This window comes from the organism of the source record quoted next, unplaced genomic scaffold (genome assembly GCF_019419815.1).
Source record: "Pyrus x bretschneideri cultivar Hongxiangsu unplaced genomic scaffold, Pyrus_bretschneideri_v1 Contig49, whole genome shotgun sequence".
Lineage (NCBI taxonomy): Eukaryota > Viridiplantae > Streptophyta > Magnoliopsida > Rosales > Rosaceae > Pyrus > Pyrus x bretschneideri.
In genome coordinates, this window is record NW_025999786.1 from 2,858,542 (window position 1) to 2,919,489 (window position 60,948).

Sequence of the window (60,948 nt, forward strand, 5' to 3'; positions counted from 1 at the left end):
CAACAATATTATTTCAGGCCCAAACAATAATATTAATAAATAATTATAATAAAAATGGGATATATTTTTCAGTAGAATGAAATTCAAACTTTTTGAAAAAATTCAGACTAGAAATTCGAATTTTTTTCAGAATCATTAAATACACTCCAATTTTAATAAAATGCAAAGCTAACAATACACATGAATAATATAAAAAAGTTAATTTCAAATTACATAATTCCAATAAATAAATATAATAAAAATGGGGATTTTTTTTTGGTGGAATAAAATTGAAACTTGTAGGAAAAATTCAGATAAAAAATTCGAGAATTTTCAGAATCGTTAAATGCATTCCAATTTCAACCTAAATTATTAGGAATAACTTAGATTGAAACAAACAACGCTGGTAGTGGCAGCAACGGTAGTGACAGTGATATGACTTGATGGTAATGGTGTTGGCGGTCGTACTCAAGAAAGATGTGAGTTTGCGCATTCCGCCACATTACCATACCATTACACAAGCTTGAAGTGCAAATTCAGAATCATTCATGAAGAATCAAAGATTGAATTGAAGCACAAGTGAATCCGACAGATAGTAGGACATGAAATCAAACATTTATTGAGAGTTTGAGTTGTTCTAAACAAGCACACATACAAGAAGAATTGCCTTGTTTGGCAAAAACATTCTGGACATCTCAAAAAAATACATACGACCTGCGATAGCAGCAGCTATTCTCAATAATTACTGCACAAGACGACGACGACGACGTCGTTTTAAAATATGAAACCCCTTATTCGGAAAGTTAATATAAATTTATGAAACCAATACTAAACTCTTTTATCTTCTCATTGGATTACAGACAGACCTCAAATACAATCCCCCTTCCAAAATCCATGTATCAAAGAATTAATGAACACTTTGCAAAACAAATTCATGTGTCAGATCCAGTCCCTTTGTATCTACACGCCACCAACGGGCCACGATTTGCTCTAACTGCGAAGATTTATCCTTCATGAATACAAACTGTTTGAAACAACTTTACCTTCCTTCGGTCGCGCACTTGGAACTTGGATCCTTTTTTTGTTTCTGTCCAAACAGCTTTTCTACCGAACTCACACTGTCTAAGCCTTCTTCTCTATAGCGTATCTCAGTTACAATCCAGCCCGCAAACTTCTAGCACAATGCCACCTTTATTCACAAATGGATTGATTCGCACCCACAGCAGGGAGAATATGGATGCCAGAAGAATTGACCACACCACAATGATGGTCGGAAGCCTCTCTTGTCGTCCCACCAAACCTTTTAGGAAGGGGTAAAGATGGACGATGACCCAAATGGCAAAGAACAGCCTACCAAAGAGAGGACCCCATGTTTCGTAACCATTGTTGATGGCATCCGAAATTCCAACTACGACTCCAATTATGTTTATGATCAATAAGGTCATGGGCGGGATCAAAAGTGACGTCCACTTGAAGAGGTATAGGTCGGAAAACTCTCCATCATCTGCTGCTTTTGATGTGACAGTGAAGTTTGTGTTCACACCACCCAAAACCTTGAGCAGACCCTGGATGAGTGCGAAGAAGTGTGATGACGCACCTCCAATCACCCAGAACTGTTCATTCCTCCACCAGTCGTGGATGCCAACATGTCCCCACTGCATCTCAAGTATGCTCGTTGCAGCAATGGACAAAAAGAGAGCCATAAAAAGGATGCTGGCATAGTTGCTAATCTGTTAATCAGTGAAAGCCAATATCAGCTGAAAGCATTGCAACAGAAATCCAGCAAGCACAGTAATTCAGGTTTGGCCTTTTGAAAAATATGTTCCCTGAAATTTAAAGGTTTTGTTACATATGTAAATATGTGAAGGGAAAATTACCTCAGGGACAATAAATTTCCCAGTAAGGAGACAGACAGCCGGCAAGGAACAGTAGGCAAGCAAGGGGATGGATGTCAAAGGATAAACAACCGAATTTATATAAGAAAAGCGCTCCAACCATTTCAAACCACACCCATATCCATACCAAATAGGGCAATGCCTGCTCAACAAAATTTCAACAGATCCCAAAGCCCACCGAAGCACCTGGTGAAGCCGATCTGACAAGTTAATAGGAGCAGAACCCTTGAATGCAGGCCTCTTGGGCATGCAATACACGGATCGCCAACCATGACAATGCATCTTGAATCCCGTTAGGATATCCTCTGTAACAGAGCCATAGATCCAACCAACCTGGAGTGTAATTAAGATTTAGAAAACAGAAAAATGCCAAACATCGAATTTTAATCACCCGAGTCATTCACTAGTCAAATTTCATAAACAGTTCCGCATACCTCTTTCCCCCATTCCGATTTATCTTCGTAGCCACAACTAATAACGTGGATGGCTTCTTTCAAGAGTGATGCAGAACTTGTTCCCTTTGGAACTCCACCGTCTTCCATAAGTGTCGAAGCAATGAAAACTGGCGACTGTCCAAATTTTTTCTCAAATTTTATTTGGGGAATCAGGGATGCCTTTTCATTATCTATTCCTGCAAAAGGTTTCAGTAGCAAAGTAAATGTCTGAGTTTAAGACAACCATCAGCATACAAAAATCCAAGTAGTAATCCACATTCACAAGTACATTGAGCAAATGAAATTCAAGATTAGTCTGTAACAAGATAAAAACTACGGTAGCCATGGAAACAACTCCTTACCTTCAATCCCCTCCTGAATATTTTCTAGTGCATGTATCTGCTTTGAGGTATCCTTGGTCTTCTTCTTTTTATCGTTTGACTTGGATTTCTTGTTTTTCTTTCTAGATCCACAACACATGCAGCACCATTTTGGCCAACAATTACAGGTCTTCCCTGGTGGTTTTTTCTTGGTAGGAGCATCAAATCCGTAGAGTGCCTGCCTTCGGAAGACACACCCAGTTCCGACGTAAATGGGCCCTTGGATCCCATCTAAACCTTTCATATTGATCTGCATTCAAATTATGAAATAGATTAGCTTCTGTTACAAAAAAATCATGTTTTTGAAACTGCTGGCACACCTACTTTTAGAATATAATAAACAAACAAACAAGGTCCTTACATCAAAGAATACAACGTTGCGATTTGAGTATCTATCGTGAAGATCAATCCCATCAAATCTTTGAGGAAACTGTACGTAACAGATCTTCTTTCCTGACTGGGGGTCCATCATGAAGCACATTGCTTCACGAAGAGCTCTGCTGTTGTTTATGTAGTGATCACAGTCAACATTCAGTATGTAAGGAGCATTTGAGATGATTGCTGATACCCGCACCTTGATATAGTCAACATGTCAATAACAATTTGACAAATCAAAAAATAAGAGTTCTTAACTTATATAGGAGGTGTATGTATATATATATATATATAGAGAGAGAGAGAGAGAGAGAGAGAGAGAGAGAGAACTACCAGAGAATTCATAGCTCCAGCTTTCTTGTGATGGTCAAAACCCGGTCTCTTTTCACGAGACACATAAACCAGACGTGGTAATTCATTTCCTTCTACATCACGAACCCCATTTTGACCGAGGAAAACCTGAAAAAAATGATAAATCTTAGAAATACTAAATGACGTATAATGTGTATAAGGAAAAACACTTGGATTTGCTCTTCAACATGAATGTATTAATGAACTGCCCCTCACCTGAATCATCCCAGGATGATCCCTGACATTATTTCCAGGCCATGGAGTCCCGTCCTGCATTGTCCAACCCTCCTCAGGGACTTTCTGCGCTGTTGCGACCAACAAATTTATCCGAACTTTGAACTCTTCATACTCCCTCTGTACCAAAAAAATGACACCACCAGATCAGAAACGTCATCATCCAGCACCAAGCAAAAGTCTCTCTATAATTTAGGCAAGGAAATATTATGAAAAATATTTTTGTTTGGGTATGAAAGCTTAGAAAAAATGGTTGTCTTTTGTATCAACAGTCAGTGACACCTATCCTGATTCATTTTGGATTACTTATCAAAGAATAATACAAATACATGAAGAAGGCTATTAACCTTAATGGCTCGACGTTCTCTAACAAATGTCGGATCAACTTTGTCTCTCAGATAGTCAACTTTTTGAGCAAAATACCACTCTGGGGCACGGGGTTCAATGCTATATTTCTTGCAGAATGGAACCCACTTTCGTGCAAACTCAGATGTCTCTGAGAGGGCTTCAAACGTAAGCATTGCAGCACCATCATCTGATACGTAACATGCAACTTGTCAACCGGATAATCTACGGCAAGGATGGACAGAACCGTGTTTGCTGTGATAAGTGGAGGTTCCTTCATAGGATCAACAGTACTAACAAACACATCTAGATCAGCCAACTCAGATGGCTTCCCTTCTTTCTCATACCTGAACAAAAAATTCACAGTATTAGAACAGATATTTCAAAAAGCTGCATACAATGAGAAACGAGGAGAGAGAGGAGAGAGAGAGAGAGAGGTGACTACCTCAGTGATAATCGATCAAGGTATGTTTCTCTCTCAATTGGATACCACTTAGGAAACTGATCCAATATCCATGACATGGCAAACCAAATCTCACATATTATAGAAGTTAACCAGAGTCCATAGGCATTGTTGACCGGGTGGAGAATTCTATAGTGAAAAAAGAGGCCAAGAACTATAAGACGGAGTAAGATTACCATCCTATAAGGATTTATCTTGCTCGAAGAAATAGGCAACTTCCTCGAAAGTGGCTGCCTGCCTTCATCCATCCTGTAAAAACAGATAGTAAAATCATCAGCCTTCTTTGGTTCAAACATAATTATAACATTTAGTAGTGACGGAGCTTAAGTTTTAACCTTATGCCAACAAGGACAGTAATATTCCACCACTTGGATTCTCCACTAACATGCGTGACAGTATGTTGTTTTCGTCAAAAACTTATTTCCAATGCCTACTAATGATTAACCAATTATATTCTATACCCTCCGTTTTGATTCATATCAAGTAACAACATATTCTTCCCTCCCCAATTGATTTAAACAGGATAAATACAAAAATAGTAAACTAATAAAACACATAACCAATCTCTAACACCTAAATAATACAATTTCACACAATAAGATCTAAATCATAATAACAAATCAAAACTGAATCTAATTCATATAATCATTTCACATTTAACTTTATGAATAAAATAACAGGATAGTCACAGGAATATCAACGTATTCTAAATGAACACCTACTTTGGTAAATCAGGATCATCCGGCTCTCCGTTATTATCTCCACCATTATTTCCTCCTTGGTGCTTCACCACCTGAAGTTTTTCATTTTGCTTCTTCTTCCAGTCCTCCATTCTCTCCTTCCATGCAACAGTTCCATAACCATACACAGCTAAGTCTTTCTTAGGATCCATGGGCCTCGGTGGAACTGCATCATCAAGGCCACAATCACTCGATCACACTCTAAGAACGATTAAAGCAAATTCAACTGCCACAAAAATTGTTGCGAATTTAATGAACTTACAGGACATAGAGGGATCAGAAGATGGCATTGGATGAACTCGTTTTCCACGACTCATAAATGGAGGAACAATAAGAGCATGCTTATCAGAGGCAATTCCAACATCCTTCACCAAACAAAAAAAATTCAACTTGTCAAACACGGATCAATTAGTGCAATTGCTGACAAAGAGAACATGAAGCAGTTAAACCAATTCACCTCTTGGCCATAGGTCAGCAAAGGGATCTCGGAAGCAACAGAGGCAGAGTCGAACTCTGCTGGTGTGCTAATTCCTGAACCATTGATGTGGGAACCGCGTCCAATGTTAAGGCGAGCAGCCAGCACTGCCTCAGCAATGCTGTGAGGATCTCTCTTCTCATTGCTTGCAATATCAAACTCATTCTCCAAATCATCAATGTCATCCTCTTCTTCGTCGCCTTCAACTCTTGGACTCCCTATCAAAAAGATGCATCTTCAGTATTCCTTTTTCGAGAATCAACATGAATGCTCGGAATTAATATTGTGGAAAAAGGGGAAAGACTCACCTTTGATGCGCTTGTATCGCGTTTTGCATTGTGGGCAAGCTTGATTGCCCTCGCGTCTTTCGTACTCGTAGCAAGATCTACAAACGGGGAATGCACATTCATTGCAAGCAACAAATGGCTCCCCATCCACTGTAATCTCAATCTCATCTCCACAGATCTGGCAAATCTGCCCACTCAGTTCTTTAACAGATGTTACCTGCAATTCGTAAAGTTCCAAAACGTTACCAATCTCTGTCAGATCAGGAAGATTAAACAATTAACAAAACAACAAAAACCAAGAGGGCAAGAAATCCTAAAACCCCCAACTCGTAGCTGATTTGCTACAAAATTAACTGTTTCAGAAACAAAATTGCAGGCTTTATAGAATGGAGACCCTTAAATCCATATATACTGAAAGAACCTCAACCAATTAATGTGTAAATCTCAGATGAAAGAGTAATTTTGCTTCAAATAACTATCAAGAGGTAGAAAATAACAGAAACCAAGTAGAATTTCAGGATCTAACAAATGTAGGGAGAGAGAGAGGGAGAGAGTATGAGCAAAAGGGCATCTGCAAAATGTAGAAGTGTAACGATTTGGAAGGCTGTTAACATTTTGCAGTAGCAGAAATTGAGAGGTTGAGTGGGGAAGGGAGAGAGAGAGAAAAGGACTTACTCTTGAAACCTCATCAGCATTGATGAGAACAAACTCATTCCTATTGTGAGAACCTGCAATAAGCCTTCCTTTGGTATCCATAGCTGATAGCCCTCACTCACACTACACAATCTGAAAGCCTTCAATCTCTCTCCAAATAGATAAGAGAGAGAAAGAGAGGAGAGAGAGAGACAGACCCACTTCAGAGGACCATTTCCTCTGCCTTTCTTCTTCTTCCTCTCTCCCTATGTGTGTTGCTTAATTTGGTCTTCTCTCTCCCTTCTCAGGCACCCACTACAAGAAACAAAACCCCCACATTACACAATGAATAAAAAACACGGCTTTTACAGACAGAGTAGAGAGAGAAAATAGAATGAGTGATTATAAAAAAGGATGAGAAATTAAATAAATTAAAAAATAATAAAAAAATAATAAAAAAAAGGGTTTTGTTTGTGAGCAATGAATGATTCTTTTCTTGAGAGAGAGAGAGAAATGTACAGAGAGACAGACTGAGTCGTCTAAGAAATTGGCTGTCTTGAAATGAAAACTCGGTGGCTTTCGATCTGTGACACGGTTTGCTTCCAAATTGTAGAGAGGAGAGATTAAAAAGAAAACTTTTTTCACTTCTAGAGAGAGAAAGAGAGAGAGAGGAGAGGGAGAATCTGAAAGTGGGGGAGTTGAAATTCAACACCAAAACACAGAAGGGACGAGATAGGAACCCAAACGAGAGGAGGGGGAGAGAGAGATGAGAGATCAGGTTCTTCAGTACATTGATGAATATATAACTGGATATACTCACTCCTAATTAATTAACCCAAACAAATAAATAAAAATTGGGATTTTGGGTGGGCCCAGGATTTGATTATGGAGGCCAAGGCAGCAGTGGTGGTGGTGGGGCGAAGGAGGGTGCCCACCGGAGTGTCGGTGGCGGAGCAGGGAGGAGGGTGGGGAAAGGGGTAGTTATGTAAAATCATAGACAGAAAAATAAGAAAAGAGTTGTTGGGTTTTTGGTGTGTGCGTATGCGACTGTCGGTGGCTTCGGTGGATGTGGCCCGATTCGATTCGATACGAGATATCTCTCTTTCTCTTCTCAGTGTCCGTCACGGTTTCGGTCATTCGGTGTGTTGTCAAGTGAGAGAGAGAGAGAGAGAGAGAGAGAGAGGGTGATGAGGAAGAATAAGCTGAGCAGTCTGTTCTGTTTGACAAAAGCATAGTATTACTTGGGTGAGTGTCACGTGCGACTCGTGCAGCTGGTGACCGAAAAACGGGAAGGTCCGGTAAATTCTCGCGATAAATTAATGAGAATCTGCTCTGCTCTCTAAAAAGAGGTTAAAAAGACCAAGTGGTGGCCATCTATTGCCTTGCTGTCTGTCTACCTTCCTTTGAATTATTATTTTTATTTATCAGATACATTAAGAAATGTTTTGTTTATAATGATTTTATTTATTTATTAAGTCTTGTTTATACTTTCTTTGCTTGGTTTAGGTCGTTTGTAAAATATAAAACTTTACCTAAATGAGAGTAAATTTTATTTTATGTAACAATAGTTGTCTATGTGAGTTGAACTCATAATATTTTTCATGAACTTGACCAAATGAATTTACCATAATGAGAAAGCGAGTTTGTTAGGCTCATAGATAGAAAAGTACATTGACACTTAGGCTTGACGCGTCAAATTAATACCTAAGCAATCCAAATGGAAGTGTAACGTTCAGCTTGATGCGTCAAATTAACAAACTAAGTAATCTAAATGTAAGTGCAACGGTCACACGTACTTCTAATGAGACATTTTAGATTGTGTTCAATAAAAAACTGAAATCAATTTGGCCTGTATCAGCAATGGCAAGAAGCGTTATGAATTAATCTGTCCATCTGAAATACAATGCGGAGTTGGCAAGCTAATGAAACCCTTCTCTATGTCTATGCCCTACTTTGTACACCCTTTTACTTTATTTTGCATCTTTGCCCAAAAAAAAACCAATATGATTGATGTTTTTGTTAAACGAATTGTATTTTTTCTTTAAGTGTTATCATTGTCTATTCCAAAGGAAATATTGGCTTATTCCTTTACAACTAAACATTCTTATATTCATACTAATCAGAGTTCAATATGTGTGCATAAAATTTTATTTTATATTTTTTTATCAATTATTTTATATATGAGTCAAACTGTTACTTGAAAGAATGAGAAAATTGAGGAATGAGCCAACTACGGTATAAATTTGCATATTTGATCCACGACCAAAAGGAAAAAATGTTTGCATCTTTGATCTAAACTCATTTCATCTCATTAAATTGGATGAGTCTTAGCGCTAGTTTGAGATTGTTTTGCTTTAAAATAAAGCTACATTTGTTCTGCTTTAAAAATAATCTGTTGTAAAATAAAGTAATTGAAAATTTGATAAACTGTACTTTAAAAAGCGTTGTGTATGAACAACATTGTAAAAGCATTAGTAAATTTTAATATAAAAGTGATTAATTGTATATAATGACAATAATAAACATGGTAGTAGGGATGATGTCGTGGCACAGGCAATGGTGATGGTGGTGGTGGTAGCTGAAAGGGGGGAACATAGTGGTACTGCCAATAATTAGGTGAGACCATTGGAGTGTAGAACTAGCATTGGTGGCAACATAAGTTGTGGTGATTGTGATGGTGGTGGTGACAGCGGCAACAGTGGTGATTATGTGATGGTGTCATGTTGGTGGTTTGCAGTCGTAGGTGGTGGCGAAGATAGTGGTGTAGCAGAGGGCGCGACAGTAGTGATGGAAACGACAATGCTGGGGGTATGGTGGTGGTTAGGGTTGCAAATTGGCTTGAAATAGTTCAAACTTGTCTCGGGTTAAGCATGTGCTTGGCTCATCGAAGCTCGGTTTCGTGAAAGAATTGAAAATACTCGTTAAAGGCTTAACTCCACTTTTTATGAAAGTAGCTTTTCAAAGCAATTTTAAAAGTTGTTTGAAGGTCATTACTTTGAAAATAAGTAGAATATTTTATTTTTACTAAACACTTTTTATGCTTAACTTTGAAGTAAAATAGTTTTTTTTTGTGAGAAAAACAATACCAAACAGACCTTTAAACTGCCACTTAAAACATACATTTTTTTTGGGACACTTTGGATGCAGTCCCTAGCTATCAATATTCTTTGAGTGAAATCTTGTTAGTTTTTAGTTTTTAATCGAAGTCCCTGACATTAATGTAATAATGTAAGTTACTATATTTTTTAAATTAAAATTAACAATTGACATTTGTAATTGTTTATATTAATGGGATTTTAAATAAAACCCATAATTTGTGGGATTAAAAATAATAAGATATAAATTATACTCTCTATTATATTGTGTGCGTGTACATATATACATATATATAGGTACATTCACCAAAATTAACAAAAAAAAGTTATTGTATCAAAACATGGGTACATTCTTCAAAACCACATAAAAAAAATATCAGCTTAATAACATTAATAAATTTCTTCGATCAAACTTAACATGGATACATTCTCAAATCAATGAAAAAGAATGTACGCATATACGTTTATAAATGGATTAAAAAATTTGAATGGATTTTATATTAAAAAATGGTATATTTTACATTTAACAAATTGGTATATTTAAGAATGGGTACTTTTTAGATTTTCTTTAAAAAAATTGAAAATTTATATGAATGGGTACATTTAAGATTAAAAATTTGAGAATCTTTTTATAAAAAAAATAAAAAAAATAAAACTAATAGGTACAAACTTAATCTAATTTTATTTTTTATTATGTTGGAAATGTTTGAATTGAAAATTAATTAGGAATTTAATAAGGTGTGAGTACTAACCCCTAAATTAATTACTAATTTTTATATTAAAAAAATTATGTAATAAACATGTAAATTCATTATACAGTAATACTATAGACTTCAATCAAAATTTAAAAATTAATAAGGTATCGGTCAATAAACATTAGGAAATAGGGATCAGATACTAAATTTGCTTTTTTTTTTCTTTTTTTTTTATCAAACTTAAAACCTACATGTGATATGAACTTTTTTTATCCATTAAATTATAAACTTCTTTAATAACGAAGTTATCATCCAACATATGAAATATAATTGAAACGGTATATATAAATAATTTGTGTAAGTTAAAAGATAGAGAAAAAAATATTCTAGAACAAAAATATTGTTGTGAGAAATTAATAACTTAAGTGATTAATAACATTTATTCGTGCATTAAATGTATAACGTTGAAAATATAAATAAAAAGCAAAGAGACATATAAATAAGGGGCATACAAATGCGGAATTAATTTCTTCACCTAAAGACTGCCGACTACGTACGAGCATTCTGTCAACCTTTTTTCTAACTTGGCAGAAGGACAATTAATGTGATAATCTAACTTGAATAAGGTTGGTGGGTGCTCAATTCCATTATTCTTTTTTCATAAATTACTTCAGGTCAACACCATATATCTATATTTAGTCCATACCACTTTCACCCTCCATCATGACTCAAGATCATGATGGTTCTTTCATTCCTTACCATTTTAACTTTTTTACGAGTAATATCAAGTAGACTAATTTTTTAGATCGCGTTTATAAATCATGTGATTTGTTATCAATATAATATAATATAAAATGTGATCTAATTGAGTAAATTGTAGTAATGATTTCTCAACTAAAAATTCATGACCATTGGTCCATTAACTCATTAAAACATGCAGTTATAGTCTTTTTCGTCAACTCCGTTAGAACTTCTGTCAAAATGAGTTACGTGTCATACACGTGAGGCTGAATCAAGGGGCAAATATTTAAAACCAATGGTGAAAATTTGTATCAACGGTTCCTCAACTTTAATCCAATTGAAGAAATTGTTCATCAACTTTAACCAAATTAGAGCGATTGTCTCTTAACTTTAACCTAATTATAGCAATGATCTTTCAAACATGGCTCATTTTGACAAAATTCTAACGAAGTTGACAAAAGGGACCATAGCTACATGTTGTGATATGTAAAGGGACCAATGATCACTGATTTTTACTTGAGGGATCATTGTTCCAATTGAGTTAAAATTAAAAGACTATTGCTACAATTTTGTCGATTTAGATTGATGGTCTCCATAGCTTAACCCTTTCTATACTTGTGAGGAACAATTAAAATTCATTGTACACATTTTTAAGGAAAAAAATTACTAGTTTAAACAGATAAATGTACCCATTTGGTTGTTACTTGTTTAAAGAATGAATAGGGTAGTTTAGTAGATTAATTGAGTTGTTTACTGGGTTGTTTTAACTAATTTGGTGGAATCTTTTTTTTTTTTTTTTGGGGGTCAAATTCAAATGTAAGTTTTGCTATGATCGCTCATCTGTCTATTTTTTTTTTTACTCACTTTATAGTTTAAATATAGATAATAAATCAATATAAAGTGGGTGGGTAAGAAAGACAGGTGGATGAGTGCTACACAAGAAGAAAATGTGAGCCTGACCCACCGTTATCGCAATATAAATGTCGACGTTTTTCATTTTATATAATTTGACTTTTAAGTGTTATACATGTACATATATACAGGTTCATTAACAAAAGCGATTTTCATTTTTTTAAAAAATGAGAATTAGTTATAGAATCCACTTTACATTAAATTTAAACGACTCAAAATTTTTATTTTCTAAGACTCGATTCATAAATTATCCTCACGATTAATTCTTATTTTTGAAGTTCGATATCGTATTTGGATGAAATTCTTTTTACAAATACGATAGACCTTACTATGAAAAGAAAATTAAAATTGGCTAGATCTCTCCCAAGTATATTGTATTAAATAGGAATTGATAATTTAGTTGACAAGGGACAAAGAGGATGGATGTTAAGTTGAAGTAGTTAGGCATTGATCAAATTGTATAATTTGTGTTAGCAAATATATTTGAGGTGATATATGTTGGTATTGGGTCATAGTCATAACAGAAAGATCCCAATTTCCATGTCTCACCTCACCTTTCTAATAACTTGCAAATCGGAAAATGAAAGGTAACCAGCCACTTCCTTTGTCTCTTTACACCTCTTTTAATTTAATTGTTGGTTGATCCTTTTTCCTTATGTATTCCATTCTGGATCTTCTTCCTTTTGCACCAAAAGGTTAATAAAGAAAAACTAGTTAACTTACCCGTAACAACTTCTTCTTTTTTTTTTTTTTTTTTTTTTTTTGAGCAAATAACAACTTTTTCTTATTTTATATGTTTTTATCATGTCTAAATTTGATAGTTAATTAGTACTAATTCAGTTAATTTCCCATACAAGAAAAACGAGTTTCCCATAAAAAAGACAACCAGTGGTGGATCCAATATCTAATCTTGTGGGTCTAATGTAAAAGATTCAAGCGTGCACATCACCCAAATTTTTTTTTTCTGTCTTTTTGTTGACGCAGTTAGTCAAGCACTTGGTGGGTATATCGTTATATGGCTAGTTCTATTAACAACTTTGAAGGCATCATGTTGAGCATCACTTACCAAGGCTTGCCGAATTTTGCCCAAAAGGCATTTCGTTGAACAATTTGACCTCCCCCCCCCCCCCTCCTAAAAAAAAAAAAATTCCGCCCTTGAATACACCATATAAATAGATGGTTCTACCACTAATTTGAAATTGTTATTTGCACTTCCAAATAATCATCATGCACTTTTATTGAGTTATCATCTCACTTTGTTCTACATACACCTAGAACTTTCATATGCATGAATAAATTAATGATATCAATCACTTATGTCAAAACTTTTGACATTCACAACGTCTATGAAATTTAGTGCATTTGGCTATCATGTTGAGTTTCCGGCCATATTATTAGGATAAATTTAAAGTTCATATATGTAAGCACAATATATCCAATGATGTCCCAAGTTTAAGAATTATTTGCATACTACAACCCAAAACTTGTAATGTTTGACATGTAGTAAGCATGCATATGTTTAAGCTTCTTAGGCGATCTGTGAACTTGTTCTATAGACAAGCAATTGTAGATACACCACATGTCTAACACGCATAGCACGAGACCATGCTAACCTTAATGCCATATGCAATGGCCTTTCAGGATAGTTAATGTCCAGTTGACTTTCCAAACGACTAGGAACTTAGTTTAAGGACCAAGTAACTATGGATACAAGTTTCCCTATCCTAAGATTTAGGACATTGCTTCCATATCTTAAGTCCGATGGACTCATTCATAGTATATTATCTCTATAATATAATGTCAAACTTAAGAATGAATAAAAACTTGTCATTTTTATTTATTAAAAACATGAAGTTGTTAAATAATATCCAATATTACAAATTTGGCTTTTAAGGCACAACTCCAACATAAAATACCTACAGGTACTTAGTATTATCACCATATGACGGTCAGATATGCTATAACGACATCCAAAGAGCAAATCTAACGGTTATGTGATGATAGCACTATTTACTTGAGAACTGTAGCCAGTCCCCTTTTTTTTTTTTTTTTGTTGATACATAAGTATATTCACACTAGGAGGTGATGAAATAAATTGGTTTCAAACTCGTAATCCACAATATTCGAATCTAAGATTTATCGCTTACAAGTAAAAAGAAATATCACTCGAGCGTAGTATTAAATGGCAGTCAGTCCCGAAATTTAGATGAATTGTTTGTTTTTTTTTTTTTTTTTGGGGGGGGGGGTCAACCAGATGAGATGATCTTCAGCAACTAACAGGAAGTTGCCGATTGAGTTGTACAATACTGTGATGTTCCAACAACTATGATAAACATTTGTTTTTCCTTGCACACTTTTGCTACATATTAATTCATATTTTAGACTCGTGGAATGTCATACTTAATAATGCACGATTCCCAGAAAAAGATTGAGGAACAAATTATGCTTCTGAAATTCATGATATTAACTAAGTTGACAAAATGGGTCGATCTAAACTAATACGAAATGTTATTGAAAGGAACCCTAGCTACTATAGTAATAGTGATCGTTTGGAATTTTACTTATTTAAAAAGTATTTCTGCTCATGACTAAAAGTGCTTCTAGTAAAAGCACATTGTAATTTTTAACAAAAATACGAGTGTGCTTATTGAAAATGCACTTAAAGTGTTTTTTAGAAAAAAAAAACTTATAACAGTGTTTTTTCCAGAAAATACTTTAACTGCTCTTTTGTACACAAAGGGACTTCTAACTTTTTCTGCCAAACATGATAAAAAATATATTGCATCATCCTAGGGAAAATGATTTGTGTATACTTTTTTGTTCTTAATTATGTTTTGTATATTCATATATAAAGCTGACTCTTAATTTTCTTTTGTTTTGTTCGATACAAATATCAGAAAGCAAACTAGAATGTGTGCACGAGAATTAAAAAAAAAAAAAGGTTGTGTGAAAATGGTTTTACTTGACGAGAGAGAGAGCGAAAGAGAATCCATGGCATGGAAAATTGGCAATAGAGAATAATTTTACAGAGATGTATTTATTGAAAAGTATATCCATGTGTAGATGAAGGCGTCACATGTGCATATAGTTTTTCTTCAAGAGGCCGACTGCATATTGCCATATGCATGCAGCATGCTTTGCTCCAAATGAATTAAACAATTAGCGCAAGTGGGTTATTTCATTCGGATGCTTCTCTTACAGCGCTAGTCCCCCCCAATTATTTTAAGAAAAATTAATGAAAAATTAAAAAAAAAAAAAAGTAGTTTTTATGAAAAATGATAAATAAAGGTGTAGTGAATAGTATCAGTAAAAGATAAAAATGCGGTTTTTCTTTAAAAATGAACAGTACTGCGAGTGTTTCGTTAAAACTCTCTTTATTTTATTGTTCTTGTGACCAAACATATATATTTAGGAGAAATATACAGGTAACCTATATATGTGTATATATATACACACAGTACTGCACGAAATATAAAAATAAAAATAAATAAGTACACGATTATATATATTTTGCTAACTTTTTATTTAATATCCATGACAGAAACAGATTACACTTTATTAAAACTGGAGAAACTTTTTAAGATGTTGGAAAGTGAAAGGCTGAAATTGAACCATGCATGTCCGATATTTCGTGGGCTCAATTATTGATGATATATATCCAGCTGATGATACACACAAAAGTTCATATATTATAAATGATAATTTGGAATTATTAGTAACAATCACAAAATGGCGATGTTGATCATTGGAGCTACCGACACTCGGGAGTGTTCGTTACTAATTATATTTTAATATGTAACCACTGGATCAAATGCTTTGCATTTAGCTTGGAGTGTAAATATTTTAAGCTGTATAATTATATATACTTCTGGTTAGTTACAACGTCTCACATTCGGCTTGTGAGAATATACGAATGGCGATATATAGATTTTTATTTCCTGAATAATGATGCCTAATTGCTACTGGCCGAATTAAAAATGAGATTATATATGATATATGATACACACACACACACACACACACACATATATATATACACATAGATTTTTTTTTTTTTTTTTACATTAGTTAAAGAATAGTATGACTGGTTCTTTTGTCAAAAAATAAATAAATAAATAAAAAAGATTGATTGTTACTGAAAACGACAACTTTGGTTTTGATAGCTGGAAGGTCGTTAATGAGCATAAGTACACGATCGTGATGATGATGATGACGAGTCGATGACGACGATAGTGCCTTGTTTGGTATGGTCCATGAGGTCTGCCTTGGCTTTTAGTTTTTGGGGGTATCGACCTCAGTATCTGTAGATGAAGCCCTTTCCGTCCCCCATCTTGAAAGCTTGTTGCCTTCTAATTTGGCTTGAAGCAGCAAGCACTGCATGTCCTGTGAAACATAACCACTACCAACTAATATCATCAAGGCGAAGACTCAAGGCTTGGTTTTGGTGACGGATGTATATTGGGATTAAAATGGTCTCAGGATAATACGAAGTTTATAAAATATACATGTGAAAGTCTTTTGAATAATCTTTGAATGTTTGGTGTGGGTTTTTTCTGTGCCCATTAAGTGTTTAATGTAATGCTTATTATGCATATCTCGACAACATTTGACAAGTTGCATAGAGAGCACTCGACAAATTCTCTCAATAACACTTATCAAATTGCTTCGGCATCTACTGACATATGCACAATATAGTTCGGATAACAACAACAAACCCACAAAGTATTTGACGAAATGCCTTAGTGTATAAACTGAAATTTTTTTGCGCGCTTCACACTGTTTCTATTAAAAACCTTTGACCTTTAACATTAGAACCCAATGTTCGAATGCTTGTGGACATATTTTTTAGATCGCCAACTCTACTTTGTTGTACCATTTAATCCGACGGTTGAATATATGTTGTCTCCATTTGTGGTACAAAAGGTCCAAAGCTGTATGAGAAATGGGATTAGTCTATGATCAATTTGTGCTGGAATACCTTATATATTCAAATAAAATACAAAAATATCAAGGCCAATGTTGTCGTTTCCCAGATTTATAAGGTGTACGTAGCATGTACCCCGACACTACCTGTGTACTACATATGTACGTAGACCAAATAAATGTACGTTAGTTTGTCACAGGCCATACATTGATTGTTTTGAAGGGAAATAAAGAAAATAATTACATATATGATTTTTAGTTTGAAGAAAAAATTATTTTCACTATGACTAATGCCGGTATGCTTGTCCACATGTGAACAAAAAGTAAATAGTAAATTGGAAAAGACATGTGAACAAAAAGTATATAGTAAATGGGAAAAGACACCACGACAGCCAGAAGTTTTCTAAGAGACTCGTTTTCGGATATTCTTTGTGAGGATTTTCACTGGATCTTCTTTATGAGGATCATATAAATCGTTCAATCACATCCGTTTATCGTACATTATATGATCATTTATCGTCAGATACTATTTATATTTAATTTAAAAAAAAATCACAATAATTTCTAACCACACGATGTACAATGAACGAATGTGATTTGAGAATTCCTAAGATCATCACAAAGATGATTCGGCGAGGATCCTCACTCTTTTTTTAAAAGGACATTTCAAAAGCTTAGTTGGAAAAAAAATCTATTCATAGATTTATTTTTATTTTTTATGTACTCTTTTTTTTTTTTGTCATAATTTTTTTTCTTTCGTTCGATCCGACACATTAAAAGTCTGTTAAATTTTTCTCTAAAGTATTTGATTTGAATTTTTTTTTCTCTAAATTATGATGCTATCAAGAATATGTGAAAAGGCCAACACTAAAAGATATGGTACCTAAATTCCATGTGTTGTGGGTTCATCACAATTTTATTATGTTTGTGTGCGGATGAAATAGTACTTAAATTCGGAACACTTCTCTATTTAAAGGCACTCTATTATTGCCTCTTATTCTTAAGGAGGTGATCGGGGTTGCATGGTGATACCCGCAAAAAATAAAGGACCATTCACTCTTTTAGAGGTTTTGCTGAAGTTATAACATTTGAATTTCTCTTAAATTTATAAGGTTAAGTATTCCATATGATTGACCCTTCGAGTTCGTCGCTAATGTGTTTCCAGCCTGTGTTTCAATGACGAGGAAGGCAATCAAGCTGCCTGCACTTGTCTGACCCGATCGTTTAGTGGCTCTTTCTAAGAGATGGGAATGCAAATAAAAAACATCGCTTGGAAAAGCCTAACTGTCACATCCCGACCCAGGCGGGACCACTTCCCGGCCTCGCTCCACCACCGTAGCACGATATTGTCCGCTTTGGGCTTACCATTCCTTCACGGTTTTGTTTTTGGGAACTCACGAGCAACTTCCCAGTGGGTCACCCATCATGGGATTGCTCTAGCCCCTTTCTCGCTTAACTTCGGAGTTCCTACGGAATCCGAAGCTAGTGAGCTCCCAAAAGGCCTCGTGCTAGGTAGGGATGAGAATATACATTTAAGGATCACTCCCCTGGCCGGTGTGAGATGTTACAATTCACCCCCCTTAGGGGCCCTGACATCCTCGTCGGCACACACGCTACCAGGGTTAGGCTCTGATACCAAATTGTCACATCCCGACCTGGGCCGAACCACTTCCCAGGCCCGCTCCACCACTGTAGCACGATATTGTCCGCTTTGGGCTTACCATTCCCTCACGGTTTTGTTTTTGAGAACTCACGAGCAACTTCCCAGTGGGTCACCCATCATGGGATTGCTCTAGCCCCCTTCTCGCTTAACTTCGAAGTTCCTACGGAACCCGAAGCCAGTAAGCTCCAAAAGGCCTCGTGCTAGGTAGGGATGAGAATATACATTTAAGGATCACTCCCCTGGGCGGTGCGAGATGTTACACTAACGACTTAACTGTTGTCATAACAATAATGACATTTTCAATGTTCACGCTAGAAAACTCTTAAAATACTTTTGCTGTAGAAACACTTTTCACGTCAAAATAATTAGAATTAGCCAATTTGAGATTTTTTTTTTAGGTTTGAATGATAAAGTGTATGTCAATTATTCATATTTTCCAATGTGGGACTCATTATTCAACATTTTTCTTCAATTGAGCTCTTGAAATCTTTTTGTTTTATAACCTATGGTTGTTGAAGTATTTACTTTCTTTCTAATTTACTATAATTAAAACAACTCGCGTCTCCTTAGATCAATTCTACTTTATACTAGTTCTTACTTTCATTGGTACATAGTTAATGAATAGTAACTTGAAAAAAGAAACCCATAAAGCAACTGCCTTTTATGCCACTATAATTATATTTTGCAATGCAAGCATCAATAGTGATGGAGGAGAAATAGTGAATACTTAGTATGAAAGAAAAGGGTAAAGGAAAAGAGATAAAAAATAAATTAAAAAAAGGGCAAAAGCTAGTAATCAATAATAGTTGCAAAGGAATTGTAATAATATTTGATTTTTTTTTTTTTTTGGTTTTTTTTTTTGGTTTTTTTGGGGGGGGGGGGTGTGTGGTGGTGTGGTGACTGAGGTGGAATGGCCTTTTAGGCTTTAGCTTTCTTTTGAGCAACTCAACCCACTGAAACTGCATTTGTCCCACTCTTTTTGCAGAGGTGGTGCATGAGCACAACAACTGAGACTTGGGATGGTTTCCACTTCAAGGGAAACAATCCTATTGGCGGAGCATGGACAAAGTTACTTATTGCTTATTGTTTTAATGGCCAATGGCTACCCTTGTATGAGAAATGCTAAGGAGATTCTCTTAAAGTAAGACTCTCTATGAATTCTCTGACATCTCAAACTTTAACGTCAATTCCAATGTCAACGTTATAAAATATTGTGCAACAAATATGAGGTGGTAGAAAATCGTTGGAGAGTCTCCTTAGCATTTCTCATCTTTCTATAATTCCATTGCCAAACCCTCCTTTCCTTTGTGTTTATTCTATTTGTGTGAGTCATCAATTGGCATTCTTCCATGCTGCATTTCTAAGTCATTTCTTATTGGGTACGCTTCTTGATCACCTCAAACAATGCATGTTAGTTATGATGGTTATCAAATACATGGCAAGTCACCAATCGAATGATAAGATGTTTCATATTCCTTTTAACTTCCAACGTTGCACTCATCACAAGTAAATATGGACAAACATACGAAGACATAAAAAGATAATAATAAATGTTTGGCTTTTTAGTTAAATTGTATATGAAATTAACATAATTCCTCAATTTAGTTTATAAGATTTGAAATCAATAGAAGTAATCCTTAAATTTGTCTAGCATCAATCACTTTGATCATTTTGTGAAAATTTTTGTTAAATAAGGACCAAAATGACAACACTCTCAATTTAATAAACAATACGCCAAAATGATTTGATAGAAATTGAGGGTATTTTTATCATTTAACTTTTATTTAATGTAGATTTATCATAATAATCAAAATGATTGATAGTGGATAAACTCAATGACCACTTCTATCGATTTCAAATCTCAAAGATCAAATTAATGAGTTATATCAATCTCAGATACCATTTTAACCAAAACGCCTAAATATTTATGGCAACGCTTGGTGGAAATAGTTACGTAGTAGCTTGATCTTTACCACCATTAGCGTATCTATTCGGACAATTCCTACTCATGTTGAATAAGTAGTGGGAGACCCTCAAACCCATCAAAACTGATCTTCCCAGGTTTATACGTTTGAACATTGTGCAACTCCCAGCTAGCATTTATATAATAAAGTCAAACATATTATTTCTACTAGATGACGTTTATCACAATAGTAAAAAGTGATAATGTTTAAGCATTATTGTACGTGTCAAATCCTTATTCTCATAAAATACTTAACAAGTAACCTTTAATGCTATCGTTTGTCCAAAAAAAAAAAAATGTCGAACTTAGTCAATTAAACTAGGTTACTTGTGAAATAACAATTTGACTTGGGGTTCGGCAATTAATCCTAAAAACCCTAGGTAAAACTGGATTAATTATAATTAACCTTGCAAATTGCACCCAAGCATTGACTGCTAGAATCTAGAATACATACATAGGTTTGCAAATTGAAAGTAGATTAATTCTTAATTATTTGCATCGGATTCTTAATTCTTTTCATCTGTTGTCGGGGCCGGTGGCTATCATTGGCTAATTAGTCCGTCAAAACACGTGCCAAATACGAACTAGTACTCTGCTACTCTTATCATCATCATTCATCACCCAATTAAACTACCATAAATTAAAGTAAATTGACCACATTAAAATTTTATTTCTTTTTAATTTTGATCAAGATCTTTAAATATTAATAAACGTTTTTAATTATTATAATAATTTTTTTTTTCTAAATTTATTCATTTAGTGTTACAAATGTTACATTTGGTATATTTATATTTAGGCAAGCTAAATTTTTTATCATATATTTTTATTTTTAGTTTGTACCCATTTTGACTTTGCAACGCTTTTTTAATTTGCATCAATTTTCTTTTCAGTTTTAATGTCACATCCCGACCCGAGCCCCCACAACATCCTGGACTCAGCTTCACCGTAACACGATATTGTCCGCTTTGGGCCTCGACCACGCCCTCACAGTTTTGTTTCTGAACTCACACAAGAACTTCTCAGTGGGTCATCCATTTTGGGATTGCTCTCGCGCGAACTCGCTTCACTTAGGAGTTCCGACAGAACCAGAAGTCAGTGAGATCCCAAAAGGTATCGTGCTAAATGGAAGTGGGAATATACATATAAGGCTTACATGATCCACACCCCTCAGGGGCCTGACGTCCTTGTCGGCACACTCACACCACGCGTTAGAGTGGCTCTAATACCAAATTGTCACATTCCCGCTTGGGCCCCCACCACATCCTGGGCTCGACTCCACCGTAGCATGATATTGTCCGCTTTGGGCCCCGACCACACCCTCACGATTTTGTTTACAGGAACTCACACAAGAACTTCCTAGTGGGTCACCCATCCTAGGATTGCTCTCGTGCGAACTCGCTTAACTTCCAAGTTCCTACGGAACCAGAAGCCAGTGAGCTCCCAAAAGGCCTCGTGCTAAATGGAGGTGGGAATATACATATAAGGCTTACAAGATCTACACCCCTGGGCGATGTGGGATCTTACATTTAATTTGTACCCATATATTAATTTCTTATTGTGCCCATACTTTTTAAAGTTAAAGTTATATTTGCATTTGTACCGAGTTAAATCTCTTAAATAATGTTAAGGACCTTGATCAAAATATTTAAACAAACAAGGTTCAGTCTAACAATTAAGTTAATTAGGATCAAAACCAAAACGACCCTATTTTTTATTTCTTAGCAATAATAATAGGACAGTGATATTCACACACTCATTTTTACTTTACACACTCTTCTTAATTTTGACTCATTGATTTTCTTCAATTAATTCGATATGACGACTAGAAATTGCGATGAGTGTGTGAAAAGTAAAAATGAGTGTGCAAGTAACACCACCCTAATAATCACACAAAAGTTAACGTTTATTTGCAGAATAGCAAACTTGAATACTGAAACTTTGGTGGGCTTGGGATGTGAACTGTAGTGAAATGGATACAAAAATGTACGTAGTTCACCCCTCAAAGCTAGGCTACGACTATTGTGTTATACGAATTCTATTAATTGCAAGACTAAAAATAGCACAACGCTCATACATCAATTCTCACTCTCTTTTTGTCCGACCCCATATTAGAGGCTTTCACCCCTTTATATAGGCTCTCAGTGAACCCCTCAAACTTGGTCCTCCATTTAGCATTTAATGCGTTGTCTACGTAGACTAGCTTACTGACACTTTTTTATTTGCCAGCCAGATATTTGGTGGTGAAGTGATAGGTGCCTAGTCAAGCTAACTCGCATTCCCAATGTAAAGTAAACTAAGCATCACGGTTAGCCTCGGTTATCGAACCCAGTCTCTCTGCGCGCATTCCAACTCTCTTTATGTCCCTGCTACCGACTTTGGGTCGCCAAGTGGCTTGATTAACGTCTAAGTAGACCTTTCCTTAGAGACTTGTGCCATAAAGCTATCAGTGTGGTCACATATTCTTGGCAGTTGGCAAGCCCTTCATATACCCTGGTTAGTCGATGTTTGCCAGGCAATCGGCTTTCGACGCTTGGACGTATTCCTTTTTCAAGCCCCTTGGACCTTGGGCCTCTTGGCCTTCCATGGGCTTTGACTTTGCCTTGGGCTCTTCGTGATTTCTTTCCATGCCGACACCTTTACGTGTGCCTAAAAGTGGCACAACATTAACAAAGACCACAAAAGATTATGTGGCACCTCCACTGGCTGTAAGATTAGAGGAATGTTAATAATCTTCTCACTTTTTCATTTTATTTCTTTTGTCTCATTTTTATCTGTAGTGTTTGCTGATCACCAAAATCATCTAATTTTTATCCACCCTTTAAAGGTTAACTATGTTTTGACAAAACCAAAAAAGAAGAAAGATTAACTATGCAAAACTAAATTATAAATTGTTTATTCGCTAAATTAACATTATTACAATTATAGTGTTTGAGTAAGAAACATGATTTGTTTATTTTTTAAAGAACTGTTCGATGGCTAAATGGTTTCGAATGTGGTTTATATTTTGTATCAATGATTTCTAGAGAGTGACTCTTCCTTTTGTCAATTGTTAGGGACGATATGAGGTAGGGATGTATAAAATACCGAAAATCACAAACCTTAACGATTTTGTACCGACAATAAACCTAAAAATGAGAGGAAAGAGCATTAAATTTGAGTGAGAAAAACTACAACGGTACTTGATTTCTACTATAACACTAACCCTGCTGACTTAAGAATTAATAGTTTGGATCATTGTGAAAAATAGAATGAGAAAATTGGTAGCACTTTTCCAATCAAAAGTCCAGCAGGATAAAATTAAACTAATTCACAATCATGGATTTTCATGATTGCTTGCTACAATCGATAAACAAAGGTTTTGTTGAATCGCATTGAAGACGCTTTTGCCGGATTTAATATGACTATAAACCCCAAGCAGAAGAAGAATGCCACGTGGAAAAGGAGGCTACACAACAACACGTATTATGTGGGTCCCGTAATCGCAATCATACGGTGGGTCCCTCGCCAACAGGAAAACTTTCTGACTCTTGATTGATTGACACAGCTGGCTGTACCTTATTTTGTCCGGTGGAGAACCCGAAAATAAAGAAAATATAAAAAAGAAAATCATTTATTTATTTAAATTCGTCGAGATCGTAGTAGATACGAGTTGATCAGACAGTGCCAGAGGTGCCACGTGTATTCAGACCCGCTTGCCAGAGGTGGCAGTGGAATTGATTTTGTATCTGTAGTTTTCAGAGTAGCTGTCAGAGCAGTAAGTGGACCCAAAAAAAATAGTTTCCCTTAAAAATAATATTTTTTAATTAAAAAATAAAATTTGTTCTCATCGGGTTGAGAGCCTTGCGGTGTCGCTTCATGTGAAATGCTATTTTGTCGGTGCCAAAAGAAAAATTAAGAGAAAAGCCCGCGCAATTTTCGAGCGAAAATTAAACGAAGGTGTGCCTTCAATTTGTACGAATAATAAAATTTTTGTTTTTAAAATAATTAAAAGTGTTTTTTTAGGTTTTAAAAAAGAATTTAGAGTGTTTTTTTTTTTATTAAGAAGTACATAACTATACTTCTTACAAAGTTTTTTTTTTAGAATTTTTAAAGCTTAAAAATATTTTATCTAGAAAAGTTTTTACTCATTTTAATAATTTTTCTAAAGAAAATATGTATAGTTGTTGTATTTTTGGTGCATAATTGCCATCGCACAAGACAAAAATTATTAATTTTGATGATGATATGAGGCATAATCTATTGTCTTCATTAGATTATAGAAGAGTGTTGAAATGCACTTATTGTCTGCACTGGATGAGCTACTTTCACAGTTTATATTTTCTTGGTGTGAAATAGTTTATGAAATCTTTTGGGGAGATTTGGTTTATTAACTTGTAATTATTGCTTTAACGAAGAGGTGTATGTGTAGTTCTTTCATAACTTGTTGGCTTTTTGATACGATCAAACGTCTGTAGTAGATTTTGTATTCGACTAACTTCTAAATTAGTGATTACTTGCCGATGAAATAATCGTTTTGATCCAATGAGGAATTTGCAATAAAATAAGTTTGTGCAGCACTCATTTTTGGTGAGGCTGTTGATGAAAATAAATTCACTTGTTGCTTGAAACATTGAAGAAAATGATACTTCCTTTTGAATTTTATACGTTTGGTGTGGTGATTTAACAAGTACCCATTAATTGCCACTTAGTATTACGATATAGTAGTATTCTTCTTTATTTGTAAGTGAAAGGTCTTAAGTTCGATTCTCGCCAAAAATGAATTTGAATCACATTATTACTAGCTTATTGTGAGACTAAGCACATCCTCTTCCTTTAGTCTAGATAACATCGATTGTTCAAAAAAAAAAAAAAAAAAAAAAAAACAAGTGCCCATTAACTAGTTTGTTAAGCTTAATCATATGATTCAAATCATGTTTTAGAGATGTAATTATTAGTGGATTATTTGTGCCCAACCAAGCCCAAAAACAAAACCTACATGTAAAGCCCTAAATCCTCAAAGCCCAGCAGTTCATCCCACCAGCGATCCTTGTTCCTAAAACTGGTCAACAATTTATTACCGACACAATAGAATAAATTTGTCAATGGTTCTGTTACATAGTACTATAAAACATTTTCAGTCATTTTAAAATTATTTTTAATTAAGTTTTTAAATGAGTTGAGTTAATGAATTTATTTTATCAGTAAGTAAGTTTATCAATCATTTTAAAAGCAATTTCGAACAAGCCTTCATGTCATATTTAGGCTAGTAAGTTTAATACTCACTTGAAAAGCAATTTTGATATATGGATTTATTTTTTTATTAATATACTTTAAAAGCATAGCAAAAGAAAAACTATGTTGTTTATGCATATTATACACGTGAAATGATAAAATTCCATAATAACAGTATAACTTCTATAAATTTGAGTTGAGAAAAAAGACTCACATGCACAGATACACTACAACGTTAATGTCACAAATCAATGAAATAAAGATGTGTAAGTATTTGTACGTATATTCTCGTTTAGCTGGTATGATGTCTCATAACGATATACCTGCGTATGTAAGTTGCTATCCTGAATTGTATGAGTAAAGTAATTAGTCATGGTATCTCACTGGACGCATTGCCATGCTAGTAACGTTCACACATCCAATAGCAAACTCAAAAGAAGAAGAAAATAACATAAAGTATGGATCGACAATGACATATTAACGTCGCTCTTGATTATTTTTTGTGCACCTTCATTGAATCTAATTTGCTTAAAGATAAATATAAACATTTCAACGGTTCATAATATAGACTCGTGATTATTTAATTTGACTTTTTTGCTTCCTCATAAACTTTATGCTTTGAAATTATAATGTTGTACCAACAAGATAAGGGTGCCTTCATTACCATAAAAATCAAAATCAGAAAATGACATGTCACTCATTCCTCACTATTTGTTCTTTTGTTGATCAATAAAATCGATCACACGATCAATTTTGTATGTAAATAAAAATGTTATTTAATTGAAAAGAAAAGAAAAAGTGTTCTTTGCAACTAAATGTGTTTCAGGAAAAGCATCAGTAGTAGCGGATTGCCTTAATAAAGAGGTATTCGTTTTCAACTTTTACATTTTGGGTTCGAACTCTTCCTAATAATGTTATCGTTTTTAATAAAATAAATTATTTTTAACACATTAACGACTACATCTCTGTCCCATATGAAAGATGTGACAAATGAACCAAAATCACCTATGTGACAAATGGGTTCATGAATTGTAGTCCATAACTTTTGGCAAATTTGGGTCCTTCACTGAGGAAATATCTAGGGCAAAGCTCGCTACTTTGGCAAAACTATAGCCAGTAGTATCTACAAAAGTCCATGTGTATTCTGTGTTTGTTCGATAGGTCCCCTAATATAATCTCTTATATGAACAACAACGACTTACTTGCGAAATAAACAATTACAATATCTACGTATTAAGAAAAAAAAATTTATACTGTACTTTTTTTTTTTTTTTTTTTTGCTTTTGGCCGATATTAGCCATATATGAATTTATTATCACAATTTTTATTTTATTTTCACAAATGCAAAGATTTTTATTTGCTCTAATTTTTGAAAGAATGATTCAAACTTATGTTCAAGGAGACGGACACACTGTCCTCCCATGATTTGGTAGAGAAGAAAAACAAAGGCAGATGATCTAAATGGTAGAATATATATATATATATATATATATATGTATATGTATATATATATATATGTGTGTATATATATATATGTGTATATATATATATATATTTTTTTTTTTTTTTTGTCAAATGATAGATTTATTAGATTAGGAAGCCGACGAGGTTTGAACCCACATCGCGGTGCAAGTGTAACATCCCACATCGCCTAGGGGGAGTGGATCCTGTAAGCCTTATATGTATATTCCCATCTCTACCTAGCATGATGCCTTTTGGGAGCTCACTGGCTTCGGGTTTCATTAGAACTCCGAAGTTAAGCAAGTAGCGCGCGAAACAATCACATGATGGGTGACCCACTGAGAAGTTCTCGTTTGAGTTTCCAGAAACAAAACCGTGAGGGGGTGGTCCGGGCCCAAAGCGGACAATATTGTGCTATGGTAGAGTCGAGCCCAGGATGTGGTGGGGGCCCGGGCCGGGATGTGACAATTTGATTGTTCTCGCGCGCTACTTGCTTAACTTCGGAGTTCCGATGAAACTCGAAGCCAGTGAGCTCCCAAAAAGCCTCGTGGTAGGTAGAGATGAGAATATACATATAAGGCCTATATGATCCACTCTCCTGGACAACGTGGGATGTTACAGCAAGGGCAACGCTCCTCTCTATCATTGTGGTAGAGGGGCACTTGTAATGGTAGAATGTTTCTTTGTTTTCCTTCTAATCTTTATCTTAGGATGTTTTTTAATCAAAATTTAGATAAAAAGTTGAACCAAAAAAAAAAAAAGGAAAAAAAAAAAGAGTGCGGAAAAGGCAGAACACAATTTAGCTAAAAAAATGCAAAAAACAAATGTGGCTGCTGGGATTCGAGCCCAGGTCTCCACGGCCACAACGTGGAATTCTTACCACTAAACTACAGCCACTGATGTTAGCGAACCTAGGTTAAGTTATTTTTTTATAAGCTTTATTGTTCTTTTCATCCAAATTTACCTACGTATTCCCAGGTCCTGAAAAGTTTAGCGGGAAGGCTACCTCATCTCAAGACATACAAGTCTTTTTGAGGACTTATATAAGGGTTTTAGTGAAGATAATGATCCTTATTGTTCATTTACAGCTAACGTTGTTTATATATGTTTTTTTTTTTTTTTTTTTTTTTTTTTTGTTTGTCAATTGTTTATATATGTTTTGAGGTTGACATAAATTGGCTTCGCTCGGCCTTATCGAGCCTGATCCTTCTAGTTCAAGTACGTACAATCTTTCCGTATCTATTCCATTTTCAGCCCTAGACCCTGGCTGGGAAGCAACGCTTCCGATGGCTTCCGATGAGGACGAAGGGGTCTTTGAGGAGTAAGATGAATCCCTATTAGCCACCTCAGCTTCCTCTGCATTTAGAGTGGTAATTTTTGCGTACGGAATATATAAAACTATTGTCTTATTGAAATTCAGGACATTGTCTTATTTTATTTGTAGGGGACTTGATGCGATTAATTCAAAAGAATGGACGCGTAGTAGCCTATACATGTCTTCATATCAGACTGTTGAATACTTATGCAGCCACTCGGTACCCATGATCTAGAGTCTAGCTGTTGCAGAGTCTGCTATGAGGAATATAACTCGAAACATGGTTGAAATCTGTTGAAGATTATGACCATACATGACAGACGATTTCAGCACATATTGGGGAGGGGAGAGTAGGGTACTAGTCATCCAGAGAGTACCTTTATGAAGAAACAACAACAAAAATAAGCCTTTTCCCACTCAGTTAGGATCTTTATGAAGAAACGAAACGACTAAATGTCCAACTTTCTTCGAATGCAAACTTATACTTGCTGACCTAAAGTGACAAACAAATAAACCATTGCAAAAGCATTTAGTAGAAACTCAAACAGTGGCATGAATTCAAGCAGCACAACCAATTTAAATTTGTAACTAGATTCATCCACACATATGTTCCCATCCAAGATTTTCAAAAGCTTGAGCTTACAACGGTCTGACTTTTACTGCTTGAGAAAATACACCAGCACTAGAGATAAAAAGTTTCCAAGGCAAGCAAATAAACTAGGACATCAGGCATTGCAAACACGGGCAGTTCAGGCAGTTCCAAGCAAAGGGCGTTGCAGCACAATAAATATGCAACAAAAGAAAACACAGGTTATCAACAGAAACCGCTATATTAGTAAAAGCTAATTCGTTAGATTATAATCGACAGCAAGAGTGAGAATGTAACTTCCTCTTCAATCTATACAATGAATAAAAGATCTGATTTGAAGTTGAACTATTTCATCAATGAAAGCGATGGGAAACAGGAATTCAACTCATCTTCTACAATGAGACTTCAAGTACATATAAAAAAGACCACACTAACCATGTTAAATTGAAGAAGAAGAAAAGAAAATCCACCAATTTATTAACATCAACCTGCAATGTTCTGTTCTCAGCACTACAATCACATGACCTGTTCTTTCTTTTAGTAAGAAACTGCCTTGGTCTTGTCTAGTAAGAGGAGGCTCTCTTCATAAGAATCAAAAGAGTAATACTGATACCTGCAAGCCCCAATATTCTTCAATTGCTTGCTCTCAATGTCTAAGGAAACAAAATCATGCTTTATTATATTTATTTTACCTAAAGTGTCGGGGGACCCTCGAATCAGTAACAAGACCTCGCCACTCTTCCTAAAACATAATGCCCTCGGTAGAAGTCTTTCTGGACATTGTGGACCGAGACTAATCAATTTGGTCCATGACTCCTTTATGCCATACTCTCATTACCGACACAGAGCAATACAATTTTGGTCTACCGACACAGACAATTGCAGTCCCAACGAGGAACTCCATCTGCAACTCTCTGGAATCGATAACTCGCTAAATAAACAAATGCCCAAATCAAAGGTTAATATAAAATAATAAAAACCATCATCTTTCCTGCGGAGGACAGGCCAATGAAGAGTCCCTTTAACCAAAGTCTGGGAAGCAGCTCCACATACCTCACATGCAGGTGCAACAATACCAAGACTGCTCCATGAGCCCGTGCCTAGTGAATACACCCCAGGTCAAATGCCACATAAAATAGTGAAAGCCACCATTTGTCAAACTGGTTGCAGGCCAATGAAGAGCACCATTAACAAAAGCCTGGAATGCAGCTCCATCTATTCGGAAGGAAGGAGGAACAGAACCAAGCCTGGTCCACGGCCCTTGGTTAGTGAATTAACCTCTAACTACTTGACATTTTCAGATATAAGACGGACAAGTCTCACAACCTTACAGTCATTTGTCATAGCATCAAAACCGAACCCAATAGTAGCATCATACTAGCAATGCGCACTAAAGGTGACACCAGGCCTAGGAAGGGTCAGTGACTTTCTGATAAAAAGGGTTCAATGTAATGAAGTTTCTAAATCATAACGGAAGATATCATCTGCAAGGCATACCAACCCATCACAAACCACACGGAAAAACGAATTCTCCAGTTTCTCCTTGTGGGCAATTGGAAAATCTATGGTGCATTACTCGTCAAAAGATTGGTTATCATAAATCATAGAGGAATATTAAAATTCGGTGAGGTGGGCGCAAACTACGACGCATGGGTACAATGGTTTACCCCCATCTCGCGTATATGACACGCGGGGGATACATTTCGGAGTCAACAGATATGTAGTTGACTATCGGGATGCGAATATCCGATTTTCCAGATACGGTTGACACTAAATCCAGAGGATAAGCATAAAAGGTAAAATATAAGTGCACTAAATCTGCCTTTTTTTTTCCTCACTCGAAAATCAGCAATCATACTCTGGTGGGAGAGACCTTCGCCGTCTGCAACTCTATGTGTGCTGGTTGCGTCCTCTGCAAGTGTGCTGGGTGCAACTGCAAGTATGCTAGTTGTCGTTTATAACAGCAAGTGTGCTGGCTGTTTCGATGTGAACAGCAGAACATGTAAGAGATATCTTCAAGTAATCATGTGTAATTGGCTAGATTCCCTTGGGGTGTGTTTAAATCGTCAAAGAGATCTCTTCATGTCAAAACTTCAGGGGGTGCCTTTAATATATTGGGTGTCTCACAACGATCAAGTATTTAATCACTAACTGTTACTATAATATATGGTTTAGTTTGTAGGTTAGTGGCTTTAATCTTATGGTTTATATGTTTTGCTAATCTTGGAAATGATCATCCTGATTAGGATGTTAATGTTAATCTGGATGAGAATCTTGAAAATAAGTTGGATGATTATGCTCTATTGTGGAAGTATGTCAAAAAACTCTAAAGTGTGGTAAATAGAGGAGAATGAAATACTGTGTTTGAATGCAACTATTGTCAAAAAAAATTTCAAAGGATCCTACCCTAGGGAATGGAATCGCGTCTTGCCACAAGATTACTGATGAAACTTTTGCAGAAATGAAAAAGCTAGTTCGAGAGTGTGAATACAAGCTGAAGAGTTCAGCTCCAAGGCAAGTTTCTTTGCCCAATACTGGTTCTTTCTTTTATGCTCAACCTTAAGTAAATCTTGATCCAAAGAAGAGAAAGGAAACAAGTGTGCCTCTCAGTAAAGCTTTTAACAAGGAGGCTAGAGATCAATGTGTTGCTGAAGTTGAAAGGATGTTTTACATAGGTGTTTTATCCTTTAACCTTGCAAAAAATCCACTCTATTGGAACTTGTGTCTTTGTGCTTCTACACTTCCAAGGTATGTTCCACCAGGTTACAATGCATTGAGAATTACTCTTTTGCAACAAGAGAAGAATCACATCCAGCGATGCCTCCAACTAATCAAGCATACATGGAGCACTAAATGTGTAAGTCTGTGTAGTGATGGGTCAACAGAAGCACAAAGGAGACCACTTATTAATATTATGACAACTTGTGAAAGCAGGTCTATATTCTTGAGGGCAATTAATTGCGAAGGTGAATACAAAGATGATAATTGTATTGCCAACTTCCTTACAGAAGCCATTAAATAAAATAGTTGTGAAAATGTAATTCACATGGTCACTGACAATGACCCTATTTGTAGAGCTACTGAATTACTTATTGGGGCCCACTGTCCCAACATATTTAGGGTGTGAACAACACATGGTGTCCAAAAGATGTTGGTATAGTGTGCCTCATCAAGTAATCCAACTCCTTAAACAGAGGCATTGTCGGTGATCACTTGAACTACATTTTCATAACCAATTTCTTTAATGGCTTCTGTAAAGAAGTTGGCAATACAATGCTTTTCTTCGTATTCACCTTTGCAATTAATTGCCTTCAAGAACATAGGCCCACTTTCACAAATTGGCATAATATTAATAGGTGGTCTCCTTTGTGCATTTGTCCACATAATTACAGACTTACACATTTAGTGCTCCATGTATGCTAGATTGGTTGGAGGCATCGCTCAACGTGACTCTTCTCTTGTTGCATAAGAGTAGTTCTCAGTGCATTGCAACCTGGTTGAGCATACCCTTGAAGTATAGAAGCACAAAGATACGAGTTCCGATAGTTATGATTTTTTGCAAGGTTAAATGATAAGCTACACGTGTAAAACATTCTTGCAACTTTAGCATCACATTGATCTCTAGCCTCCTTGTTAAAAGCTTTAATGAGAGGCCCATTTGTTCCCTTCTCTTATTTGGGTCAAGATTCACTTCAGGTAGAGAATAACAAAAAGAACCAGTATTGGGCAAACAAACTTGCCAAGGAGCAAAACACTTTAGCTTGTATTCGCACTCTCGAACTAGCTTTTTCATTTCTGTAAGGGTTTCATAGTAGCTTATTGCAAGACGCGATCCCATTTCTAGATATTTTCAACAAATAAAACTTGACCCTAAAGTAAGATCCTCTGGAAGTTTATGACAATAGTGGCATTCAAACACAATATTTCATCCTCAATTTCCCACTCTTTCAAGGTTTTTGACATACTACCACTGTGGAACATGATCATCTAAATTATTTTCAACATTCTTATCCGAATTAACTTTAGCATTCGCTTGATTATCATGCTGATTCATTTTCCTAGATTAACAAAGCATATAAACGATAAGAATACAAACTAAATAATATTATAATTTATATGGGAAACAGGTTTCAACACTAAATCACTCACATACAAATACAAACTAAATAACATTATAATGACATTTAGTGATTAAAGGTTTGATCGTTGGGAAAATCCCAATATATTAAAGGCACCCCTAGGAAATCTATCCAGATACACATGATTGCTTGAAGAGATCTCTTACCTGTTCTGCTGTTCAAATCGAAACTCAGTTACACAGAACCAGCAGCCAGCACACTTGCTACAGACGACGCAGTCTGAACACTTGCAGTTGCAGATGACGAAGCCAAGATACTTGCAATTGCAGACGACGGTCGACGGTGAAGGTCTTTCCCACCAAAATCTGATTTCTGAAGTTCAAGTGAGGAAAAAAAAAGGTAAAGATCTGAATTTTTACACAGATAATATTGGTAAAGAATTGTTTCAATTTTTGGTCAAAGAATCGTTTCAATTCAGGCTAACTTCAATGAATTCTCAATTATCACGATTCTCTTCGGATTTAGTGCACTTATCTTTGATTTTATTTGTTTATTATTGTCCTCTAAATTTAGTGCCAAACTTATCCAGACAGTCGGATACTCATATCTCAATAGTCAACTACGTATCTGTTAACTCCGATACGTATATGTTGCGTGTTGTATCCCAATTGTCGAGTGCCGTACGTATCTGTACATAAACCACCGTGTCCCTGCATCGTAGCATAATGCACAGAGTAAAAGTCTTTTGTTACTACGTCAACTAGTGTTTAGGCTTTTGTAACCAGAAAATACGGTGGTGTATGAGGATGTGAATATCATTCTGGTTATAAAGGTTGATTATTAGGCTGAGGTGGGCTCCAATGAAGCGTGGGTCTCGGATAACGGATCTCCATGTCTTGCTCACTAAGTTGCATATGATCAAAGATTTAAGGGGTAATTTAAATAGGATGTCGTCGGGAAAGAGTATCCCCTTGCTTCAAATTTGAATTGAATTTCTGCAGTTTTGATCGTTAGAGTGGGTACGAGAGAATTTGAATCCAAACCAATGCACCTTATAAGATAATACCCACACAAAGAATTAAACAATGAAGAATAATCTACAATCGGAAGAAAGCAAATAACTACAGCACAAAAAAAAACCTAGAAATCTAAACCCTGCATTAATATTAAGATTAGAAAACAAAACCAGAAAAGGAAAACATTTTAATAACTGAAATATAGCAGAAGAACGTTCTTGTCAAGAAAATAAAAGCCTAAAATATAGCAAGAATTTGTGTAGACAAACCCTAGCAAACCCTAAGTATTCAGACAATCATATGAAATCCAATCTTCCACTTTATAAACGTCAAATGGGTAAAATAAAAGCTCTGAAGAAATCCGGAAGAATGAAAAGGCTAAAGAACAGAAATATACCAAAGGCGCCGAAATATGGAGTTGAGGAAGCTTTTTCTTCTGACGTTGGGGAATAAGAATGCAACTCTGAATTTCTACCCGTGTTCTAAACCCGCGGTTTCTTTAACCTTTATATAGAACTTGCACCGCACGATTCATACAGCGGCTACATTGTTATGCCTTTTTTTTATTGTATGTTTATTTTATTAATCTTGTGAAATAAAATATTCAGAAAATATGACTTTAACCTCTCAAATTCAATTTTTTTTTTTTTTTCATATAAAACCTGACATAATTTTTTTACTTTAAAAAAACCTAGTGACTAGGATCCACCTAAGGCCCTGTTTGGTACACCGTATAAGGCACCGGATAGGACTAATAATACGGTGTACTGTGTTTGGTGACCGTTTGGATTAAATAGGCACCAGACTAAATAATCCGAGCCCACCTTTTTTACCCGATGCTTACCCGCTTGGTAATACCGTGCAAATGCACAGTACAACTTAGTCGGGCTTTGGTTGGAAAGACCAGTCTTCCGCGCCATCTCTTCCTTTACATGCGCTCTCCAGGTGCTCTCCAGGCGCTCTTTCTTCCTCTCCAGGCGCTCTCTCTTCCTCTCATCCCAGGTTCGTCTTCTCAACTTCTTCTTCTTCTTCGTTTGAATCACAGTTCGTCTTTTCAGATTTCTTCTTCTAGGATTCCGCCCCTCCCTCTATTCTTCCCTCTCCTCCTATTTTTCTTGCAATTTTCTTTCAATTGATTGAATCTAGTTATCATTTTCTCTCTAATTATGCAATTGATTATGTAATTTTGTGTTTTAATTAGAATTTTTGAATTTTAGGGTTTTCTATTGGGGTCGAATTTAGGGTTTGTTGTTGGTGTTGAACTTACAATTTTAACTCTGTGTGTGTGTGCGTGCTTGCAATGCAAGAGAAAACCAAGGGTAAGGCGTGTGTGTGTGTGCATGCGTGCTTGCAATGTGCGCAGCTTGTGTGTGTGCGTGCTTGCAATGCAAGAGAAAACCAAGGGCAGCGTGTGTGTGTGTGTGCGCGTGCGCCCTTGCAATGCAAGAGAAAACCAAGGGCTGTGTGCGCGCGCGCGCTTGCAATGTGCACAGCTTGTGTGTGTGTGCGCGCGCGCTTGCAATGTGCACAAATTGTGTGTGTGTGTGTGTATGTGTGTGTGTGTGGACACATATATTATACCGTGTGTGTGTGTGTGTGGACACAGATATTATACCGTGTGTGTGTGTGTGTGTGCCTGTGCTTGCAATGTGCGCAGATTGTGTGTGTGTGTGTGTGCGCGCGCGCTTGCAATGTGCGCAGATTGTGTGTGTGTGTGTGGACACAGATATTATACCGTGTGTGTGTGTGTGTCTGTGCTTGCAATGTGCGCATATTGGACACAGATATTATACCATGGGGCACGAAATCCTTATTCCTCTGTGTGTGTGTGTGAAAAATTTCGACATTTTTTGGATTATCTGCCTATGACATTTTTTGGTAGGACTTATTATCTGCCTATGACATTTTCTTATCTGCCTATGACATTTTTTATATGCCTATGACATTTTTTGGTAGAACTTATTAACATGCTTCCTTCCGTTTTTAGTGTTATTATGCATTCATGCTCCAGTTACTTAATTTTTTGCCACTATCTAATAATGTTATTTTATATTATCACTAGACATGGATCAAAGAAAGATTGTGGCATGCTTCATTGTTAACGTGTGGTACTTGAATATTGTGACTTGGTTGATGATGTGGTTCATCAAGAATCATAATTCAGCTAGAAGGCGGAATCGGCAACTTGCACTTAGAAATCGCACATTTGTTAGGAGAATGGTAGGGTCAGCCTATTTAGATAGCATATTAGGATATGATGATGTTCAGTGTGTGAACCAAATTAGAATGGATAGAAGAATGTTCCACTATTTATGTCAAATGCTTCGTGACCATGGTAGAGTAAAATTGGATGGTGTAGTGACAATGGAAGAACAAGTTTGCATGTTTTTGCATATACTTGCACATCATGTCAAGAATCGTACAATTGAGAGTAGGTTTTGTCGATCGGAGGAGACCATAAGTAGGTATTTCAATTCCATTCTACATGGAGTGTTAAGGCTACAAGGTACACTTTTGAAAGTGCCAGAACCCATTCCTAATGCCTACCTAGATCCTAAATGGAGTTGGTTTGAGGTATTCTTCATATTTTATAAAAATTACTTCTAAAATTAATGTAATTAAATATATTGAGCATACTAATGTTAATGATTTTTTTTAGAATTGCTTGGGGGCATTGGATGGGACTTACATTAACGTTCATGTCCCTGAGCGAGATAAACCAAGATACCAATCAAAGAAGGGAGAGATTGCGACCAATATGTTGGGAGTCTGTAATGTGGACATGAATTTTATATTTGTGTACCCAGGTTGGGAAGGGTCGGCATCTGATTCTAGAGTACTCCGAGATGCGATAAGTAGACCATCGGGATTAAAAGTTCCCACGGGTAACAATAAATTATTTGTTTATATTAGTAATTTGAATCCTCTTTTTTCTTATATATAGTAATATACATTTTTTTGTGTGTTAGGATGTTACTACCTTGTGGATGGTGGGTACACAAATGGTCCAGGATACCTTGCACCGTATAAGGGAGTGCGTTACCATCTCTCGGAGTGGAGAAATAGAAGACTCCTGATTAATCATGAGGAGTATTTCAATATGAAACATGCTCAAGCTAGAAATGTCATTGAGAGATGTTTTGGACTACTTAAGATGCGTTGGAGCATCTTAAGAGGTCCATCATTTTTCCCAATTAAAACACAATTTAGGATTATGACAGCTTGCTGCCTATTACATAATCTTATTAGAAGGCATATGTCAGCTGATCCAATAGAAAATGAAATCCTAAACTTGGATGAATCTGAAAGTAGTGATGATGATGAAGATATGATTGACAGTGTTCAACCTACACAAGAATGGACTGCATGGAGAAACACTTTGGCTATGAATATGTACAATGAGTGGCATGCACAAGTGTGATTTGATTAAATTTTTTTACATATGCATGTTGTGATTTGGTTATGGTTTGTTATTTGAACAAATAGTGATTTCTTATGTATTCGGTTATGATACTTTATTCAAACAAAGTGCAACCTGGTTATGTATTTATTTAAAAAGTGTGATGATTTGCTTATGGTTTTTGTCACTTACTATTAATTATATGCATTATTGATTATATGTCCTTATGCCAATATAAAGGGTGTTCCACATGTTGTGTATGTAATTGTAGGAATGGAAAGTGAACAAAATAGTCAACCAAAAGGAAGTAGAAGGGTTTGGAAACAACATGAAGAAGATGCATTGCTTTCCATACTTGAGGAGGCAGTTGTTAAGAATTTGCGATGTGGTAACGGTTGTTTCAAACCTGGAACAATGGCTCGGTTTGAAACAGCTATTAATTTGAAATGTCCTAATGCCAATATAAAGGCAGTTCCACATATTGAGTCCAAAATGAGGAGGTGGAAAAAAGATTATGCAATAGTTTATGACATGGTTAATAAAACTGGTTTTGCATGGAATGATGTACGAAAGTGTATTGAGGTTGATAGCACTGAAGTATGGCAATCCTATGTAAAGGTAATTCTCTAACATAATACTAGAATTTAACTTTACATATTTGATTACTTAACATGTTCCCTTACATACAATTTAATAGTACCAAACCATATCCTTTAGCCCTATTCATTATAACAGCTTAATTAAATTAATGGATGCTTGATTATATCAAGACAGGTTGAAGGGAACAAAATAAGATTGTTTGTATTTTATGGATAGTGTGATTTGTTTTCGCATTGTAGGTTAACAAAGAAACAGAAGGCTGGCTAGGAAAATCGTTTCCATTGTATGATAGATTGAATGTTATTTTTGGGAAAGACCAAGCAACCGGAGTAGGAGCTGCAACTCCTACTGAGATGATGAATGAGCCTGAGCCATTAATGAAGATGAACATGAGGTGGAGACTAGTTCTCCCTCTGTTGCTCGACGGTCTAGTAGTTCAAGTACCCGGAAAAGGAAGAGAGCTACTAATGATAATGATCTTGTTGTGGCATTTAAAGAAATGCTTTCTGAATCAGTTGATAAGTTGGGTGAAGTTTTACAAGTTGCTTTTGGGAAAGGAGTGGATCCAAAACCTGAGATTGTTTCAGAATTGTCAAAGATGGATTTGTCTATTGAGGATCAAATCAAGACACTAAATATCCTTTTCGAAAAGCCACAGAATGAGAGGACATTCTCGTCTTTGGATGGTGCAATGAAAAAAGCCTTTGTACTCATGTTACTTGGACAAAGTAACCCCAATTGACATTTCAAACCAACAACAATATATTTTGTTAAAAGTTGTAGCATGCATATATTTTGTTAAAAGTAGCATGCATATATTTTGGCTATCTGGACAAACTGTTTCTTATTGAAACCACCTTGCATTTGTATATTTTATGAACTTGGATATGTGGTTGGATTATATATCGTAACGATTGTAGTTGTTTTTTGTGAACCTTCTTTTATGTTATTGGAAAATATTTTGAATTTGATGTATGAAATTTACTATTTTTCTTTGTTATTTGAAAATTTATGTGGTTTTCAATAGGTATAAATATGAGAAAAGTTCAACAAACAAAGAAAGATTTGTTAAATTTTTTTTTCTTTTGTCCTATCCAGTTCAGTACTAAACACAGTATAAATAATACGGTCATTAATCCGATACTGCACTAAACGCCCGACTAATTTAGTCAGTACTATCCGGTGACTATTTATCTTATCCGATAGAAATAATCAGTACAGTTCGAGCTGCCAAACGAGGCCTAAGTGAATTCATTAATTACATATTACTTTATACATTTTACATTTTTTTAGATGCCTAAAATACGCCTATTGCATATTTGATGTGCACAATTAATTCTATGCAGATTGTAAGGAAAGAGTTAATGATTTTGCAAAAAGAAAAATAAGACATTAATGTTAAAAAATTCATTGCATGTTAATATCAAATATGAGAATTGTTGGCTTAATTCTATGTATCTGGCATTATGAGTTCATATATATATTTTTACAAAAAAAAAAAAAAACCCTAATATATCTAATAATACATAAAAAAAAAAGTAATTTAACTACCATGTACAAAAATGTTATTTGATTCAAAATGTGTATACATACATACATACATATATTTATATATGTGTGTGTGTGTGTGTGTGTGTGTGTATTTATATAACTAGACCATATTAATTTACCTACCTACTATTTAAAATGTTCATTTCCAAGTATGCAAAATATTGTATACTAACAACACAATATTGCATAAACTTAGGAATTGGATCATGCTTTTGATTTTACCTTTTACCTACAAACAACCATATACCTATTACTTTATATATTTTTACCAAAAAACGTCCCTAATAGGCTAATATATGTAATAATAGATGAAAAATACTTTACCTACCATGTATACAAAAATGTTATTTGATTCAAAATATACAATCTAGGTTTTCTCAATATATATATATATAATCTAGGTGTAGTATGTCACATCCCGGTCCGGGGCAGATCACTTCCCGGGCTCGCTCTACCACCGTAGCACGATATTGTTCACTTTGGGCTTACCATTCCCTCACGGTTTTGTTTTTGGGGAACTCACGAGCAACTTCCCAGTGGGTCACCCATCATGGGATTGCTCTAACCCCCTTCTCGCTTAACTTCGGAGTTCCTGCGGAACCCGAAGCCAGTGAGCTCTCAAAAGGCCTCGTGCTAGGTAGGGATGAGAATATACATTTAAGGATCACTCCCCTGGGTGATGTGGGATGTCATAATCCACCCCCCTTAGGGGCCCGACGTCCTCGTCGGCACACCATGACCAGGGTTAGGCTCTGATACCAATTGTCACATCACGGCCCGGGGTGGATCACTTCCCGGGCCCGCTCCACCACTGTAGCACGATATTGTCCGCTTTGGGCCCCGACCACGCCCTCATGGTTATGTTTCTGGAAACTCACACGAGAACTTCCCGATGGGTCACCCATCTTGGGAGTGCTCTCGCGCGCTACTCGCTTAACTTCGGAGTTCCCATGAACTCTGAAGCCAGTGAGTTCCCAAAAGGCCTTGCGCTAGGTAGGGATGAGAATATACATTTAAGGATCACTCCCCTGGGCGATGTAGGATGTCACATAGTATGTATGTATATATATATATATATTATTTTTTTTAAATATAATTGGAACAAATTAATTTACCTACCTATAAATTAATTTCCAATAATTTACCTACAAAAAATTATACCCCGTGTGTAATATAATATCTTTTTTCCACTAATACATGGAGAATAATTTACCCATAACAAGAAGAAATATAATTTGATGTATTATATTGAAAAATATTATGTCATACCTATATTTATACAACAATAAAATGTGCCTAATATATGTAACAATACATGAAAAATAATTTACCTACAAGTTAGAGAAGTGTTATTTGATTCCAAATATATAATACGGATTTAGTATTTTTTTTTTAATAATTGGAACAAATTAATTTACTTCCCAATTAACGCAAAATATATATATCACAGAAAGGTAAATTTTTGGTATGATATGGATACAATTAATGCAATACAACAATTTATATATTTTATTTCACTTTTTCTACAACTTTTAATTTGGAATAAATTTAGGGATTTGGGAAAGTGGCATGGGTGTAAATAAATTGTATTAGTAGGTCAATAGTGTTCTGATGTGGCTACAGATTTTAATTTTGGACTTTTATTGGACGTTTATATGTAGATGAGTTTTTATCTAGGAATCATGAATTGTAAGGGCCAAAATCTAAAGCATCCTAAAATATTTGAGAGAGAGAGGGGGACGTCTGTAGAGAGAAAAGAGGTCATCTGTTTGTGAGACATGTTTTCTTATTAGTCTTGTACTTTTATTTATAACTAATTTTATAATAATGTTAGGTGTATTAAATTTGTTCATTAAATAATGTGGTACTAATTAAATTTGTACTTATTTAAGTTGAATTGATTAAGAGTTGTAGTAAAAATTTATACGGTGTAGAATGAGCTACTATCGTTTAGTGCATAAATTGGCATATGAAGCACCACCCCTAATTTTGTACTAATCATAGGTAGGGTTTTACTTGACCCCCAAGTAATACAATCATGATAGGTTAAGATACTCTAAATATAAAAGGATTTTACTTTAAGTTTACACAATCACATTCTTTAAATAACTTTATTCATAGCACTCCCTCTTGAGTGTGTACAACTTAAAAGGAGTAGTTGCATCAAGGTTTTCATATTAATAGAGGAGCAATTCGAGTTTTCCGAATAACCACAATTACTTAATTTATTTTTTATATAATTTGTTTTTCGATTCATAGTAGTACCTCTGGACTTATGTTCAAATTCTCTTCTTGTAGTTTAAATGAATCTAGTGCATTTGTCTTACCGTTTGTGAAAGAGTAATATTGATATGCAAATGTCTTCCAACTCATTGCTCCCAAGGTATAAGGAAAGCAATTCATCACTATTACCTAACATGTAAGGATACAGTCTTGTAAGCAACAAGACTTCACCATCCTTCCTAAAATATATAGGAAAACTAATGAAAAAAGCTTGAAAACTTTGAGTTTTAACGAAAATGACAAAATAAAGGGTAAAATGAATAGTACTAGGATTGACTTTTTAGTGTAAAAATATAGTTTTTGGTTAAAATAAACAGTACCGAAAGTTTTTCGTTAAAGTTCCCAAAATATAATGCCTTAGTAATCCAACCGTGACAAAAAAAAAAAAAAATATGGATATTCGCATTGTCGGAAACAATTGAAATGTTCTAGCAATATTTAAATGGGCTACACAATTTCAAATTTAGCTGTTTTTGTTGTAGTAAAAATGATCTTTTAATGAAGACTTAAACAATAAATGGTTCAAATCATGAAATCAATCGTGCTTAAACGCCGTCTTTACATACTAACTGGTTAGTGTGATGAGTCAATATTATACTATATATTTTACCTTTATCTTAGTATTAATTTATTGGTTATTTTGGTAAAATTTTGATACTTTGTTATGTATTTTCAATGTCGGACATCCGACTTCCTTTGGAGAAAAAAGTGATGCAATGGATGAATTTTGGAGTGATTCCAATTGGAGGATGTTCGTGAGTCTTTAAGATGATTGTATCAAAATTTCAGATTTTTCTACCAAGCCATTTGACCATGGCGATGAAATAAAGGTCCAGCGCGCAGCTTTCCCAGATTGACGTTTCTAGATGTTTTGAGTATTTTGGAGGTCAAAATGGCATATTTTGAGGAAAATTCATAATGAAGATTTGTTAGGGACGTCTCAAGCTTTTAAAAGAGACATTTTGGGACCAAATTGGAGTTGATTTGGTTGGTCAAAAGATAGATTTTCTGAGAAGTCCGAATTTCAGTTTAAATAGGAAACCTTTTATTTCCTAGTTATTTTATTCTATTATGTTTCCTAGTTTTAAGAAAACTTTTCTAGGTAGGATTTTATTTTGTAGCCTTAAAATAAGGCTATTTAGCCATTAGAGAAAAAAGGAGAATACATCAATGCTTTGCTAGACTTGGAGAGTTTTTGACGATTCAAGTTTATTTTTAAGGTGTTTTCTATCCATGTTTTTAATAATATTTTGTTTTATGATTGTTCGTAACTAGTTCATTTGCTAGGGCGAGGCCACGAGTCTTAGTAAGAATGTGTAATTTCTTTTCAATTTATTTATGATATTATGCATGCATGTTTTGAATTGTTAATCACCGTGTTTGAAATTATCTAATTGTCTTGATGATTGACCACCATTAGGGTATTTAGAAAAGTAATTTGATGCAATGTTGGCGAAAGACTGTCCTTGGAATTGATTAAGGCTTCTTGTGGTTAATATGTGCAACTTCTTAGGATGGACGACACGTCTTAAGGGTTATATGGTTTTTCAAAAGGATTTCACAAAACTTAATGAGTCTTGCATGTTCACATACAATCTGGACGTGCATGTTAGATAAACGTTATATGTTGGAGGTTCCAAGTAGGATATATATTAGGAAAACCTAACCTTCAAAATATGCATGGGTAATTCATAAGTAATTAGAAGAAATACATAGGATTGTTAAGGTGACAGCGGAACCCTAGTGCTCAAATTTATTTTCTTTTGTTTTCTTTACTTTCTCAATTTATTTAATTGTTTTTAATTAAATTCGTTTTTAATATTTTAGGTCATTAAATCACTTTTTTTTATCAAACTTTGTTTTTAAATAATTAATTAAGATTTGGTTTTAACCTAAAGTATTCATTCAATCCCTATGGAGAACGACATTGCTAGAGCCGACTATACTAAAATTATCTTGTACTCTTGCAAGTATTTTAAATATTTTTATCCTATTTTTGCAGATGGTAAAAATCCCTATCATAGTGCTAAGTGCTATTTTCTGTTTATGTATTAATTCAAACATGGTATACGTAATTCAGATTTCATTTCTTTAGACCACGCTCTCTATGTACAAGCCGGTGACACCCTTCGACCTACGTTCAAGTTTCAACACACAAAAGCATCCATCCAAGCCCATTTCGACCCCACTCACTCTCCTCTTGGTCTAGATGAGCCTTTGGATGGACCACATCGACGTCCAATTCTCTAATACAAGTGAATTTTCCATATGTAAGTGGAGTTCATCTCTATCAAAAAGGCTATTAACCATGTTATCAGTAAAAAATTGTACAAGTAACATTATTATCGTATAAAACTTTGAGCTTAATTACATCTCCAAATTCAATCAAGTGTACAAATTAATGTGAGGTCTTGGATGTCCAATTATTATTTATCTTAAGAATAAAGTCACATCAAATTTATGCATTAAATTTGTAAGAGACTTGTTTAATACTTTGATGAACACTAATTATATGTGTGTTCCCAATGTTTTCAATATGTTTTAGTATATTATAATTTATATGTCATCCTATTTTTACAATTTATATATCACAATACAATTATGTATATTTTATAAGTATACATAGACATTTATTTATAAGTTATATAATAAATTTAATTAAAAAAAAACTGTTGGCACTGCCTAGATCCTGACTAGACGCCTAGGCGTTAGGTCTCTACTCGCTGCCCGACTAGCACTTAGCCTCTTTAGAACTTGTCTTAGTCTATAGTAGAACATTTAATCTCACCATGCATTGTCGATATTTGACTCTAGTCTTAACATCTCCTTCTTGGAACAAATAAAGGAAAAAAAAAAAAAAAAAGTGACCTAATTAAAGAATGACAACTTGTAAAACTTCAGCACAAAAACGCTGAAATCATGAGATATAAAGAGTGCTATGTATGCTCGTCCTTGTTCGATATGTAAGAAATCATCATGAAGGCAGATGCTATAAGTATTACACTCATGGCCTGTGGCTCCGTCATTGCCGTTGTCGCGGTTATATATCTGTGGGGTCATTGCATCGGAGGCAACAAGAAGGAAACCGGACGATCCACCATGATGCAGAGTGTAATGCCTCCTCCGGCAGCTCAACGAGCTTACTGCGATGTTGAAAGAGGTGCAGGTACAAATCATCAAAGAAATAATATTACTAGAAATGGAACAAAAGATGGTGGGATGGTGATCTTGGTAGGAGCTGGTGCTGCTTTTGCAACTGCTGCTGTCGCGGCTGCCGTAACTAATGATGTTGATGGGGACGGTGGAGGTAGTGCTTGTGGTGGCAATGACGGTGGTGCTTGTGGCGGTTGTACTGGCGGAGGTTGCGGGGGTTGTGGAGGTGATTAGGCATTACACTTGTTTTCTCTTTCTTTCTTTCTTTTTAAAATTGATTTTATTCTTATTTGAAGAATAAAATCAATGATTCATGCATTTGAGATTTAAATAAATGTTGTGAAGAATAATTAAGAGAAATTTCAGATTTGGTTTGTTCTGTAATGGTGGGCTGAATTATTTGTCTGCCATGCAACTTGGTGGAAAAATCAATTTCCCAAATTTGTAGAGAATAAGCACACTTAATTTGATGTTCAAGTTTAAATAATAAATTATGATTATACGTAATATAAAATTTTGTATCATTAGAGCATCTCCAAAGGATATGTCAAAATGTTCAAATTATCAATAATGGTAAGAAAAGACAACAACGATGTTTTCCAACCGAGAAGCCAAATCTGTTGTGACATGACATGAAATAACAGCTCTCTCCCTTGCTATCAAATTTGACAGTAGCTTCAAATATCTTTCTAATTAATTTTTACATGTTATTTCCTTTTTTTTTTTATCAAATCTGCAACTCTCCTCTCTCAGTCGAGCCTGAGAAGCGCCGCTCGTCCTTCTTCTTCCCTTTTCTCAGAACCAAACCCAGAGACCAACCTCATTGTAAACACGAATATTCCTGCGATGAATGAGACAAGAACACGTGTACAAAATAATATTTTGTATTAATTTTGGGGTTACAATCTCTTTTACAATTTGATCCTCTGATTTTATCTTCGTAAGGTGTAGATTTGTGGATGGGCTGTTGATCCAAAGGGCCGTTGGGGCTTGATCTTAGGATGAACAAGGATGAATGGATCTTCAAGGGTATTTGGGGCTTGATCTTGATAAATAGTTGTGTGGATTTCTTCAAGGGTCGCTGGGCTTGATCTTAATGAACGAGGATGAACAGATCTTTAAGGGCCCTTGGGGCTAGATCTTGATGAATGATGAATGAACCTTCAAGGGCCTTCAGGGTTTGATCTTGATGAATAATTGTGTGGGTTTCTTCAAGGATTTGACGAAGAACGAAGAGAGCTTTCTTGATCCTTCGGGATTCTTGGGAATTTGGGCAGTTGGATGCTTGAAAGCTTTAGAGTTTCATAGCTTCAAGGGTTTGGGAATTCTTTTCCAATTTGGGAGTAGAGAAATGTATACGTCAATTCCTACTTTGATCCCTTGATGGAGAAGTCTATTTATAGACTTTGAGAATGAACCACCACCATCCTTTTTTTTTGGTGAAGTAAGTGGATGATGTAGGTGAAATGAGTGGAGGTTGTAGGTGAAGTAAGTGTATGATGTAAGTGAAATGAATGAAGGTTGTAATTTTAATGCATTGATCAACATTTATTTCACTGAAATTTCGACAAATGCCCCCACTTCAAGGTGTGTCGTATACATGTGCTTGTTACGTGTAGGAGATGCGCTTTGAAGTCCCTTAATGTAGATGTCGATCTAAAGGCCTTCAAGGCTTGACCTTGAAATGGAATGGAAATTTCTTCAAGGACCACTGAGGTTTGATCTTGAATTAGGCTGAAAGTTTTCTTCAAATGTCGTTGAGGCTTGTTCTTGAATTTTGTTTGAAATTTCTTTAAAGGCCGTCGATGTTTGATCTTGAATAAAATTGGACCACAAAGAGCTTCACGTGGTAGATGATCTTTGGCTTTGGTAGTGGATAAATTGGCACATATTTTGTTGCGCTTGTTGACTTTCCACATTTTTGATCTTAAACTGCGTTGGAGGATTTTTTGGTTTCCTCCAATTGTTGACTTTCCACATGCTTATTCTTAAACTGGGATGGGGGTTTCTTCTGCCAGACTTGCACCAAATGTCTGAATTTACTCCTTTTATCTGGAGCTAAATTTGGTTCAAGGACGGTGGACACTTGATCTTGAATCAGACTTGTGATTTCTTCAAGAGTCGTCGAGGCTTGTTCTTCAACAGAACAGGACCACGAGCAGCTCCATGTGACAAGTGATCTTCGGCTTCGTCAAGGATGAATCTGCACGTGCAGTCGTTGCGTTTGTTGATTATCCACAAGCTTGATGTTTCATTGTCACTCGCTTTATCTGTTCTTCAGGCAGATGTGGTGTCTTTTCTGGAAGTGCATCAACAGTTGAGGATGAGTACTCGAGGGCGATGTTAGGTACGCCATCAGGGAAAAGGTTCCAGGCAGTCGGTTCCTGACTGGAAGCTTGATTCCAAGTGCTGACTGATTGCTTTCTTTCTTATAGTCCTACAGGTAAGAACAAGGACAAAGAAAAGGACAGGGAGAAAACATGATATGAGATACTTTTTCTTTTGAAGAAGTAGGGGTGATTTGACGACGTTGCATGACGAGGCTTTGCTCTTTGGCGACGATACCAGCGAAAGGCTATTGAAGCTTCCTGAGCTCTTCAATTAGAACAACGACGCCAGGCTTGGATTTAACTTAGACTCTTTTGTCTGGATTATGCAGTTCTGCAGGGAAGGGTGTCGTGCTACAGTGATTTGTTCTAGCTCATTGTGCTACATTTTTCTCTGCTTGTTTCTTTTGTATGGCAGAAGTGATGCATAACCTTTTTCCTTTAAATGGTCTTCCAGAGCATCACCTCTCAACGATTCATCCATGCTTGGATGTTTCAGTGTAAAGAGCCAACATCATATCAACTGTCCTGAAGTATGCGCTAAGGAAATTCGAGACCTATCAACAGTTGAAGACGAGCACTCGAGGGCAATGCTATGTAAGCAACCAGGCAAAGATTCCGGCCAATCAGTTCCAGATTGGAACTCTCTCTCTCTCTCTCTCTCTCTCTCTCTCTCTCTCTCTCGATCTCTCATATGTTCTTAGTGGGTAGGTAACGGATATGAACATCGATGATGGTATAATGAGATTATTAGCATGCTTTGATTCTGCGCTTTTTGTTAGGGTTTGTTGGTTTTCTATTTGGGTTTTCAATTTCATTGCTTTTCGTTTCAATGATTGGGTTTCCATTTTCTTCTCTCAAAGTTTTTCGATCTAGGGGTTTTTCGCTTTTCTCCTTGTAGCTGGTGGTCCGTCTCACTCTGTTTCTCTGACATTCCAGTAGCTGAGGGAATTGGAAATGCTGTTCAATTTCTATTCAGATTAACCATTGTGTTTGTTTAATTTTCTCAGGAATTCATACATGCCATGTATTCGTCTCTATCTCGACAGTCTTCGTCACTGATTCGCTGCCTTGCTAGAACCCCATGCCAGGGCGAGCTCATCACTTCAAGGTCTTTCTCCATCTCTAGGATGCCACCAGGCAAGTTCTTCTTCTTCCTGCATCCTTTTTGATTCGCCCATTGGGCTTCTGTTTTTGTTGGCTATGAAGTTGATTACATCTTAGACTTTCTTTTTTTACCTCAAACTTGGGTTTTGAATCGCCTTTTAAATACGGTTGCCTGTGAAATTAGTTTGATGAAATAAATGGTGAGTCGAGAAGCTTTGATGGGAAGGGAATCAATCTTTCATTAGTGATATCTAATGATTGAAAATATATTGTGGAATTTACAGGCCGCCAAGAAAATTTTCAAAATGGTTTCAATGTTTCTGAGAATGGTACAAGGAATTCCAGGTGTATAAACTTTGTGGGGGCGTTATAGAGGAGGATGGATGGAACAACTTCGGGGGTTCTCAGTTTCCTTGATATAATATAGAGCAAAATGCTGATATTGTCCATGTAAAGATGATGAAAAGTAATACCTTTGTTACTGTGACGGACTCAAAGGGCAACAAGAAACTTGGGGCGTCAGCTGGTTCCTTACCAGACATGAAGGGAGGACCTAAATTGGCCAAGTGTGCTGCTGAAGCAACTGCAGAACATGTTGGACGGATGTCAAGAAATTTTGGCTTAAAATCAGTTGTGATGAAGGTGAAGGGGTTTACTTATTTTAAGAAGAAAAGGCAAGCTATCATGAGCTGGAAAGAGGGCTTCACTAGTTCCCAAGCGGGTCATAGTCCAATTGTATACATCGAAGATACAACCCGAAAGCCTCACAATGGTTGTAGACTCCCAAAGCAGCGTCGTATCTGAAACACGGTGCGCTTTATTCTTGACTGGGTATAATTTGTACTTGGTTAGGAAGATGTATTTGGTGAAATAATGAGCTTGACCTAGTTGTTTTTTTTGCTTCAAAATTTGAATTTCTATCTTATTGGGATGCTAATGTAGTCTATTTGAAGGTCTTATTGCTATGTTGTGAAGATGGTTGTTTATTAAGATAAAGTAGCTGGTTAAATAACTTATCCGATAATATTGGTTTGGAAAGTTTGGCTTTTTCAGTTTTTCCTAGTACTGGTAAAGAACTCATGTTGAAGATGGTCTGTTTATTAAGTGTGAAGGACTTTCGGTTATTCTCCACCTGTATGTGTATTTCATGACTGAAATGATTTAGGTTCGAGCTGAAGTACATAAACACAAACAGTATTATTGTCTTGTCATTGTAGTTTGTTGATGTACAAAATCGGATTGATCTTGAACCAAAAAAATCTGACTGTAAAATCACACATACACACAAAAACACAATGATAAATTGTGGTTCACCCCAAGTTGGAGCTACGTCCACACTGTTGTCAATCTAATTTCATAGTGAAATGAGAGTTACGTTATTGTTGCTAGAGGGGCTAGGGTTTGCCATTGAGGGTGAATGATGCCTTTTATAGGATAAGGTTTCCTTCCCCTCTTACATACATCATGGGGCTAAAGTAGTGAGGCCCAATATCTGGTACAACATGGTTTAATGCATGAATGCGGAATGCATATGCATGTGGGTTTCTGCCAAGAGTTGGGTTGGTCGGTATCGCTTTGTTGATTCTTTTGAAGAGGGCCTCCTCTTACTCGACAAGATCAATGAAGTTTCTTATTGAGGGGAACAACAGCCAACAGGTGAGGTGATTATAGCGCCGAGGGAAGAACGTTGCGTGTCTTGCTCATTATTATTTTCTTTGCCAGATTTCAATGTTCATTAAAAGCCTGTTTCATCGATGAGTGAATGTTGAAGATAGTTTTTCAATTTTAGTTACTGTTCTTGTTTTCTGGTTTAAGAGCCAAATGATTTTGATTTCTCTATGAGGTTGAACTCTGTTCTTAGCTTGCTGGGTTCCCGTATGGAATCACTGCAGGGTTCTTGCCTTGGTGTTTGTTTGGTTGAATTCATGTGATTTTTCTTGGTCTGCTTGTATTTCTTGCTTCTGTGGCCACAGAACTGTGTCACCAAATTTCACTCAGATTTGGTGCAAACTTAATTGGACAACGAAGGAAAAAAAAAAAAACGAAATAGCAAGAACTATAAACTCGAAGGTTATTCTCTGCAGTTCTGCAGATTGATCAGTACATGTCTTTTTTGCATTCCCGAAACAAAATGAATGGAAATCATATTCATTCATGCGGGATTATAGAAATATTTTTTTTGGGCCTTTACGTGTGGCACTCAAACTGGTTGGAACGACTGAAACGTGAATAGTGTGTAAGCATGGCCGGTCTAGGCTCACTGGACTAGACCACCGGAACATGGGTGGTTCGACGTGCTTCGGGTGGTCGACGGGATTTATCTGGACGAGGGATGTCTTGTCTCTCAAAAAAGGGCAACCTAGTCCAACATTTTTGTGGATAGGATATTAGGTTTTTACTCATCCGTTCCGAATTTTAATAGTCCTTGGAATGAAAAAGTCCCACAGTGATTTGGTGTGTCATACGGCAAATCAAGATATGGGATTACCGAGGAGGGTCGATCATTCCATACCCAATGCTTCATATCCACAATTCCCATATCAGATATCAGATCAATTATTCTCATTGTGATCGCATGCAGAGTTACCAAGACAGTCATCCGTTCTGACTTTGTAATACTTACAGAATGGAGACGATGATTGCACGATTTAGATTCATCGTGTCAATCATCCTTCAAAAATGGCGTATAATTACTCGTGCTCAATATTCGCACAATACAAGTGAAGAGAAATATCATTAAATTGTAGTATTAAGCGGCAAAATATTAATCCTTCCTAAATCAATAAAAATTGCTTTCGTTTCTCTTAAAAGCAATAATATCTCAAAGAAATACTGTTCAAAATAATACCATACTAACTATTCGATATTTTTATTCGCAATGATATACATGTAGTGCTAAAAAAAATTAGATAACACCAATCTAATTAAGCACTCAACAAACATCAATCTAATCCGAGAGATAAACACGTTTTGGATTGTGACCATACAAAATAACTAAATTAAACATAGTGCAAAACTAAGAAATAGTTAATTGATCATATTTCCCTTGTACTGCCGAGATTGATCATTATTTTGCTTTAAATTGTAATGAACTGTTTCTTTCCTCGAGTCTCTTTCTTTTCTCTTTTGACTTTATTTCTTTACCTTGTGCTTCTCATGCTGCAGCAGACACAAAAGAAGAGAGCATAAAATGTTTAAACTTTTTACTCATACATATCTAGATCTAAGAGATGAACAATTATCAAATAAAACATTATCTTTGACTTGATGTATAGAAATTACAATTACGATTCTACAATAATAGTACACATTGATTTTAGACAATAGAAAATATGATTAATTAGAAAGAGATTTTGGTGAGAATTGTGGTCTCCCGACTTATAAGTATATAATGTAGTCATTCATGGAGTAAAATTCTTTCCGCTCTTAATCTCTCTCTTTCTATTCCCTCATATTTAAATGATTGCGATTACACCACCTTGTTTTGAATTTTTTATACAGAGAATAAGACAAAAAGAATAATGAGATGAGAGAATGAAAAGAGATGGGTAATAGAATAAGGAGAAATAATCATACTCCGCCATTCAAATTATTAATTTTCAAAAAGATTAGTTAGCTATAAAAAAATTTAATATCTTTCCCAATTTATTTTTCCGTTGACAAATATGATGACCCTCACGCCACGACATGGTTTAACTTCCCTCTAAGACTGATGAACATGCCATTTCATTGACAGAGATACAATAATACAAGATAAAGAGTATTTTTATAATCAATTTATCTTTAAAATACGTACTAATTTTAACAAAATATCCAGCTTATACAATTTAAAAGTACTAATTAATTGATTACAATCATGAAAATTAGGGGTTTGCAGTACGTACCAAGGCATAAGCGCCAGTAGCAGCAGCTACACTAAGTTCCTCAATAGTCACTTTTCTTGCTGTACCCTCCTCCGCCACGCCCTCCGTGTCCTTCTTCCGAGTCATCATCATCAGATTTTTTGTACCCGCGACGCCCTCCGTGTCCTTCCTCCGAGTAATCATCAGTGCTTCCCCCGCCATAGCCACCTCCGCCGCTAGTACGACGTCCTTCACCAGAGTACGCAGTGGTCTCGGTAGCCCGGCCTCCGTGTCCTTCTTCCGAGTAACTATCATCAGCGTTGCCGGTCCCGCCATAGCCACCTCCGCTGGTACGACGTCCTTCGCTAGAGTAAGCTGTGGTCCCGGTAGCACGGCCTCCGTGTCCTTCTTCCGAGTAACTATCGGTGTCGCCGGTCCCGCCGTAGCCACCTCCGCCGGTAAGACGTCCTTCGCTAGAGTAAGCTGTGGTCTCGCTGTACGCGGCACGGCCTCCGTGTCCCTCTTCCGAGTAATCATCAGTTTTGCCTCCGCCAGAACGGCGTCCTTCACCAGAGTAATCAGTGCTGTCACCGTAGCCGCTGCCGCTGCGGGCACCGGTACGTCCTTGGGAAGAGTAACCAGTAGTGGGGTCGCCGTAAGCACCACCAGAACGGGGTTGATCACCGTAACCAGACTGAGACTGAGAGTAGGATGAGGGTTTATCGTCCTCTTCTTCGTCCCCTTGGCGGGAGAAGAGGCCACGGCTGTGCCGCTCCTGATCAGCCATATTGGGGTAGGGGTATTTGGGAAAATGTAAGAAAATGCGAAATGAAGGGAAGTTATGAGGAGGAGAGGTAGATACTGAGTTTTGTTATGTTGTCTGAGCGCATGATCGATGGTGGTGGAGGGTTCTTATATTAAGTGTTGGGAGTCCTAAAATAACTGTCGGCAGGAGGCTTAAGCTCTTCTCCATCACAAGCTCATACGTACAATATCCGCCTAAGGTGGGACTGTTGTGGTTTTGCCACTTGCATGGCTACCAGTCCAAGCCTTGGTTGTCGGTCATCATCCCCTGTATTTGTTTTTGTTTAAGAAATGTGTATGGGAGACATACCTTCGGAGTTCAACTAGATATTTTTTTGTTTGGCCGACTCTAGATATCATTTTGGCTATATCAATGTGGTACTCAAATTTTATTGACTCCAGAGGGCACGCCACATGTATTAAAGCATATTTAACAACATTGTATAGTTTTGCTATTACTTAAACATGGGTTTTTAACAATTTGGGTATTTGGATAAAAAATAACTAGAATACCCTTGAAGCACACCATGATTCCTACATGCAAGCAACGGGCAATCATCTTTCAACCGAGTCAAAAGTGCCCAAAATATGTAACAATTCAAAGTCTATTTCATCCATCCTCATCAAACCCTTTCTACAAGGTAACTCCCAAAACATTCCTTTTAAATTATGTTAATTGGCTAATTAATAGATTTATTACATAATTAATCTATTAATAGCCAATTAAACTACCAATTACGCCCAAAAAACACACATTAGGCCGGCCACCTTCTCTCCCAAGGGGGCCGGCCATGCCTTAAATATTCTACCTCATTTTCCCCTTTTATTAGCTAATCAATTAGGCAATTATTCTATTAATTGACTAATTAATTAGTTAATTATTCCATAACTCCCAATTTAACACAAATCAAGAACCTAGCCCACAAAGGGAGCTAAGTGGTTGGTCCTCTCTCATCCAAGGAGGTCGGCCACTCTCCTATTTAAACCCCATCATTCTCCTCAAAGTTCACTTCCAATTCTCTTTGCTAAAATTCTCTAAAATTCTCAAAAACTCTCTCTAAATTCTAACTTTGGCATCGGAGGTTCTTTGGCCAAAGCCTCCCCCCCCCCCAATCATATTCATCATGGGCGCATTGAGGCTCTTAGCCTTGACCAAAGGTGTTAATTGTTTTGTAGGTGCAATCTTGTCCAAGATCAAGGAGGAAGAAATTTGCATCCACAACCTAGTTAACTCACTAAACTAGTAATTAGTTACATGGCCAGGGGTAACAAAACTTGTAACAGTAATACAACTAACTATTTGGATGTCTCTTTAATTCTTACCATCTAAAGTGGATAATCGTAACAATAAAGAAAATCTGAGTTTAATTCTTTTAAACAAATTATGAAAGAGTGCTACTAAAACCAACTCATTGTCTTATTTTCCCACCCACCTTTTAATAAAAATGTTAATCACATAATTATCCTTTTAGCAAAAGACTTTTAAATCCATATTTATAAATTCGTTATAACCTTAATTGAATAAACTAAAAGAGAATACAGAAAAACTAAAACTAACATAAGTAAAAATAAATCCATTACTCTCCCAAATCATCCACGATGGGCCGACGACTATTAAATCTCCAATCATCCATTATCCTCCCTAGCGACAAACACCACCCTACTCTCCCTTTCAATTCTGGTACTACCACCTCCACCATTTCTTCCTCTTCCTCATAGACGAACAACGACGACAACCAAGACTTTAAATTTTAAAAATACCTAATTCTAGTTGGAATAAATCGGCTTCTGTATTGGAGCAATTTCCCCTGTGTTTTTCTCACTTCCTCCCCATTCGGTTTCTCTCTCTTTCAAAAGGAGATGCCGCCAAGCAGGTGTCAAAGGTTTTGGTTTTTGATAGGGGTGGGAGAAGGTTCTAGTGGGGCTAGGCTAACTAGTGGCAATTAAGGAAGCATGAAGTTTTTCAAAAAACATAGTAATATTACTCTTTAAAAAAAAAAAATAGAGGTTATTTTAGGAATAAAGGTGGGTGGACAAATAACATTCCCAAATAACATTTTTAATTTTTAATTTTTTATAATGGGTGAAATTATAATATGGATGTAGAAATAAGACAATGGGGTGGGTCTATTATCACTCAAAAACTTTTATGAAATTAATGGAACCCTAATGTTGATCCACACGTTCTCTAGACTTGTCACCGCCATCCTCTCCTCTCTCCACCGTTACCTCCCTTCTCCAACGACTAATGTTGATCCACCCTCTCCTACATGGCCAGCTGGATAGCCACATGATGGTGCTCCACCACCTCCTCCGGTGACCGACGTGATTCTATTCTACCAAACTTAGGATTTCATAGTGTTTTCATTCTCACCAGAAAAAAAAAAGATATATTTGAAAAAAGGGATCCAATATTTTCTCTTCTCTTCTATTTCTAGGGGATTTTTAAAAAGGAGGAAGACGTGATGAAAAAATCAACATTTTCTTATCCTTATTTCCTTTCGGATTGCTGCTTTATATGACAGCCCGAATCCTTCATGATTTTTTGTTTTGTGAAGTCATAATCTTTTTTTAATCCTCAAGAAATTTTATTTCATGCTATATTCCTTGATATTTCCGAAGCTTTTGGCTTGTACTTTTACCGGATTTATCATCTGTAAGTCCTCCAAAAGTGCGGAGGGATGGAGGGTACGGAACAGAGGAGGAGAAAGTATTCAAATTGCTAGATTTTCAAAAAAAGAAACTAAAATTTAATAAAGAAAACAGAAAAATACACTAGACTATACACCTGAGCTACCACATAAGGTGCGGTATATACTAAATATAGTATAATAAAATGGTAAAAATAGCATTACTTTTGGATAAGAATTGAAGGATAGAAATCATGCTAGTTGTTAATTTTCCCAAGCGACAGCTCCTACTATTGCATGCATGAAATAGGACACCTCCAACTACAAAGAAACATTGATGGATTAGAAATCATGCAGGCTAACTTTTATAAAAAAACAAGATAGCCATATATATATGTGTGTGTGTGTGTGTGTGTGTGTGTGTGAGTTTGATAATAAATATAGATTTAAATTTCTAATTATATACAGTTACTTACCTATGATAGTGATATCTAAAGCACTTTTTTTTTGGTGAAACAATATATAATACAATTCTATATCTATGAAAAATATTTGGTCAACATCTCCATTTACCTATAAAAGAGATACGAAACAATTATACGTATGAAAATATTACTATCTCCCTTCAATAAAAATACCAAACCAATTATATACCAAAAGGAAAGGCAAAGACATACAAGCATTTAGCAAATTTTAAGACATGTAGAAGAAGCAAAAGGAATATTTATTACATGTAGTTATCACCATGACAAATTTCAATATAAATTGTTGGACTATGATTTTTCAGGGCCAGAGTAAGATGGATCGAAATACGAATATCCAGTCATGGACTCTACAGCTTCCGATGCGGAGCTAAATAAATGGAGCATCGATGACACCATCATCCTGTTTCGGAATCAGTGGGTGAAGTTTGATGACTTCAATGAGATTGACCTTTTTCCATAAGATATGGAAACAAAATCCAGCAAGAAATCAGCAGGTTTCAACATATTATTCTCAATATAAGATAGAATTATAACACGAACAAAAAGAAGAATAAAAAGTTGAAGAAGAACTTAGCATATCGACCAAAAAAAAAATGAAGAAGAAGAAGAAGTTAGGATAAAAGTGGCAAGGCAAGGAGCAACAAATTAAGTAAAGGTTGGCCTAAAAATTATGTTTCTATCCATTTTTAAATTTAGGGCAGGTTGGGAATGAAAAAAATGAAAGTATTTGTTTGTATCACACAAAAAAAGAAAGTTATACTAGTTGATATAAGTAATCAAGGGGTTAAAATGAATGTTTTTTGGAATTTCCCTAAAATAGGCAAGGATTTGGGCTAAATTAACTTTTCAATATTTAAAAAATACGGATTTTTACCGCAGATGAGAATCGAGAATGGAGGCCAGAAAAAAAATATCCTTAAAACTTTCCACTAAAAATAGAGATAAATATAATCGTATTGTGAAGACTTTAATTTACTTATACCATTCTATTTATCTTTATGCCCATATTTAATTGTTGCCACACGACGTGGTAAGTGTTGTGTACCATCACCACATAATGAGGTAAAGTTGATATGACATACAGATGACTTTGTCAAATCACAAGATAATATATACATGGGTAGGAAAGCCTCATGTGTACGCCTGAGTTCGAGATGTTTTTTCTCAAAATTTGGATTAAAAGTATAATATCGTGCGAAACAAATGTGGTACATCAATATTGTTAGACATTAATTTCCTAAAAAAAAATCTAAATTTATATTATCTTTACTAATTAATAAGACACTCATTGTCAATCAAAATCATATGAAATTACCAGTTTAATCTTCTAATTAAAACAGAACATGAATAAAAAATATCGGCCAGAAATGTAATTTTACATTAACAAATTTTGCTGTTTTATTTTTCAAAACCTCACCAACATGTAATTTTAACATATCTCTACGTAAAAAAAATAAAAAAAAAAAAAAAAAAAAAAAAAAAAAACTTCCCACCCCCGCATTCTCTATCACTCTCTTCCTCTCTCCTTCTATTTCAAAAACAAAAATAAAAAATTTTCCCATACACTATGTGTTTATAAGAGAAAATTAGAATTAAGTACCTTATTTTAGACTTTTGTAGACTAAACATTTATGCTTTTTGAGTTTTTGATTAAGTTTTTGAAATATTTGATTAAAATACTTAGACTTGAACTACTTCAGATTAATTCAAAATAATTTACATTTAAATATTTTTTATATATTTTAAATAATTTCAACTATATTTAAATCTAAAAATTTAAACTTTTCAAATCTAAATGTACACCCACACCAAATGAAAACGTACCAACATTAAATGAAAACATACCAACGTCAAACGAAAACGTACCAACCCCGAATTAAAACGTACCCAATTATAAACTATATTAAGATGAATATTCATCTTTTCGTTAGTAAGCTCGGCAAGAATTTTTCCTAGTTGAATTGATAAAATATGGATACCGAGTTTTTACATATAAAAAAATAATGGTATGAATAAATCATTCAAAATGAGATGTGGCCACTAGGAATTAAACACCGAGTAAACGGCATTATTATGAACAATAACAATGACATACATACATACATACATACATACATACATAGATGGCATGCTAAAAGAAAACCAGATAGCACCCATTAATTGAAAAGGACATACAACCACTCAACAAGTATAGCGATATTGTTGAGATTAAGCATCACACACTCACTGATCACTCCAGATGATAACTAGTAAAAACACAACATTGCATATGTAGTCAAAAGATGATGTTCCACAATCCACATAGATCTAGAAGAGGTGGTGCTTCTTCTTTCCATGAGCCTCTTCCTCTTCTTCCTTTGTCTCTTTCTTCTCATGATGTTCATGGAAGGCAAATCCACCCGAACCAACTGCAGCTGCTGCAGCAATCTCCTCTTCAATCTTGTGCCTGTGGGCATGCTCTGGATCTTTCTTTTCCTTCTGCTTCTCATGCTACACACATCATGTAGAAACTGACATAGGTTATATATCTTGCTAGCATCGATCTCACATCAATGTAAAACAAAACCTTGAAATTAACACATATTTGATTAGATTTGTCCTCGTATATATAAGATCAGGTGGTTAAGGCTTAATTAATATCAAAACTCTACATGAACTATTACGAAGGTATCAGTTAACTCATTTCTTCTCCTGATTGCAACTGTACCATTTACATGAGGACTTTGAATCCGTATCTTACATACCTATATAGTTCTTCAATTCCGTCCATTGTTAATGGTGGACTTTGATTCCGTATCTTACCTACCTAGTCCATCAATAATTGCTCAACTCTCCGTATTACAAATTAATTTCACGATAAAACTTCAACTTTCTTCAAAATTAAAGTTGCAATGGACAGAGTTGATAGATTGCAGTAATGTGAGACAAAAAAAATGAAGGTTAAGGGACGAGGACGGGGATTCGGTTAATGTGAGACAAAAAAATGAAGGTCAAGGGACGAGGACGGTGATTCGGTTGCAAGAGTATGGGTAAAGTGATAAAGAATAAAGTGATCAAATATTGATAAGAATAATGACAGAAAGATTAAATTTTTTTAACTAAATTTATAAACCAAATGATATGTTGTTAATAAGAAATAAACACACTGATCGACGCTTAATTAATAATCTAATTATCTACTAGTTTGCAAATTTGGTTTAGAAATTTTGGTCTCCCACGTTACCCTATCAAAATCATGAATAATTTTGAGAATGATAAAGTTAGAGAGACTAAATTTCTAAACCAAATAATGTGTCACTATTAAAAAATAAGCATGTTAAATTGTTAATTAATGCTTGAGTAATAAGTTCATCATCAACAACCACATCATTTGGTTTTCAAAATTTGATCTTATTAGCATTATTCTTTAAAAAAAAAAAACTATATATATATATAGGTGGGTTAAAATACAGTACGTACCAAGGCAAAAGCGCCGGCAGCAGCCACACCGGCCTCGCCGAGGTGCTCGAGATGCTTGTGGTGCTTCTCCTCCTTCTTGTAATCAATTTCAGATTCATGAGTGGTGGTGGTGGTGCCATATGCCGCAGTGGTCTCACTGTACCGGCCACCGTCGGGTCTTTCAACTCTTTCCTCAGAGTAAGCAGTGGTCTCGTTATAGCCACCATAGCCGCCGGGACGTCCTTCACCAGAATAAGCATTGGTGTCGCCGTAGCCACCACCTAGGCCACCGGTACGTCCTTCATCAGAATAATCATTGGTGTCGCCGTAACCACCACCAAGGCCGCCGGGACGTCCTTCATCAGAGTAGCCAGACTGAGGGTAGTCTGAGGGTCTGTCTTCCTCCTTGTGGTGGTGGAAGAGACCGCGGTGGTGCTTCTCTTCAGACATGATAGGTTTTTGGATATTATGCGGAAAACAGAATGGTTATGATGAGGAGGAGGATTTGTAACGTGGGTTGTGATGGTGTGAGGAGTTGGGTGCATGGTGGAGGGTATTTATAATGTTGGTGCCCAATATTTACCCATTTTTTCTTCAATTAATGTAACCGAGTATGCTTGCATAATTTTTTCTTACCGTCTGATTTAATCATACAGCTGAGATTGAGTGTCCTGTATACTCACTTTTTATTTTTATTTTTTACTTTTATTTTTTGAATAAATCAATATTTTTACACTAAGGAATGAAGAGTTCGACTAAGCCACATAATGGCCAATCTAATTTGATATCAAATTTATCATCCACGAGATTCGAACCCAAGACCTCTTACTTTCAAATGAAAAGAAATATCATCAGACCATAGAACTGAGTAGTTACTCACTTTTGATTTAGCTCAATCAAATGTTGTCAAGTGCTGCTTATTTTTTTAAGTAAAAAAATACATTAATTAATATGTTTATTATTTTTTAAAACAATAAAACATGTTTAAAATTTCATTGAACTAAAATCAAAAAGTGAGTATTATCCTTTTAAAACAGCTACACAATCTTTGAATGATCTTTATGAGGATCATAA

At 35.7% G+C, this 60,948-nt stretch overlaps 5 protein-coding genes, 1 non-coding gene and 1 pseudogene across 7 annotated transcripts; 2 read left to right on the plus strand and 5 right to left on the minus strand.

Annotated features, from left to right (window-relative positions):
• Nucleotides 1–575: 575 nt before the first annotated feature.
• LOC103931678 (cellulose synthase A catalytic subunit 2 [UDP-forming]) lies at nucleotides 576–7,538 on the minus strand. The gene is given in 15 exon segments (XM_048568737.1): nucleotides 576–1,709; nucleotides 1,857–2,207; nucleotides 2,309–2,505; nucleotides 2,671–2,938; nucleotides 3,050–3,262; nucleotides 3,397–3,522; nucleotides 3,631–3,768; nucleotides 3,996–4,201; nucleotides 4,204–4,340; nucleotides 4,439–4,705; nucleotides 5,179–5,362; nucleotides 5,459–5,561; nucleotides 5,654–5,889; nucleotides 5,980–6,175; nucleotides 6,634–7,538. Coding segments are annotated over 15 exon segments (3,285 nt in total). The 5' UTR covers nucleotides 6,715–7,538; the 3' UTR covers nucleotides 576–1,127.
• A 20,542-nt stretch (nucleotides 7,539–28,080) lies between these two features.
• Nucleotides 28,081–28,152, minus strand: TRNAH-GUG. Its single transcript has one exon. It is a non-coding gene; the product is annotated as a tRNA-His (tRNA).
• Nucleotides 28,153–29,098: 946 nt separating this feature from the next.
• Nucleotides 29,099–35,174, minus strand: LOC125470158. Its single transcript, XM_048568701.1, is given in 6 exon segments — nucleotides 29,099–30,278; nucleotides 31,033–31,092; nucleotides 32,393–32,468; nucleotides 33,128–33,217; nucleotides 33,445–33,610; nucleotides 35,099–35,174. Coding segments are annotated over 6 exon segments (1,050 nt in total). The 3' UTR covers nucleotides 29,099–29,696.
• Nucleotides 35,175–35,984: 810 nt separating this feature from the next.
• Nucleotides 35,985–39,188, plus strand: LOC125470143 (protein ALP1-like). Of its 2 annotated transcripts, none has more exons than XM_048568686.1 (4): nucleotides 35,985–36,828; nucleotides 36,914–37,139; nucleotides 37,224–37,669; nucleotides 38,494–39,188. In XM_048568686.1, the coding sequence occupies exons 1-4, from the start codon at nucleotides 36,319–36,321 to the stop codon at nucleotides 38,887–38,889; spliced, it is 1,578 nt and encodes a 525-aa protein (XP_048424643.1). In that variant the 5' UTR covers nucleotides 35,985–36,318; the 3' UTR covers nucleotides 38,890–39,188. The 2 variants fall into 2 exon arrangements, with proteins under 2 accessions (XP_048424643.1, XP_048424644.1); XM_048568687.1 differs by having other exon boundaries at nucleotides 35,986–36,828; nucleotides 37,224–37,647.
• A 9,029-nt stretch (nucleotides 39,189–48,217) lies between these two features.
• Nucleotides 48,218–49,661, plus strand: LOC125470185 (annotated as a pseudogene).
• Nucleotides 49,662–51,520: 1,859 nt separating this feature from the next.
• LOC103931681 (keratin, type I cytoskeletal 9) lies at nucleotides 51,521–53,516 on the minus strand. The gene is made up of 2 exons (XM_018643604.2): nucleotides 52,560–53,516; nucleotides 51,521–51,834 (listed from the first exon to the last, which is right to left on the minus strand). The coding sequence occupies exon 1, from the start codon at nucleotides 53,302–53,304 to the stop codon at nucleotides 52,600–52,602; it is 705 nt and encodes a 234-aa protein (XP_018499120.2). The 5' UTR covers nucleotides 53,305–53,516; the 3' UTR covers nucleotides 51,521–51,834; nucleotides 52,560–52,599.
• Nucleotides 53,517–58,477: 4,961 nt separating this feature from the next.
• LOC103931680 (abscisic stress-ripening protein 5) lies at nucleotides 58,478–60,412 on the minus strand. Its single transcript, XM_009341200.3, has 2 exons — nucleotides 59,896–60,412; nucleotides 58,478–58,926 (listed from the first exon to the last, which is right to left on the minus strand). The coding sequence occupies exons 1-2, from the start codon at nucleotides 60,322–60,324 to the stop codon at nucleotides 58,744–58,746; spliced, it is 612 nt and encodes a 203-aa protein (XP_009339475.1). The 5' UTR covers nucleotides 60,325–60,412; the 3' UTR covers nucleotides 58,478–58,743.
• Nucleotides 60,413–60,948: the final 536 nt, after the last annotated feature.

Coding starts and splice junctions, on each gene's coding strand:
- LOC125470143 (XM_048568686.1), top strand. CDS start 36,319: ATGGATCAAAGAAAGATTGTGGCATGCTTCATTGTTAACGTGTGGTAC. Junction 36,829..36,913: donor CTAAATGGAGTTGGTTTGAG/GTATTCTTCATA, acceptor GATTTTTTTTAG/AATTGCTTGGGGGCATTGGA. Junction 37,670..38,493: donor ACAATGAGTGGCATGCACAA/GTGTGATTTGAT, acceptor TTCGCATTGTAG/GTTAACAAAGAAACAGAAGG.
- LOC103931681 (XM_018643604.2), bottom strand. CDS start 53,304: ATGGCTGATCAGGAGCGGCACAGCCGTGGCCTCTTCTCCCGCCAAGGG.
- LOC103931680 (XM_009341200.3), bottom strand. CDS start 60,324: ATGTCTGAAGAGAAGCACCACCGCGGTCTCTTCCACCACCACAAGGAG. Junction 58,927..59,895: donor CTGCCGGCGCTTTTGCCTTG/GTACGTACTGTA, acceptor TGATGTGTGTAG/CATGAGAAGCAGAAGGAAAA.